Source organism: Leptidea sinapis, chromosome 31, assembly GCF_905404315.1.
Source record: "Leptidea sinapis chromosome 31, ilLepSina1.1, whole genome shotgun sequence".
Lineage (NCBI taxonomy): Eukaryota > Metazoa > Arthropoda > Insecta > Lepidoptera > Pieridae > Leptidea > Leptidea sinapis.
Genome location: NC_066295.1, coordinates 495311 through 557740, shown reverse-complemented (window position 1 = coordinate 557740; position 62430 = coordinate 495311). Strand labels below are relative to the sequence as shown.

The 62430-nt window shown below is 36.9% G+C and overlaps 4 protein-coding genes across 4 annotated transcripts; 2 read left to right on the top strand and 2 right to left on the bottom strand.

Annotated features, from left to right (window-relative positions):
* Positions 1–4936: 4936 nt before the first annotated feature.
* LOC126974201 (ceramide synthase 6) lies at positions 4937–48713 on the bottom strand. The gene is made up of 8 exons (XM_050821650.1): positions 48412–48713; positions 47929–48049; positions 13133–13354; positions 11117–11338; positions 9889–10007; positions 9251–9395; positions 8612–8712; positions 4937–6497 (listed from the first exon to the last, which is right to left on the bottom strand). Exons 1-8 carry the CDS (start codon positions 48588–48590, stop codon positions 6488–6490), a joined length of 1119 nt encoding a protein of 372 aa, XP_050677607.1. The 5' UTR covers positions 48591–48713; the 3' UTR covers positions 4937–6487.
* Positions 48714–50562: 1849 nt separating this feature from the next.
* LOC126974230 (DNA-directed RNA polymerase III subunit RPC10) lies at positions 50563–51381 on the top strand. The gene is made up of 2 exons (XM_050821694.1): positions 50563–50884; positions 51196–51381. Exons 1-2 carry the CDS (start codon positions 50744–50746, stop codon positions 51379–51381), a joined length of 327 nt encoding a protein of 108 aa, XP_050677651.1. The 5' UTR covers positions 50563–50743.
* Positions 51382–51406: 25 nt separating this feature from the next.
* On the top strand, positions 51407–52157 carry LOC126974221 (threonylcarbamoyl-AMP synthase). Its single transcript, XM_050821678.1, has one exon. The coding sequence runs from the start codon at positions 51407–51409 to the stop codon at positions 52136–52138; it is 732 nt and encodes a 243-aa protein (XP_050677635.1). The 3' UTR covers positions 52139–52157.
* LOC126974229 (mitochondrial inner membrane protease subunit 2) lies at positions 52151–53372 on the bottom strand. The gene has a single exon (XM_050821693.1). It carries the CDS (start codon positions 53193–53195, stop codon positions 52701–52703), a length of 495 nt encoding a protein of 164 aa, XP_050677650.1. The 5' UTR covers positions 53196–53372; the 3' UTR covers positions 52151–52700.
* Positions 53373–62430: the final 9058 nt, after the last annotated feature.

Here is a 62430-nt window from a genome sequence, read left to right as displayed (position 1 = left end):
AGTGGAACTGTCTGTTGAACATCTTGTCAATATCAATGGCTTGTTAGTTGTACAAGTCGATGTCAAAATAAGTTCAAAATTCAAAATATAATTTTGAGTCCAAGAGATAATGATTATTATGAATACCATTTTTTAATAAGCGTATATTAGCGACGTTTTAAACCTCCGATAAGTCATCATGAATAAGACCGTTTAAAATGTCTGCTAGTATTAGAACGACAACTATACTTGATACAATCACAACAAAACAATAAAAAAATTGCACTTGAGGACACATAAACTGCAGCAAAGGACCAACAAGACCACATTCAACCAATTTTAATTATGAAATTAGGAAACTTTAGATTTAATAGAATTGGAAAATAGGACAAAATAATTGATTAATAAAGATGGAATTCTCTCAAAAAAATATCCTCGAAAATAATGTTTTTATATTTACTAAATATAATTAACTCGTATTACAAAATTCGTGTCGTGTTCAAATTGATTGCAAACATTTTGTGATTCTACCACGCATAAATGTTTTTTTCGGTTTTCGAATTCAAGTGTACTTATATTCGACTCTTTGTAAGGTCGGCAAGGCTCTTATGATTCCGCTGATGTTATGATGGGCTAAGGTGATCACTTACCATCAGGTGACCCATATACTCGTTTGTAGAAACTCTCCTCTTTTATTAAAATAATAATTGCTAGTCTATGTTTATTTAACGGGCACAACTGTCCCTCGGAAATATTACCGTATCGTCCCATGAAGACAAATTTTTACATCAAGGTATAGATTTAACACCAATTGCTGGAAATCTTTCAGAAAGAGACGTAGTATTTGCGGAACTAAGGTAGCAACGACTGGTTTAATGTAACAATTTTCATGTGAAATCAATTTTTAACGTCTTCTAACTAACTCGCCTAAGGTTTGGTCGTAAAGACTTAAATTGGACTGAACAGCAATGGGCTTCAGTATATATTGATTAGAGTGTAGGACGTATTCGTAATAGTCTTAACCAGTTTTTAATTTTAAATAAATATATAGAAATAATGGGTACTATCGCTAATTCAAAATTCCTTGGAAGTTACCTTGCACTATATGCTACAGTTTTTGTGTCCCGCAGTGTTTTACTTTCAGGCAGTCACGTCAAAGCATGGACAAAGAGCGTTTGATATGAGTAAGTTGTTTCATTCCAATACTATTATCTACAAACTACAATTTACTAATTATGATATATTTTAAGGCCATGTTGTGAACCAATGCTATAATTATAATTTATTTCAATAACCAACGAGACTTAGGGGCTGTTTCACAATGTCCAAGTAAATTGTCAGATTGTCATAGGCAAATAGTTAATGGCTTATAATTAATGGCTACATAAAAGTTCCAGATAAAACAGATTGCGTTTTACAATCACTTCACCGCTATATTTAATTTCTAGATGAGTTATCTGGCAGATCGGTCTGGCAACCTCGCACACAACAGTTACATTTGATGAAATGAAAATATAAAAAAAAAACTGTTTCTGATACGAAATAACGTTAATGGCAATTAATGAAAATTTATTTCATATTTTACTGTTTTCTATTTGTATATATTTCTACATAGCACTTCTACCACTATTTTCACAATAAAAATAATCATCACATAAATCGCTTCCGTGTAACGAAATTTGAGAATGTCAACTAATCAATTGTCATGAGACTTTCATACCTTCATAAGTCATAACATAAACGAAGAATGTGCCAAACATTAGTAGAGGAGCCCAAGCGTGGATTATGGGATTTATTCAAGTACGTCAGAATAACATACGAGGGAAACTTGCACCTTATGAAGTACTTCCAACATACTTGAGCTCTTTATATAGGGTCGAACGAGTCTATAACAGCCGATCTGATTAGTAAAAAAATCGATTGTTTAAACTCGAGCGGGTCAGATTGAGGTAAGGTACGTTAATTATATGCAGTAAAGTGTGGATTTCAATAACCTAACAATTTAAGCGTTACATAAGGAAATTAGAAAGTCACAAAACCAAAAATTTAAAACCGTCAGATTGAGGGAATTCCTTTACACAATTTTCATATGGGTCAGGACGACAAGGGCATTAAGATGAACCGTCTGTACAATAATCTGAAGCACTTGAGTATTTCATGGTCACGATTTTTCTTTTTGGATTTTCAAAAATCAGTCATAACTTTTGGTCACGTCCAAATCGTCAGTCTTTTGACTACGAGCTACAATAGGGTTGACATAACATCTCTTTTCAATGACGCGCTGTAATATTTTTTTTCCTATTTTCTACCCCCTTGTTTGGCCACTTCCACACTTAAAACTGGCAGATTAATATTTTTCCGTTATCAGTAACACGCAGGGCGCAAACAAAAATAATTTCTGAAGCACTTGAGTATTTCTTTGTGACTGTTTTTTTTAATTCTTGTACACGCTCTACCCACCAGTGACAGGTAACACATCATATAAACTTTATTTTCTTTTTAGCATATAACTTACACAATCAAATAAGTGCCCACAACGCTCGATTTAATCCCTATTTTGTCTCTTGGGCTCCTACTACCCTATACTATTATATAAACTGACATTAATTTGTCAGATGTTTGTCACTCTGTCAGGCGATCCATCAGATGAATATGATATCTGCTACTACATCCATACTATAATTTAAATGACCCTTCTTACCTGCTATATAACACTATCTATATTATATTGTGAAACGAAAATGATGTCCTTATTCAAAAGGTAAGTAGCAACTTTACTTGGACATTATGAAACTGCCCCTTAACCTTAATAATATTTTATAAGTCACATAAGTTTGATAACATTTTATAAGTAAGTAATTTCAATACAACCTTTGATAATAAGTGTAAAATATTTACTCTATGTATATTTAGTCTATACTTATTATAAAAAAAAAATAAAGCACATACATCGGTGGTCATTTAATTTAGAACTTTTATTTCTAATTAAATTTCAAATAAAATTTTATTCCTTATAAATGACAATGAAAAAACATTTCTGGAAAAAGTTCCAGAAATGTTTTTTCAAATTAGTTCTTAATTATATGACCATCATTGTAGATACATCGAAGTAAGTACAGGTTCTATATTACAGGCTAAATGACATCTTAATACAAGCAATTTGGTAATTTACTTTGGTATAACTAATACAAACATAAAATAGGTATGTACTTTGGAACGCAAGCTAAATTGTACCTAAAATAAAGGAATCACAGTAGATTGATCATTAATAATAGAACTAATTCAAATTGGTCATAAATTACTCTATATTAAGTAAAGCTTCTAATTTCAACAATATACCATATCTATAATAAATACAATTATTAATATGTAGTGGGTCAATTCCATTGTCTAGTGGCGAAATACCTACAAATACTAGTCAAAAAAACTCGATATAAGATTTATTTATTAATTCGGCTTTACTCACATTTATCGGTGTGAGCACCGACTAGTTTAGGACCATTCGGAGGTAAGGACCTGAAGGCATCCTGATGAAGGCATCAGGGTGAGTGTAGTGGGTTCGCGATAACGTCCCACCTCTTACTGCGGACTTGTGCTCGTAGTGCGCGGCTGGACAGGGCGGGGGGCGCCGTTGGTGATGACGAGCACGGTATCACTGATACTATATCACTATTGGTGTCCTACTACGAGCCCTAGTCCGCAGCAAGAGAAGGGACGTTATCGCGAACCCACTACACTCACCCTGATGAAGGACCTCCGAATGGTCCTAAACTAGTCTGTATCGACACCGATAAAACGTGAGTAAAGCCGTATTAATAAATAAGTTAATAATGACTCACGACAGTTTTAATAATTTAATCGATATAAGATGTTGACACACAGTACAGCACAGAAGGGCTCGCGGGCGCGCTAGGGATGTCCTCTACATCTGCCTCGCAGCCGAGTTGACTCACATCTTGTATTTATTACACATATGGCTGTACTTTGCTTGTTAATGTACAGTTTATGTGACGCGACCTCTTACAAAAACATGTGTCTGAGTCGTACAGTATATAACAGTCATTTAATAGATACTTTGTGTATTATACAATCTCATATTAATCACTGAAGCATTAGGGGAATATTTGGTTAAGAATAACTTACGATTAAATAATAGTTTATTTAAAAACTAATAAAAAATAAAATAATTCTTCACTCATAACAATAAAATATGATGAAAATAAAAGCATTCTAATATTAGTACCTACTTGAAAAATAAATAACCAATCGAATTGGTTATCTGTTGTTGTGGTTTGCAAGCAACATGTTTGGTGTTCAGCCAATATGGCGGCCACTCAGTGTAGTGCGCGGAACTTATTTCTGATGCATTATATCTAGTAGTTTAACTAGAACACATAATTAAAATATGGTCTTTTACCTGCCAGACTCAAAAATTTTTGGTAATAATTATTAAAGTGATAAAATATATGATATTAATAATAAGAAATGATACTAGCGTCCTAGCGTCTACTAGCGTCCACTCAACACACTACGGCGTCAGAAAAAAGCGATTCACTCGATTGTATGAAACGTGCATAGATTGATTGATTGACAGATGACGGATATATTTAGTAAATACTATATTTAGTAATAAGAGGCGGGACTGCCTAAGTAAAAATTGAAATTTAGTTTAGTATGAAACGTGCAGTGATTTGTCATAAGTTTGAAATAGTAATTACAATATTATGGCGACGAAGTATAATCCACTTAGTTTGAAAGCGAACAGTTGCTTATAACTTAGTGGATATCGGCTATCTCCGTTTTTTTACAAGATTATAGCCATTCATCGTCATTCTATCAATGACGTTTCATAAAATAGAGTGACTCGCTTATTTCTTATAAAGTTTCCCTATGACCACTCTGACATTCTTTTTCGAACTGGAACATTACTTTTAAAGTTTACTTTTAAAGTTTACTTTTAAAGTTTACTTTTAAATTTATTACTTATTTTAAAAAGTTTTATAGCAAGAAGTTTTCATAGATAAAATAAAATCAAATAGATTTTGTACGAAGGAAAATGAATGAGTTATTACGTTTGAGCACTGAATTCTCGAAATTATTTTAAATGGTTATATATAACAAGAATTCAATTACCACTTTTAATTTAATTATTTTCACATTTGTCAAAAATTTAACAAACTCACACGAACGATCCCGTTCACTAGTTTCGTTATAAAAACACGCCACTTTCTGAAAGTATATTGAAATAAACATATTGAATTTTTTGTTTGTTTTCTACTATTTCCCACAAGTGTATTATAAAACGTCGAGTGATACACGGGTGTGCGGGTAGGTCAACATCCCCCCGCTCTTGTGCCACAATGTACCTACTATTTCAGCTCCGAGCGATGACATTCCCAAATATGTTTTCGCTTTCACACCAGCAAATTAATAACTTTACAATTATTTTGGGCCGCTGCGATGGCCGGTCATAAAAACACAATTGTTGTTCTCCAGGGGATTTTTTTTTAACTAATTGACATATCATTATGACACTTTATTATAACGACTAATCTGAACGGCCATTACAGTGTCCAAATAATATAAAGTAAAATAAATAGTGAAGCGACCGCCGGCAACACAATGCGACGGAATCATCCCTTAAAGTAAGTTTAACAATCTCAATATAAAACACAATTTGCAACGTGTTACTTGTGCAATTAAGTATTGAACACATCACAATAAGATTTTTTTAAAATTAATATATAAAATTGTAATACGGTTTGTCACTATTACACCTGGAATATAAATGTTTTTAGGCGCCACTTAAACATTCAAAGGCACTTTAGTTATCTAATCTTGTCGTAACATTATCAGTTCTCAAAAACCAAACCTTATCTTTGGTATATACATAATTTGTTTTATTACATTTATTAAATAGATAATTCAAATATATTATCTATGGTCGCCGGAGCCCTACCTATATACTTTTCTACCAATGGGATACGAATTTTTAGATACACACCTGCGATTAATGGGCCGGCCATAGTGTCATCAAAGCATGCTCGCGAAACGACAACACGTACATGATATATTTGTGATAATTTACTCTTTTTTATAATTCCGTAGATTTTGAATTGGATTGTTGAGGTCGGTGCGTGTGGCCGATACATATCTACCGGTTATGTACCGAGGCGGACGTACTCGGACCACTAGCGAACAACGGTGAAGCGAGCCCAGCCTCTTTTCAAAGGTCTACTTCTCTTCTTATTCTGATATGATATGCACCGAAACCGAAACAAAAAGTGAACAGTTAATGTCCCAATTTTTGTCTGCTCCGCGACCGTAGTTGAATCCAAAGATAGATATTAAACAACATATTTGGCAATTCTAGGTGTTACGAACAGAACCTGTATTATTTAGAAGTTACCTAATCACACATTAACATTAGGTAAGTACATAAAATTATTCAGTGGCAAGTAGCTATAAGCTCGTTAAGTATTGGGTTGTCCAGAACACCGGTGGGTATTTACGCGTCTCTGGAAAGATACCAAATAAGAATTTATTAATTAATAACAAACTGACTATCTATATATCTGCATGTTCCAAGGGGATAAAATCTATACAAATTCAAAAAAGTCCAAACCATGTTTTCGGGGGCATTAGAAGACCCAGAGAAAATTAGGGGGCATTGAGATGGCGCAGATGGGGTGTGGGTAGATTAAAAAATATAGTCTAAAAAGGCAAAAAAAATACACGAAAATACTCTAGAAAAAAACATATTCTCAAAGTGGGCGGTGAACAAAATAAGTTTGAGAAACTATGATCTAGATCTAGTTCAGTTCACTTTAGAACCAGGGATGGAGCTTTTTTGCATCCAACCCTTGGGGCAGGCTTCGTTTTCCTATGGATATGGCAGTGTCTGTGCCGTTGCAGATCACAGTCCTGTTGCGATGCATCAGCTAAAGCAGCGGCTGACTGATTTAAAAAAACAGGAGTATTGAACCTGGGTTGTTTCCTGCGCTGGGCATAAAGGATCCGAACTGCAAAGTTTAAAAGAGGAAATACAACCGTGCCTCGAAATGCTTTAAGCGGCAAATCGACTGTGAAATCTACGCGCGTCGTTGAAATCGGCAAGCAGTTTTTAAGTTACCCGACTGGAACACGCAAGTTGTGGTCGTTGTCGAAAGCTGCTGCCGCCGTAGCAATTGTGAAATGACACCCTGAACCATACGGCAAAAGAGAAGGCCAATCTTCAAGGCAATCTATTTGCCTCCACCTCGACCACAATTTTAAGGACGATGAAAGACACCCCCGACAATCCCTCGGTGTCAGAGCTCTATACCGCAAGAACAATTCAGACAAAAAACTTTTCGGCGAGCTCTGTTTTCCTTGGACGTAAAGAAGTCAAGCCGGATGGCAGTTCTTCCATTGTGCTCGGAATGTGTACCACTGAGTTGATGGCATTGCTAACCTATTTATTCCGACACTAACACACGTAAATATGGATTTGTGAAAGTCGTCCCTTGTCCATCAAATCCCAAAAAAAGGAGACAGTTTAGATCCATCTAACTACAGACCTTTTGCTGTTATCTCCCTGCTCTCCAATAGTTATTTATGCAACTGTTGTGTAATGAGGGGTATTAAAACACGAATGTGGGAAGCCGAGTGTGATAATAGTATCACATGAGTGTTTTAATACCTAATTATCAACAGTTGCATACAAGACTTTATCTACACCCAGAATATGAATGCTCTTAAAGATTCTGAAACATTTAGCTTACTGCTAACATTAAAACAGCGAGTCCTAGTAGTAACCTAATATCATCCATTACTGATTATATACAAATAAACTAAATATTAATGAAAGAACTATTTATTTTAGTAGTAATTTACATTTTGTATAGTGCAATTATTAAAATTCGCTTGAATATTATGTCCTTTGCACCGTTTAAAATATCCGTCGGTGTGCTGTCAAAACTTGAATCGCTCATTTTTTCAAGAAAAATGGGGTTTCGAATAACCTACTTTTTTTTACGGCGCGCCACGTTCTGGTAGTGTGGAACGCGCGTAAACGAAAATGTTCTTTTTTTGAAATTCATACAGATACCACGCACCGAGCAATAAGAATGTGGCTGTATGTTGAAACTCTTTGCGCATGAAGGGATCGAAAAAAAAAAAACAAGGAGTGTTGTTATGATATTCAGTACAACATTACAACACTCGTTTGGATGTAATGATTATTACGACATTGGGTGTATTAATGTTGGTAATAAGCTAACTGTTTCAGAAACTTTAATAGACGATTTAAAGCATGGGTGTAGATAAAATCATGGAAAGCATTTCCATGATTTTGGCTGATAAGCCGAAAGTGTGGCTTTCGTCACGGTCGACCGGCGAGCGATCTTCTGGTATGCCTAACATATAGATGAACAGTGACTATCCAAAACAAGGCAGAAAGCCTGGCAGTTTATAGATCGCAATATCCAGTGCCTCTCTACGTCCCCCTCTTCCATAAAAACATATATTGAAACTTTAAATAATCCCTTGAATATGCTTTTGCCTACTCAGTCATGTTTTATATCATTATTGTCTCCTATTCTCAAAACTAGTTGTAATTATTGAGCTGAGTATACTGTAATGTAATACATACTTTTTGCCGGTGCTCCGGTGCGGCGTGTGTTGGTTCGAGTGGTTAGCGGACGGAGGACTGTCGCTCATATCTGAACTGGAGCTGCGGATGTCACCTTCCATCTGTAACAATGACGCGCTATCCTCTCAGAGACTGTCACTACGCTGTCACGACCTTATCATTGTAAGTATTCAAGTTATTGGATGTTTGGTAAACATTGGCAAATTTTGTTTAACGTTTTCAAAGGAACTTGAACGCATATTTTTTTCTTGACGGATTTTGGGTCTCGTTGCCACATCGGTCGAGGGCACTTACCGAGAAGGTAGGTAGTGGGTCGGTGGGAGGTAAGAAGTGGGTAGGTAGTGAGTCGGTAGGAGGTAAGTAGTGGATAGGTAGTAGATAGGTAGTGGGCCGGTAGGAGGTAAGAAGTGGGTAGGTAGAAGGTAGGCAGTGGGTCGGTAGGAGGTAAGAGATGGGTAGGTAGTGGGTTGGTAGAATGTAGATAGTGAGTAGGTAGTACGTAGGTAGTCGGTCTCAATAGGATTTACTAGTAATCACTTACTGACACAATATCACTATACTAAAAATTGTTCATTGTATGATCAAAACACCTCAATGACACTTTTAAGAAAAGGGCTAAATTCGTTGAGTTCGTCGTACCTTTCCTGCGCTGATAGAGTTATATACAAGTTGCAATATAAGCCAGGTCCACACGATGTGCAGTGCCAGCAGCAGACACAGCAGCGAGTTGAAGATGTAGTACGCCGGGAACATGGGCAGGAGCATTGGTGCTCGGATCGACGTGCTGGAACCAAATAGACACAGTCTGTTGAATGTAATTTAACAGTGGGAGGCTTAACATTACTGTGTTTTGGTCTGAAGGGCGCCGTAGCTAGTGAAATTACTGAGCAAATGAGACTTAACATCATGTCCTATTTAATAAAATTAAAATAAAGATATTTTTAAACTCGCTTTCCAATTCAATCTTTTAGTTTCTTTTATTTTTCTACTATTTTTGGATGGTCACTTTTAAGACCTATAACAAAAGAAACCGTGTTGTCTACAGCTACTGTCAACAAGTCGACTTGGTAGGTACCTACTGAAAATCAGTGTTGGAAATCATTTCCAAAAATACTGAGTGGGTGTCCTTTTCATGACGCCGTATTTTTTATTTGTTAATTTAACTATGTATATATGTTTTGTGATGTCATGAATAAATGCATACTTTACCTTTACTTTACTATTTCTAGTGTTATTATAATGAAAATCACTATTAAGAGTAAGAAATGTGAACCTACCTCCATATAATATAGAACGGGTAAATCCCTATCCTGGTAACGATCCACACCGCGGTGAAGACGGCGAACAGCAGGTCGCACAGCTTCTGGTAGTTGGCGTACTTGGCGGCCTTAGCAGCCTGTAATGCAACATTGGTAATGAATTCAAATTCAAATATTTTTATTCCAAATAGGATGTGACATCATTTATTGAAACTACCACCCATTCCAAAACTAATGCCTCAGACCCGAGAAGAATGGACGCAAAAAACTCAGCGGGCTTATTTTTTCCTCGAAAAAAATATGTTTACAAAGTAATATTGTACAATTAAACTTATATATAATAGCCTGAGGGCGGTCGCTTCATTCTTAATCTGTGGTATCATTAAGAAAGTCATTTAATATATTTGTGGTTCGGATTCCTATTATGTACGGGTTGCCGGCCTTTTAGGAAGGTGTACGCGCTTCTTTTAAAAGGTATTCACGTCGTATCGCCCTGGAAATACCGCACACGGAAGCTCATTCCATAATGTGGTTGTACGTGGCAGAAAATTATTTGAAAACTGTACTGTAACTTATTAACGGCAAAAGGATCTCTTGGTGTTGCGTAAAGTGTCTAGTGTGTCTCAAAGATCTGTTTCACCTGATTCCCGCTGTCGAATTCCACCTTCGCACGACACGCCACAAATTAGGATATCATCTCCACCATCTGGATATGTGGCGGTCCTCCACAGTGCGGTGTCCAAGGAACTGTCTTCCGAACGTGTGGAATGAGCTTCCTTGTGCGGTGCAAAAAGCATGTTGTGCTATTAGACAGATATTAGACAGATTCATCAAATCATGATGGTATCTGTCATCTGTCATAACATAAATATATGCCTTGTTTATTAGCATTATCAAATTAATTGTTTATAATTATTGTGATCTCATCTCAGTAAATTACGTAAGGTTAATTATATTAAATTTTATAAAGTTACTAACATAATTTATCACGCACATGAAAGTGTGGCTCGTCTCGTTCGTCTCGAGATAATATATATTAATAAACAACATAGTATCTCGTCCAACGCAATCTCTAAAGCCGTATTGCCTTTACATCGGGTTGGTCACCAATTATTAGTTCATATATTTGGCCAGTACCTTTCAGACCCGTATACCGTTGTATGGTGTAAGATTGGTGCGACAGGTTATTTGGCAATTTGGAAGCCTAGACAGTATTTTAGAGTGAAAGTATAATTAAAGAATCTACCTCTAAAAATATATCAGCACAGTCATGACAGATTAGCACCAAGGTCCCGATACGATGGAGGTTGCACACCCAAGAGAAAGAAAACAGAGCGATGGTGGCGATGTGGTGGATGAACATCTGCCAGAAGTCCTTGCGGCGCACGTCCCAGAACTGGGATATGGTCAGCGACCAGTAGAACGCTGAAGATACCATGTAGTACCACCATATGTCGTAAGTCACGCCCTGGAATCAGTAGAAGATTTATTAAAAAGGGCTTTGCAATTAATTGAAAATTAAACTAATAAATTAATAATATACTGACACACTTTTACACAAATTATCTTGTTCTAAACCAGGCATAGTCTGTACTGTGTGGTGTGCAATACAACGATATATTTTATTTCAACATACATAAATACAAATATACATCCATGATTCGGTCTCATCATATTATAAATGTTTGCACCTACCGGGATTGGAACCCGGGACCTCTAACATAGTAGGCTAAGAGATCCACAATGCCTATGATTAAGTACTGATGACCACAGGCTCGCGGCCACAAAACACAGAAATATAGTAGAAGACTCATATAGTCGGGGCGTGTGTACCCCTATTTATAATTTTGCCCAGTTCCGCAAACGTTCAACTCACAATACGCGCTCCGCAAATCAGTTCGTATCTGACAGCCATTGAAAAAAAAAGCCGCACTGTGCTGTTTGAGTGTGCAATAACGATAGCCGAACTAAAAACGTATCAAATGGAGTGGAGTTATCTTACCATCGGTAAGTATTATTTTATGCCTATTTTTTTTTTTCAAAACAATTAGTTCAAAATATTTTTACTTAATAATACAAACAACATTCGCCTCTATAGTTCAAGACTTAAGTCCTACTTTTACAAACGTATTGTTGTCAATATATTTTCATTTCTGCCAGTGCTTCTCAGTTACGATATTTAACGATATCGATAACGAGGTATCGTTAGTTTAAGTATAGTCTATAATTTTCTTCTTTGACGTCCACCATACTATTCTATAGGGCATATTACTTACACAATTCAATAATAGCTAGATGTTAAACGGTATATTTAGAAGAACGGTATATTTATTTCCGTATTTTAATAAATAGTTAAAATATAATATAACAGTTCAAATTGTTGCAATATTACAATACATCTACTTATATTATTTTAATAAATTTTAATATTCTCGTCAATTCGTAAATCAATAATGAACTACAATACTTTGTTTTTATCGATATCCAATGCAACCAATATGTGATTTGAAGCATGTCAATGAAACATTACATGCGACATGCAATCGTATGTACGCTTACGTATAAGGTTTATTTTTCTGTAAGGAGCTAGACTGCGTGAAATCTGGGGGTGGAGCACAGCAAGCTAGTAATGTTTCGCACTATAAACTAATACAAGCCTTATGGACTATAAGCGTAAGTATCAATTTACCGTAGTAGAAACATGTATTTTACGACTTATTTGAATTATATATTTTATTTTGGCCCTAATTGGATTCAGCCGACAAGAACTCCGAATTCAATATGTGTATTATAAGAGATAATTTTTATATGTGCTTATTTGGGTACACTAGTTTTCATGTATTCATAACGCGATTCTACTTCTATTAACTTTCTGTGTTCTGTGCTGGCGACAGAAGGACGAACGACCAGCAACTTCTTTATAAAAATATAAAAACTTTACATCCGACAAACTTTTTCATTCTCTACATCAAGAAAAGTGAAATATTAACAAATCTTCCTAAATAAATAATTATTAAATTTTTGGCAATCGTACTCTCCCAGTGGGTTAAATGAAGGGTTTTGTATGATTTGAAGCGTGTAGCTGGTGAGCTATAATAGGGCTCATGAGACCTACAATCTAATGTCTTCAAGTGACAAACGCAAACGAGTCTGTGTTATCAAAAAACCCTGAGGTATACTGCATTGGTACTGGGTAGAGTGTATCACTTACCCAGGTGATCGTCTAAAGTTTACATTAATATAGGAATAAGTATGAACTGACCTGGTGGGGATATCCAATATAGCACTGATCGATATCCCAAAGCCACTCCTTATCCCATAATATAAACAGGCCATACGAGAAATTATAAAGGCAGAATGTGCATTTCCATGAATTTTCGCAGAACTTGACCAGAGTCGAGGGCTTATCCTGGCTCCTCCGAAGACGCCACCAGCGTTCCACCTGCCGCTCCGACATATCCAGCTGCTTTGATAAGGCACATAACTGAAAAGAATAATAGTGTTGTAGCACTAAAGAACATTTTTAATGAGTAGGGGGGAAAACGAGTTTGCTTGCCCTAAAGACGCTATAGTCCTAAAAACATTTTTGAAAATCTACGTAAAATACTTCTACAAATACTACGGTTCCATTTTTTTGACAACTTTATCTTCATTTCTTTATCTAAATTATGGCAGTTTCGAAAACACGATTGCGAAAAAAAATCTCGATAGATTTAATTTTGAAAAAATAGGCTTTTTCATTTGAATTGTTTTATATTATCATAAAACTATGATAGCTATAAACACTAAACTTATTTTATTCGATAGTTTATTAGTATTTATAATTTTTCCTCGTTGGTTTTATCAATACGCTTTGTGTTTTTTGTAATAAATCAAACGCGACGCCTTGGTTGCATGCTCGCTCATACAGTACAGTACGCCCATGACACTGTCAAGGAAGGTACTGTGTTCATTTCTCTCGGGCTGAGGCCTTACGTAAGATTTTAGCAAACATGTACTAAATGGGGAATCATAGTAAAAAAATGATGACGATGCGGCAGCGTATTATGTTAAAATATAATAGGAAGTTGGAAAGTACTAAAATAAAATGTTACACAATGTTATTTTGAATATTATGCCACCCGGGATAGTTGTACGTATGTTCTTTAGGGAAGTTAGAAATCCAAGATGCCCGCGGCACAAATTTATGATTGCAAAAACATGGGTATGGATAAATTGAGGAAAATATGGAAGGATCGCAATATCACTAAAACCACCAAAATACGACTTGAAAGAGCTCTCATATTCCCCATATTCCTCTACGCTGCTGAGACATGAACCCTACGAGAAAGTTAGAAGAAAAAGATCAATGCTTTTGAAATGTGGTGCTGGAGAAGAATGCTCGGTATATCGTGGACGGGATTCCGAACCAATGAGTCCATTCTTCGGTAGCTCGGCATCAAACAGAGACTGTCTACTACCGTACAAGCTCACATTCTCACTTTCTTCGGGCATGTATTGCGACGTGGAAGCGACTCCATAGAACGCTTAATAGTGCAGGGTAAAGTCGAGGGCACTAGACCACGAGGCAGATCCCCGATGAGGTGGACGGACCAAGTGAGGCAAGCTGTCGATGGTACTCTGCATAAATGCACGAGAAGAGCGGCAGTTCGCGACGAGTGGCGTCGCATTGTGAAACAGACCACTAACCTCGACGTGACGACCACGACCACTCTGACAAGAGAGTAACGCCGAAGAAGAAGAGGATATCGTATCCGAGGTTCTCGAGGGTTCAGAGAACGAATTTGAGATCATTTTTGAAATCAAAGATGGCCGCCGCGCAAAATTATGATTTCAACAATATGGGTATCGTATCCGAGGTTCTCGAGGGTGCACAGATCGAATTTTGGATCATTTTTGACATCCAAGATGGCCGCCGCGCATAATTTTGATTTCAACAATATGGGTATCGTATCCGAGGTTCTCGAGGGTGCAGAGAACGAAATTGGGATCATGTTTGAAATCCAAGATGGCCGCCGCGCAATACTATTTTTGGATCCATACGTATGCGTGGAGATTATCATGATAGCCCTAATGCCAAACAAATAAAAGTAACACAAAAACATTCGGAAATTGTTGTGCCACATGGAAATTAAATCATTTAAATCAGGAAACTGTGTGCTAAAGAACACGAACACGAAACACTACAAAACGTCAGTATATTTATGTGTTCTTCTTCACTGCATAATATTAATACAACTGCTCCATCTTCACGGACTGATGATGCTAATGAAAATGAAAGTCATGGTTATATTATAGATAACAGAAGAAAATGGAGGCATAATGTCTTGTTTACTAGATCAAAACCAAGCTTGTGAATATATATAGCAAATAGTGTATATATAGCTGGTTTCGTGGTAAGATTTTTGTCACCATTTAAAATGCATGGGTTGCATCGACTTGTTAACTGTGAACAGTAAGTTTGAGTACCACAAATTAGTAAGCTCACGAGATGGAGGTGCAATAATAATTACCTCAAGCGATGTATATGAGGTTTATAAAGCTGCAGAATTTGTTATATATGTAATATAATTGTTTAGTAATTGTTAAGCTTTGTGAAAAATAGTTAACCTTACACTCTGCTTACACACTTACTGATACTCCATATCCGTCTCAATCTCTCAAGGCCTGAATTTTTTTTTAATTTGAAATTGAAAATAATGAAATTTTATCTGTTTTCCATAATCCTAATCCTTTTTTTAATGTATTTATAAATATACAGTTCACATGAAGCGACTATTTCCTTTTTCAATACTTTGCAATGAGTATTTTTAATCAGGGACTTTTCAGAAGTTTCACTTCTACCGTGTGCACACACACATATTTTTTTAAGTATAAATACGTATTTACTACATGAGTGTTATACTTATTATAAGATATAGGTTGGCAATCAGTAGTATACGTACCTGCACGATACAACGCTAGGAGTGAAGATGTTCTACTAACTCGCATACGCGCGCTAAACCTGCACGATACAAAGCTATTGGGGAAGATGTTCTACGTCTTCGCGGCCACGCACTGAACCCTCGAGAACCTCGGACATGATACCCATATTTTTGAAATAATAATTTTGCGCGGCGGCCATCTTGGATATCAAAAATGATCCCAAATTCATTCTCTGCACCTTCGAGAACCTCGGATACGATACCCATATTGTTGAAATCATAATTTTGCGTGGCGGCCATCTTGGATTATAAAAATTATCCCAAATCCGTTCTCTGCTCCTCGAGAACCTCGGATACGATACTCATATTGTTCAAAACATAATTGTGCGCGGCGGCCATCTTGGATTTCAAAAAAGATCCCAAATTCCTTTTCCGCACCTTCGAGAACCTCGGATATGATACCCATATTGTTTGAAGTCATAATTTTGCGCGGCGGCCATCTTGGTTTTCAAAAATGATCCCAAATTCGTTCTCTGCAGCCTCGAGAACCTCGGATACAATATCCATAATGTTGAAATCATAATTTTGCGCGTAATATAACATTTCTCTCATACGTCGATAAAAATTTTCACTTAAAAATGCATAAAAAATATCACAGTATTTCGTACTCTTGGCAACTGTAAGTTTTAAAAAATATTACGCGGTCCTTCCGCAGTGGTTGTTGACCCGCATTGCTTGTATCGTGTCTCAGCCATGCCCGTGACTATGCGTACCTATCGAATATTATAGATTTACGTTCAAGCGAATTTTGCCTAAAGTGTTGGGAAAACCTCGCCGTAAGTGTAAGAGACGCTATGAAAAAAGATTTGTAATTTTGATTGCAACAACTAAAAAACAACATTTTTAAAGTATTCACCAGGCTGTATTTTATTTCAATAGCTGAAGAACCTTGCGTAAATTGATTCATGTAAAAAACAAATTAAACTTGATACAATTTACTACTGAAAAGTGATGCGTAATTTTTTTCAAATCAAATTCAACCCGAACGACTTTGAAGGAATAAAATTGTATAGTAAGGGGCTGATTCAGAATATCATGTAAAGTTACGAATAGGCTACTTATCTATCGAATAAAGACATCATTTGCGTTTCAAGTATAAACAGTGTTATCTAGCAGTAAAGTTATAGGATGGATGTAGTAAGTAGCAGATATAGCAGTGAACGCATATAAAACAAGCAAGCATTTCCGACGCTTTAAAATAGCGCAACTACAACTATCCCGTAGTGGGCAGGACTTACAAAGGCACGCGGATCATTTCGGTTAGGCGAGTGAGCGCGATTGAATCCCTGTCAGACGAGATAATTAGAACAAACTAAAGAAGGATTTTTCAATTTAGAATGCCTTACAGTAATGTTAAGAGTTGTTCTCTTTTTGTTTTTCTGTAATTTCCTTTTTACGTCCTATATAAAAATAGTGCCTAAACGCAAAATCATAATTCGTGCGACTACTTGAACAAACAAAGGCTTTATTATAAATACTAAAGGAATGAAGAACGAAAACAGCAAACGTTTGACAGATCGGTTACTCTTAAGCAGATCGACTGAGCAAACTATTGGAGCTAACGGTAAGTGTTGGGATGGGATGGAACCTGAAAAAATGAAGTGGAATCGGGATGCCCTGAAAGGGTAGCGTGTTAAAACAATTAAAAGAATACACACAATTGATACCCAACATGAAAACTAAAAACAAGAAGAAAAACGAAAAAATTACAACAAAGAGGCTATCAATAGCGAAAGTAGCGACAGATTTTTACTAAAACTTATATACGGAGACAGACAGAATAACACAAGAAGAAGATAAGGAAACTTACGATGAAGAAGAAGAAACACCTTGTATTCTAGAATCTGAAGTCGTAAAGGCTATAACATCACAAAAGAGCGGAAAAGCTCCTGGAGAGGATAAAATATCTAACGAACTACTAAAACAGTCCTTACCTGCGATATCCAGATATATGACCCATCTTTTCAACGAAATAGTGGCAACTGAAAAAATACCGACTCAATGGACGAAATCAACCATTGTCCTGTTACACAAAAAAGGGGACAAAAGTGAAATAAATAATTATAGACCTATAAGCCTCATGTCGAATCTATACAAGGTGTTTTCAAAAATAATACTCGGGCGAATATCAAATGCACCTGGAAGAAAACCAACCGAGGGAGCAAGCTGGATTTCGCGCCGACTATTCTACCATCGACCATATCCATGTTGTGAAGCAAGTAACTGAAAAGCTCAATGAATACGGACAACTGTATTATATGGCATTCGTCGATTACAATAAGGCTTTCGATTCGCTGAGTCACACTTATATCTGGAAAACGCTAGAAAACCAAGGTATAAAAGGAAAATATATAAAAATCATAAAAGAAATTTACAAGAACACCACAGCAACAGTCCAACTTGAGCAACAAGGTGAAGAATTTAGAGTTCAAAAAGGCGTAAGGCAAGGCGATCCACTTTCCCCAAAAGTCTTCACAGCTGTGCTGGAAAATATATTGAAGAATTTAAAGTGGGGAAATTTCGGAATCAACATTAATGGATTAAACCTAAATCATTTAAGATTTGCCGACGATATAGTCATTTTTGCTAAGAAACCGTGCATACTACAAACTATGTTGCAACGATTAGATTTTGAAAGCAGGAAAGCAGGTTTATCAATGAACCCAACTTAAGACTAAATTAATGACAAATGCCGCAAAGGAAAATATAGTAATAGGACAAGAAGTTGTAGAATATGTAGATGAATATATATATTTAGGACAAATAATTTCAATAAAAGACCAGTATTCTAAGGAAATAGATAGAAGAATAAGCAACACTTGGAAACGCTACTGGTCTCTAAAATAAATAGTTAAAAATTAAACAATTCCTATGGCAATAAAAAGCAAATTATATAATACATGTATTCTACCATGTCTAACTTATGGATGTCAAACTTGGCCTGCGACAAGCAAAAACAACCAAAAATTAGCAGTTTATCAACGCAACATGGAAAGAAGTATGCTTAACATAAGACTACGAGATCGATGGACAACTGCAAAAGTAAGGAAAAGAACAAAAGTCAGTGACGTGTTACGAAAAATAAGAAAACTTAAATGGAACTGGACTGGACATATAATGAGGACGAACAAAGAGAAATGGACTAAGGATGTAATAGAGTGGTGTCCGAGGAATGGGAAAAGAAAACGAGGAGGTCAAATCAAAAGATGATTTACCAAAGGGATGGAGAAGGTTAGCCAGAGATAGAGAGACGTGGAAACAAATGGGGGAGGCCTATGTCGACAGACAACCTGACCAACTACAGCGAATTGGTTGCTAATAATATAAATATTTTTGTAGTAAATAATATGTAACATATTTTTAAGTATAGCATATAAGTTGAAAATGTGGAAAGGTCAGTGAATAAAGGCTTTTATTATTATTATTATATAAGTGTTGGGATGGGATGGAACCTGAAAAAATGAAGTGGAATCGGGATGCCCTGAAAGGGTAGCGGAATGAAAGGGAAATTCCTCATGTCTAGACCACACAGATTCAGAAATAAATTGGGACAAACCCGAATCAGTGCTAATGAATAAATTTAAGATTCGGCAGGAGAGTCGGCCTAGAGTATCAAACATAACCTACAAATTGAGCCAACTAATGTACGCTTCGCGCGCTAACGTTCGAGTTCCACACTGATGAAATGAGGCCAAAAATCAAGGCAGCGTTTAAGTGTTACGCTTATTACGTTAATTGGTGGCTCAACGGACGCCCATTGTGCTAACTGTCGATAGTTGTTCGTACGGCCCCCTCGTAGATTCCATTATACATCATAATTTGATCTAATTCACTTTTAATTCCATAAGGAAATTACATGCCGGTTTTTGAACATACACAGTGCTAAGTATGAGATTTTTTACCTATTCGCTCGCGTAGAAGTTAACTACAATTTGTATGGCGTCGAATGAGCGCCATCTGACAGTAGAGGAAAACGTCATAGCGATTGTCAATAATTATACCATATTTAATAAAAAAATATTCGTCTCAAAAAATTATTTAAGCTTTTTGCTAGCCCATCTTGTATAAAAAATAAAATTTCCAGTGATAAGTCACACCACCTTTTTTGCGTCGTAAACGTATTATTTGAGCTCTTTTTTATAGCACACTTAGACTTGGTGATTGACACATAGTTGACGCACACCTAGGGAGATAAGTGTGCTTATATTGTCTTTAAGGACACTTCTGCGGTTCCGCTTTCAGACTGCCAATGATATGTCCATATGTACAAAGAACGTCATTGACGATAATAGCTCTATAACGCGTATTCCAATAACGTGGAACCACTCTACCGCTTTTAGATTCATATTTTATGTTTCAGCACTTTATTATAATATGTTACATCAATTCCAATATGTTAAGATAATTTTAACAAGTAATTAGTAAACAAACGAAAGTATAATACGAAGGACTACAAAATTCTTCACGAAAAGATAATTCAATGCCTTATAGTGTAGATTACCTGTATTCAATTCGGGTGTCGCCAACAATGTTCCACTGCCGAACAAGGGTAGCGCGTAGTTCATTAAATAAGAAAATAACTTTAATGAAGTTGGTTAATGCCTTTCGGATGTGCAACGGGCTTTTGACAAGGCTCACCGTAAAGCTCCTCTATTTGAGGTAAGAGCAAGTCTTCCGCACAGTTACTATGTTTTGCTAGGATCCAATCTCAAAAATATAATTTTCCAAGTTAAAGAAGAAGAGAAGATAAACATTATCTTATCTATTTTGTAGTTATCATGCATAGGTATGATACAACATGGTTATTCATGCTCACTGACTGGCATTGCTTGCGGCGGCGTCTTGTTCCGGGTCGTCTCCTTCCCTCAAATATGTGCGAAGGGAACGATGACTGGTACATGGGACAACTCGTGAATGGTTGCTGCTTGCGGTGCCAGGTCGACCTGTTTATAATGTCGACATATTTAATAAATCATTGTATTTGTTGGGTCAAATTACTAATTATGACGGTAAACACGACCATGCTCTAAAGGTTGATGAATCCAATATACGATGATTATATTAGGGGTATGATAAAGTATGAAATTGCCGATTTGTACTGAAAAATTTAAAGGCGCTTTATTTTAATTTTACATATTTATTTAATCAAAATATTTACCATTATTAATAATAATAGGAAGGTCATTTATGCCTTTGCGATTGACCTGTGGTGATCTAGATTCGACAAACTGTGTTGTGAGAAAGCATTTTGTACTGCCTTCTTAGAAGAAAACTTTTTATCACGTAGAAAATTATCCAATACACGAAAAAAATGGTAGTCCATTGCAACAAGGTCTGACGAATACGGAGGGTGACGAATGGTTTCTAAATGCAGTTCCTGTAGATTCAAAATGGTTTCTCGTGCTGTATGAGGTCTCGCGTTATCATGGAGCAATAATGGTGAAGATCAATTCATGATTCGGGTTTATGATGCTGTTTCACCACTAGTTTTGAGACATCTGCCGTTATTGCTTGACCAGATCGGAGAAAGCTATAGTGAATAACACCATGCTGAGACCACCAAACAGTTACCATTACCTTCTTATTGGTATGCTTTGCTTAAGGCACTGTTTCGGCGTTTGACCTGGGGTCAGTCATTGCATTTTTCGGTTACGGCTGTTGTAAAGAATCCACTTTTCATCGCATGTCACAATGTTTTTTTTCCAGTTTCCATTGGAATTAATGCTGGTTTGCAATCAATCATTTCAAAATACTCTCGTACTTTCTATATGTAGTTAGATTGTGTCAGTTCTTCATTATTTCTACAATCTCATTCCTAGCACATGGTGAGTAGGCCCTAGACCTCTATTTCAAACAGAGTCTAAGTTGTTGCTCTATAGTAGTAGGGATTCGCCGGTTCTGGCTCACAGTAGTAGGGATTCGCCGGTTCTGGCTCCTCGATTCTGGCTAACTTGTTCGTGATGCCTACTAAAAAAAAAAAAAAAAGAAGTTTGGTGTCAAACTGGGGGTTTTGATATATTTCCGAGCGATTGCGCTGATCCGTTTTTCGATATCTCTTATAGTTTCAAAGTTAGCTTTTTAGTTAAACAGATCCATACTCATTACTAATCAGTGGTAATTAACCTAATGATTGGTGAGCGACTCAATGTCGATTCCTTGAAAGTGATAGATGTAATTAGTAAATTACCTCTCACATTCGTTACTACGATTAAAACGACAGTTTTGTGCTGTGTTTATTATTAAGTTAACAGATAATATAAATAAAGTATAAAATAAAACATCGTTGCAGATTGTGTCATTTTAAAAATATTTGATGAAATCATTCAAACTCTTCTTATTAAACTTAAAGTATAGATGCATTAAACAGTACTCGCAACACATGCTGCGGTAAATAAGTTCTTTACTCTTGTAGTATTGTGGATATACATTCTGCAATTGCTTTGTAAAAACCTCAGCTGGAATCCCTGACCTGGACGATCATATGAATTGAAGTATTGTCCAATACCCTGCTCACCAATGTGTGTTGCAACCCAGTGAGAGCCTGGCTTATTTTCACTATCTACATCGCTGACAATATAACAGGGCGTTACAACGTATATCGACAATCGATTTGCTGCGTAAACATTATTTTGAATACTGAGATCAATTTTCTTCAAATAATTCTGTATCTCTATTGTATTCATATTACCCTAGAATAATGTATTTAAAAGTCATTGGATTACAACTTACAATAAAACAAAACATCACTTTAAGTACTTACATATTTAATTTCAAAATTATAAGGCAATATAGTAGTAAGTTTAACTAAAACTAATACACACCCTTACAAACGATCAAACATAAACATAACTGCGTTAATCTACTGAAATATTATGATTTTTATCAATTTTATTGTATAAGAGCTTATTCAAAACGAACTTTGATTTATGAAATATGTAACTTGAGTTAAGTGATAAAGCTCTTTGTCATTTTCTTAATGAAACAAATTTTGAGATAAATACAATACACTTTAGTTTCTGTGATTACTTCCTTTCGCGAATATATCAACAATTCGACCATCAGATTTCCTCATCGGATCATTAATTATTTTTAGTTAATACTCTAGAAAAATCTTAAACTAATGTTTAAGATTTTTCTTCCACCAAAAAAATTATAGAGATCAGGTTGTTATATTTTGAAACTAATTGACATTGTTGAGATTGTATAAAGGTTGCATTTCATCAAAGCATCAGGTGATTTAGATACAATTTGTGTCACTGACATCATTCAAAAATATTATAAAATTATTTACGAAAACTGATTTTCCACACCCACACCCAATGCACCCTCTACTACAAAAAGGTTTCATATAATATAATGATACGATTTATTGTTAAACTACCATTTATTGATTATATTTAAATAGAACAATTTATAAGTAAAACAATATACAGTACCTACATCATAACTTACTCCACAAGTTATATATCTAAATAAACGATGTATCTACTCTCTTTTTTTTAAAAAAAAATTCAAACTTAAAACTTATAAAACACTTATTTTATTTTATGATGACTCCAAGCTAAGGTATCAATATAATTTGCTTAAATATACCGTTTGGTATGACAAACTAGATTTATTTATTCGTTGAGTTAAAATATTATGCTTTATTGACTTAAGTCTATACATTGAACAATATTCATTCTTATTTTTATATAGGCAATTATATAGGCAATATTCATTTTCATATACTTACCTAGTAACACTTATAAAATTTGGAGTTGCATTTTCCCGCAACATCTTACGCATATATTTAGATCTAAGTCCTAGGAATTCATTAAATATGTTAACTTTGTTCCATCTTTAAAATAGCCTAACTTCTTATTATTGAGTTTTAGATAGCAAAATATTTTTTCTGCATTGTCAGATGTTTCGAAACGCAAATGTAAATCAGGTTTAATATCTCTTTAAAAATTTATATATTAAAGTATAAGTATCAGTATACAATAATTTTAATATATTTCGATACTTATTTATCATATAGTTATAGTAAAAGTCATCGTATTAGAGTTTTAGAAATATCCAATATACCAATTAATATGTTTATTGAGGAACAATTTAGTCTTTTGTAATTGAACTGCAACCAATTTTCATTTTAAAATAGATAAACTATGGAATTCTATCTTGGCAATTAAATCATACAGTGCAATTTTACATTTACTCTTTTTTCAATATTTTCCATTGTTATTTAAATATTTGAGGTATTCATTAATTTATAAAAATCTTTTCGAAATCAGATGTAGGCAGCTTGTTTATGCATGTTTGTATTTAAATCTATGTAATTTTGTAACCATGCGCTTTGTTTGAATTTTAAAAATCTATGAATTTTTTATAATGAGACGATTTATTGTTAAACTACCATTTATTGATTATATTTAAATATAAAAATTTATAAATAAAACAATATACAGTACCTACATCATAACTTACTCCGCAAGTTTTATATCTAATCTATTCTTTTCAAAAAAAATAATTCAACCTTAAAACTTATATAATATTTATTTTATTTTATGATGACTCCAAGCTAAGGTATCAATATAATTTGCTTAAATATACCGTTTGGTATGACAAACTAGATTTATTTATTCGTTGAGTGAAAATATTATGCTTTATTGACTTAAATCTATGCATTGAATAATATTCATCCTTATTTTCTTATTCTGATTTTTTTGCTACCCAAAAGTCAATATTTTGTTTGTCAATTTTTTTTCTGCAGTCAGAGGTTTTGAAACGCAAATGTAAATCAGGTTTTATATCTGTGTAAAATTTTTATATATTAAACTATCAGTATCAGTGTACAATAATTTTACTTTATTTCGAAACTTATTTAACTAGTGAAAGTCATCGCATTAGCGTTTTAGAAATTTTCAATATATAAAATCCCAACTAAATAGGTTTATTGAAGAACAATTTAGTTTTTCGTAATTGAACTGCAACGAAATTTTCAATTTAAAATAGTTAAACTATGGAATTCTATCTTGGCAATTAAATCTTGTAAAATTTTATATTTAGTCTTTTCAATATTGTCCATTGTTCTTTATACCTATATTGAGTTATTCATTAATTTATAAAAATCTTTTCGAAATCAGATGTAGGTAACTTGTTTATGCATGTTTGTGTTTAAATCTATGTAATATTTTAACAATGAGCTTTGTTTGAATTTTAAAATTCTATGAATGTTTTGTTTTTTCTGTGTGTGTGTGTGTGAGACATTGCTTTAAATTGCTGAAGTAAATGCCATATGTATTTTTATTACGAAGGTTTGGAACAAATTTTATGCTTTTTGTATCATCAATACTTACATTTTATATTCTCGGGGCATAAGGATAGGTCAGAATGTAAATCATGCAGTTCAATTGAAAATTCTTGGTCTACTTCCAAAATAAAACCAAATTCAAAATTATCCGGAACATCAAAATTTGTAGGGACATCTACCCATTCAAAACCTTCTGTAGGAAGGAATGGAGATATAGCCCATCAGTAAAGGTTATTAGCATCAAAATAAGTAAAAGTTATAAACGACTTTCGTTTTTCTTTGTCCTGTTCTCGCATAGTCAAAGTCAAAGTTCTTTATTTGCCAGAAATATTCACAAGTAAAGTCGTTACTAATTTAAGTGTAGGCACATGTTTCGTCTTGAGAGACATGCAAATATTTCAGTGGTTTCGTTTTATAATAATGTAACCTATACTTATTTGTTTAAATTCGCTTTTCATAACGATTCCTACATTGAGATATACAGTCTCAAATACCCGATCCAATAAAAGCTATTTGTGCAAAGCCCTAAAGTAAGTCTAATTAAATTTTTGTGCATTTTAACATAGCACCCCAACTTAACCCAGGCGCTGTATAATAATGTGCTGGATCTAGACCATATTATGTCTGTAAACATAGAGCTCGGAAATGTTCAAATACATATTTTGTTTAAAGTGAAACATTGATTTTAAAATATAAATCTGAATTATCTAACTTATAATCTTCATCGGAAATATGTGTGTCGGTAAATGTATTGTAAAATCTATCACGATCATGGAGTGCTGAAAGTTTTAAGGAATCGTGTGGTGTTATAAATTCATATGGATAAATTCTTTTTTTCTAAGACGTAAAAAAATATTATTATTTGGAAAATTTAGTCTTCAATTTTGAAATTGTTCTTCCTTCAAATATTTGACAAGTTTGTCTAAACTGAATGGAAAAAATTTAAACGAATCAACATGTCAGTTGAGTTTTACGATTATTTAATTTTATAGTTTTTGTGAATGCCTTGTATTTTTCTTACGTTTGTGGAATAATATCAATTACTTTTTCAATAGAATTTAATGCATGAACAATGGAAAAGATATTATTCAAATAGTCTTACAAGTAACCTCTATTAAAATAACGTAATGCAATTATATATTGCTTTAAAAAACGTCACAGTTAATGAATCAGCTTTTTGTGGTAGAATAACTTCATATTAAATTAAGAGAAAAATTAAATTCAATTCATATGATCGTCCAGGTCAGGGATTCCAGCTGAGGTTTTTACAAAGCAATTGCAGAATGTATATCCACAATACTACAAGAGTAAAGAACTTATTTACCGCAGCATGTGTTGCGAGTACTGTTTAATGCATCTATACTTTAAGTTTAATAAGAAGAGTTTGAATGATTTCATCAAATATTTTTAAAATGACACAATCTGCATCGATGTTTTATTTTATACTTTATTTATATTATCTGTTAACTTAATAATAAACACAGCACAAAACTGTCGTTTTAATCGTAGTAACGAATGTGAGAGGTAATTTACTAATTACATCTATCACTTTCAAAGAATCGACATTGAGTCGCTCACCATCCACCAAGAGATATCGAAAAACGGATCAGCGCAATCGCTCGGAAATACATCAAAACCCCCAGTTTGACACCAAACTTCTTTTTTTTTTAGTAGGCATCACGAACAAGTTAGCCAGAATCGAGGAGCCAGAACCGGCGAATCCCTACTACTCTCTATCTTCAGTATTTCCAGTTTATTATTTGAAAATAATATTACGATATCTACATAAAGAGCTATGAAGGTCAAGCTTCCCCTTCATAATTTTAATTAAATTAAATAAAATTAAATTCACAATACACCTTGTCCAATTTAACCTACAGAACACTCAAGTGGTAAATCCAGTAAAAAAAATATGACGTCACCGCTCTTCGACAAAATATCCACACCTCCCTTAAAGCCTCGCCTAGTATCGGAATACTGTCTCGAAATCTCGAACGATTGCCTATTCCGCAGTCATCTGGAGGGCAAAGCCAAATTGGCTTCGAAGAAACTGGGCGTCCTAAAGAGAGCATGACAATACTTCAAGACGGCAATCATTCTAGCGCTCTATACAAAGCGCCGGCCCGTCCACATATGGAGTATTGCTGACATCTATGGTCTGGGGTTCCCCAGTATCAGCTCGAACCATTTGACCTAATGTAGAGCTGCTCGAGATGTCGGCGATCCAGAGCTCTGTCAATGGCTTGACCACCTGGCGTTGCGGAGAGACGTCGCTTCATTATGTGTCTTTTATCGCGGGAAGTGTTCCAAAGAGCTGTTTCACCTGATTCCTCTCGCCGAATTCCTCCTTCGCACTACACACCTCAAATTAGGAAATCATTCCCACAATTTGGATGAGTGGCGTTCCTCCACAGTGCGGTTTTCAAATTGTGGAATAAGCTTCCTTGTGCGGTATTTAAATTTAAGCTCTACAAACTCCCTGTGATTCCCTGGTGTTGCAAGAGAATGTGGGCGGCGGTGATCACTTAACACCGGATACGCTCGTTTGTCGTCCTTCTCCATAAATTAAAAACATCAAGTAAGTTACACAATTTTGTTAATTTAAACTTACCTAAAATACGACACTCCACCCTTTTTACACGCTTTTTATAAGCTTCACCTGTATTTATATTTGTTCGTAACCGACTCATTTTGGCGCGATTTTGACCCACTTTAAAGGGCCAGATTAAGTTCAAACTTTTTAGATTTATGACTGATGACAGTCTGATAAAATTATTCCATTTTTCAATAGGCAAAATAATATTTTTTTTCATCTATACAATTTTAAATACGCTGTTATTTGGACAGTTTTACATTTGACAGCCGCCAGTGTCTAGACACTTGTATTTTATAGCCTAAGCACATGGTCGGATTTGGTACCATAGACCATAGGACGGTCCGTTGGGCGTGGGTGGACGCCTCGCGTCAATTCGATCCGCCGTCGTACTCGGTACGGTTCGGACGGTAATAATAATAAATTTGAGTGATGGACAATGCGACATACCATCGAATATGGTCTGGTACCAGACCGCGTCCGATGGTTGGGCCGGACCAAATCCGACCATGTATTAAGGCTATAAAATACACGTGTCAAGACACTGGCGGCTTTTCTATCGTAGCGCTGCTATTCAACATTTGCACGGCAAACCAGCAACGCCGCCTCATCGTATTGAAATATACAAGTTCATTGAACCATTGTACCAGTTTCCTAATACTAGAGTAAGTTTAAATTTGCTCAAAATGAGAAGTCTACCTTTTCACGAAACCAATGCACGGATTCTGTGCATTCTTGGTATATGGTTAGCAAATATACTAACAAGTATGTACCTACATTTATTTCATATATGCTTGTTCCATACTGTATATAAACAATAAAATAAAATTTATGTGCTTGGTAACAATTAAAAGAGAAAAAAAAAGAACAAAGCATCGTGCAGATTATGATGGCTGTTTTAATAAATTAAATGTTTATTAAATAAGCATCAGTTATTCGTTTTAATTTAAGGATTTGTTATATCTAATTAAATTAAATCATACTGTAACGTTGTAGGTATATTTAAATTAAACTTTTAAATTCTACTTGTTATCTTTTAATAATACTACCTAATTAATTTGTAAAAAAGAAAGGTAAAAGAGAAAACACTACTACTAAAAATATCTATATTCGTAAAGTATTCATTATAATAAGTTTTAAGGAGTCTAAAAAACGCACGGTGCACGAAAACCAGCGTTTGTGCAGCATCTATTGCAAATATTTTTTGCAGCACGCATGTGTGTGCAAACAGAATTAAAAGAAGTAACCGAAGTACTGTATTTTATTAATGAGATCAATACAATCGTAGCGATTGTGACAAACGTCATATAATAGCATCATTTCAAGATAATATCTTCTAGATTTTAGACCCAAAATGCAATACTTTTTCAACCGTTCGAAAAAATCATTCCTATGATAATGATGGGCGTGAATAACTCCGTAGCCTCGCAATTTAGGTTTAAAATTTTCTATTTTCTAAGCAGGAATTTGATAAGTTTATATAAAAGAATACGTTCGTAACAACAAAATTAGGGACGAAACCGAAAAAGAGATCATTTCACATTATATCACAACTGCTGTAAGAAATTGTTCAAAAATATGTGATAAGTGTGTAAATATAGGTTACACCAGAGGTAGAAAGGTTAAGTTAATGACTTATGTATTAGATGCAAATCACGGGGCATAGCTATATGTTCACGAAAACCTGTGTGAAAGTGAGATAACTATCCTTACATAAAAACCTAGGTGAGGGAAAGAGATGGAATAGAAGAAGACCATGAAACCATTTTGAATCAATTAAGTGTCCATTAGTCTCCTGTCAAATTAGACCGCATTTTATTTTTAGTGTTTTGTCGTTATTGTTTTGTTTTAACGGATATTAATTTAAAAAAATATAATGGTGTCGTGTTCTGTATTAGATTGTGTTGTTACATATAGAAACAATTCAATTAAAGAAACATTTCACAGGTAAATACAGATTCTTCAATACTACTTTCGTGATGTTTATCATTGTAGAACGTATGCACTAAAATACTTAATATTACATTTTATATACACAGCATCTATTTTCTTAAGATTTTAATCATTAAAGAAAATATGTGTTAGAAAATAAAATATTGTCTACGTGAATATAACGCCGTTTATCAGTATATGTCATAGGGATTGACCAAAACCAATACAGGGTGGCGCAATAGAACGTGCATATTGCATTATCTTTTTTCGCGGGGTAGAAAGTGCGCGGGCGGGGGGAGTCTGCATCGTTGGGTAGGCAGGCTCATGGAGTTTTAGTCACTATGAGTCACTTCGACGGGAAGCGTCGCGCATTTTACGAGAACTCTCGTTCATACATCGTGGACTACGGCAAATTAGTGAAGCTCCGAGTGCTAATTTAATTAAAATATGGGTACAGCGTTTTGAAGAGACTGGTTCAACTTTAAACCACAAGCAAAAGGTCGTCCAAGAACATCTAGGACCGACGACAATATTGAGAGAGTTATGCAGTCTGTACGAGGAGATCCACAAATGTCTACTCGCAAGAGATCGTCTGTCTTACACTTATCGAGACGAAGTTTGCAACGAATTTTAAACTTGGATCTTAAACTGCATCCCTTACAAGCTGCAGTTAACACAAGAATTGAAAGAGTCTGACTTCGGAGCAAGGCTCGCATTTGCTAATAAAATGCTTAATCGATTTTCCAAATTTTGACAATATTCTTTTCTCAGATGAGGCCCACTTCCATATCAATGGGTTCGTAAACCGTCAAAATTGTCGTTACTGGAACAGTGAGAATCCCAAACTCAAGCACCAGAAACCACTGCATAGTCCTAAAGTGACAGTATGGGCAGCAATCTCTGGTAGAGGAATAATTGGACCGTTTTCTTTGAAAATGCGCGGGGCCCAAACGTCACTGTTAATACCGAACGCTATGTTGCGATGTTGGAAGGTTTTTTGGCTCCAGAGCTTGAAAATTCAAGAATAGTGAATTCTAGGACTTGGTTTCAACAAGACGGAGCAACCTGTCACACATCAAATGACTCCATGGCGGTTGTGAAACAGATGTTCCCTGGCAGACTGATTTCGAAAAGAGGTGATATCCCATGGCCCCCACGTAGTCCAGACGTGACGCCTCCTGACTTTTTTTTGTGGGGATACCTCAAGAAGAAAGTCTACAGCAATAATCCGAAAAACATCGATCAGCTCGATCAGCTCAAGGAGAATATCCGTGATGAAATGGCAGCAATTACACCAGCATTACTGACGAAAGTTTTCAATAACTTCCGTTTGCGATTAGAGGAGTGTCGTCGTAGAGAGGGTCATCATTTAGACGATGTTATTTTTAAAAAATAAACTTCAGTTATTTCTTAATAATACCTCAGTTTTTATTTTAACTATACCTATTGTATTTATTTTTTAATCAATATTTTAAATACGTTCTATTGCGCCACCCTGTACTACACACTTCACTAACTCACGAACACATCTGTAAAACAATCACACATGAACATTTTAAACTTATTCTCACCGTAATGAGGAGAGTGTTTGCCTATTAAGCTAGTATATTACGTTTATGATGTTCACATACAATACATACCAACTCATAAAATTGTAACAATGCTCATAGACAAAAATTGTGTCAGCAATAATGTGATAGTTGTCTTAATAGCCGTACAATTGACGCAATCATCGCTCGACTTACGAGTCGAGGCTTATCATAAAAACAATTTAATTTTATGGTATACAATACAGACCTAAAGGCTTCACCTAATATGTATGGTGATTGCATTCGAAATATCTCTTGTAAACACTGGCAAAATGAGTTTCATGCGCCGGTTCGACTCAGTTCTGAGGCATAAATTTTCGAACGATGAAAAAAATCCTATTTAATATCCTATTTTTAATAAAAATATAGAAAGAACATAAAGTTAATAAATAAGAAAAAGTTTATAAAGAAGTTAATAAAGAAATTACTAATCAGTCAGTCGATCAGTGTTAGTCAACCAGTTAGCTAACAACCCCGGTTAACGGTTAGTAACTTTATTAATCGAAAAATTTTTAACAAACATCAACCGACTTCAAAAACACTTTATATAATATGCACAATAAATCGCCCCATTATTATGAAAATGGCTCAACGGTAACAAATTTGTCTTTTTTCCGATTTAATTTAAACAGTATGGGTGACGGATACCACTAAAATGTAGATTACATGCAATACATATTACACAGATTTCCAAAAAGCATTTGACTGCGTGAATCATACTTATAATAGGTACATCATAAACTACATGCTCTAGTAATTCAGGAAAATCTTTAAAGATTTAATTCATAATCTTACTTTACCAAACAAAGGCAAACAGTGGTTTCAGGTAGTTCAAAATCAAATATTTTAATTCAAAATACTTATTGAACGTCAAAAACTGCCACCCATTCAAAATAAGAGTGCTTCAGACCTGAGAAGAACGGGCGCAAGAAACATAGCGGACTTTTTTTTTAAAATATAGATTACAATGTAATATCTAACAATAAACATTTATAATTAAAGAGCCTGAGGGTGCCTGTGTCCGCTCCATTCCCTGTCCGTGGTATCATTAAGATTAATTAATTTATGTTATAATAACCATTCCCACACAAACATTTTCTGGGATCATATTGTAAAAGCATATATATCGCCCAATAAAATACTAACTCGACTTAACCGAGTACTAGGCATAACACGTTTACGTTTGTACGTCGTGTTAACATTATGATTGTTACAGTTTCTAGAAAATTCCTTAATGAGCTAATGAACATAATATAGAACATTATCAAGAATATGTTGAGATGCAACAGTCAAAATGATTATATCTTTAAATTTTTATAAGCAGTATTTTTACTTATTCTGACTTAGGTCAATATAAGAAGACAGAGTGAGAATTAGCATTTCTTTAAGTTAGCAGACTATTATAAATAAGGGAGTTAATATTTAAGAAATTTCAAAAAAAGATTCTGAAAGAGGAAGACATTTCCAATAGAAAACTCCTAACTCCCAGAACTCTATCTCCATTATTTTTAATTGAAAAACTGATAAATCCACAGTTTTTGTTCAACTAAAAAATTATTATAAACAAAGTATAAATATTTTTTTTACTTTTATGGCGCGATCTTGTTAAGAAAGGCTCTATGAAGCGAAAATTTTTAACGACCATTATTCTAATTATAAAAACTCTATAATTCTACTAACTGACCCGACAGACGTTGTAATGTGCATAATAAATAAAATACTGTTTTTTTATGAATTTGTCAGTAATATTTCATAACACCAAAAATTATTTTGTAAAATATGCTCCCTGTCAATGACGTTCTATATTATGTACTAGTGGGCCCGACAGACGTTGTCCTGTACACACGTCTTTAATTTGAAAAATCGGTCCAGCCGTTAGGAGGAGTTCACTAACATACACATGAACAGGCGAATTATATTATATGGACGGAATTGAGAATCTAAACCAATTTCAAATTCACTGGAACACACAAAAAAATCATCAAAATCGGTCCAGCCGTTTAGAAGGTAGTTCAATTGTGAATCTAAACCATCCTCGAATCCCCCCTTAAACTCACACAAAAAATTTCATCAAAATCGGTCCAGCCGTCTAGGAGGAGTTCAGTGACATACACACGCACACAAGAAATATATATATTAAGATAGAACGTCATTGCTCCCTGTTGTTAACTATAATGAAATTGTTTCACAGCAGAACTGTCAAACCGTGCGTCAATAAATTCTTTCATAGAAAGCCCATGCCCATACAAAACAAATAATGAAAATAAAAACAATTATGGGTCCCAAATCGAAATAAAAACTATCCTATCTCTCAAGTTGGACCAAACTGCACACCATGAAGTAATCCCCATTAAAATCCGTTCATTAGTTTAGGAGTCCATAGCGGAAAAACAACGTGTCACGTTATTTATATATATTAAGATTATAAAAACTCAATTATATGCAGGATTTAAAATAACTACAGTAATCACTATGATATTGTTCATATTATGTTCATGGTAGAAAATGATGAAATGAAGTGTAAAATTATTAAATTCAACCAGTCTAAAGCAGTGCCGTACTCAAAAATCATAATAATATATCTAGTAAACACACACAAACGCATTCATACTCACACACGAGGCAATTGTTCTGTAATACAGCTTGATGTAAAACTATTGTAAAACAATATGAGTAATCTATTATGGCCTTATGAATTATGTTTTGTATTATTGTTTATAACCAATAGTGTGGATGCGTTTTGTGGCAACGTGGCGCCATGTCTTGCATATATAATCAACACACAAATTAAAATCGAATCTTCTAGTTTCTAAAAGCTACTATTACTGTTAAGCAACATTAACTAGCCAATGAATTACTAGATTTTAATACTACAACTAGTAGGAAAAGGATTAGTTTGCGGTACTACCTTATCCTTGCTCAAAAGGAACTGAAAAGAAAGGAAGTAGAGTTAGAGGTTATGTAAGCCACACACAACGTTAAATAATATACAGGCATTGGCGTACAATAAACAACTAGATTCCCAATCGCCTATTAAAACGTCGTCGAAAAATGTCCGAGCAGCATTGTATATACGTATACATTAAACAGATAACATTAAAAAATTCATTGAAATTAACACCTTATTTTATGGCATTAATGTTCAGTCTGTTGCATACGCTCATTAGAAGCTCGAACGCGAAGGAGGCAAGAACATTTGCAACCATCATTTGCATTTGAACAGCAATTGAAATGTAATTATTTAGCAAAATGATTAAAATAGTCGAGTTAATTAAACAATTTTCGCCATCCCTTTTTAATTTTGAATAATATGCTTTTATTAGGACAGTTTTTTACTAAGCACATTGTCATTGCGGTGCGTTGTATTCAAAGCACGGTCGAAACACAACTGAACGAAAACTCTGCCTATTAGACGCGTAGGTAGAGTTTTGCTTCAGACAACTTTTGAGTGTAATTTTGTTGTTATTGTACGTCGATGTATAAGGCTTACCCCCTTATTCATAATGGTCCGCTAACTTTAAATAGCCGCTAAGGAGTGTTTTTTCTCATTCTGACTTAGGTAAATAGAAGAAGACAGAGTGAGAATTAGCAATGCTTTAAGTTAGCAGACTATTATGAATAAGGGGGTATGAGTATAAAACCAAGACACGGCATTCGCAAGCGTTACTTTTAGTTTCGAAACTAAGACTCACGTGCTTGAAAGCGTATCATGAGAAGTGCATATAAACAATTCGAAGACATTCTATTTTGTTACGTATCCAGCATCAATCTTGAGCCGTGTCTTTTAATCTGCAGAACGTCAAAGCACCCATAGTCTAGTCAACAAGTGCTTTTTGGTCAACTTTTTTCAGCAGTCTCCAAAAATTATGATTTAGGTGTCATTAGATTCGGAAAGGCATCTAGATGGTTTTCAAAAATAATTGAAGTTCCGCTTGCAAAAATTACAAAAGTTATTAACAATTAAATAAAAAATAGGGGATTTAGTTATTGCAAATATCTCATAAACTAATAAAGATTTTTCAAATTTTAATAAAATTCAAAAATATGAGGAAATTTCTTAAAAAAGTTCCCGGAATTGTAGGACCAATATTTATAATTTTCCCAGAGGGTTGAAAATACGCCCGAAAACAGGGTACTCCGGTTTGCGCAAGTCCCCTTGGGACCTTAAATGAATAAATATTATTTAAACTTATTAAATATGAAAATTAAAAATTTTAAAAAATTCAGGAAAGGAAACTTTCTCCTCTTTTTGAATCTTTATTCAAAATCGGAAAAAATCTTTATTAGTTTCTGAGATATTTGTAAAAAACTAAGCCCCCTATTGTTTTAATTAATTGTTAATAACTTTTGTAATTTTTGCAATCGGAACTTCATTTTTCTTTTCGAAAACCATCTAGATGCCATTCCGAATCGGATGACACCTCAATCATAATTTTCGGAGATTGCTGAAAAAAGTTAACCAAAAAGGCACTTGCTGACTAGACTACCAGACGGTTTGTTTTTTCCGACACCTCCAACAAATATCGTTATTGTATACAAAAACTTAACAAATTATATACCAAAACCTTCCTCGGGAACGACGCTATCCACTGGTGAAAACAGAATGAAAATCTGTGCAGTAGTGTTTGAGTGTATCGGGAACAGACAGACAGGCAGATGCGGCGGAGGACTTTGTTATATAAAGTAGTGATTTCAATTATTATGTACTAAACAACGACAGGAACGCTACTCCCAGGATAATTTAAAAGAAATAATAAAAGCAAAGCAAATTTTCCTCTCAACATGAGTGTTTTTCAAAAATGTTCAACCGCCGGTTTAGATGATAATATACAGTTTATATCAACTCGACGACGTCCGATCTCAATATTGATAATATCTGCCTGTCTTATATGTCGGCTTGCCTACATCTAATATATAAAATTCCCGTGTCATGGTGTTAAACTTTGAACTCCTCCGAAATAGCTTGACCGATTCTCATGAAATTTAGAGTGCATATTGGTTAGGTCTGAGAATCGGACAACATCTATTTTTCATCCTCCTAAATGTTAAGGGTGGTCCACACGAAATTTTCTTTTTTAATTTTTTTGACAATTTTTTTTAAATTTGTTTAAACATGTTTATGGGTCAGCATTAAAAAATACATATAACTTCAAATTTTCACCCATCTACGATCAACAGTTACTTTTGTGTCGCGATTTTAATATCGGAAATACAACGTTTGCTGGGTCGGCTAGTAGTATATAGATTAATAGCCGAGCTCCCGCGGTCAAGCGTAATGGATTTGGATATATTTTATTTGTGTGAGCCACTAGCGTTCATTAAATCAACCATTAGAAAAGGGCACACAGTTTTTAAGTGTGTGCCATTGGTTGATAACTTTTATTGTGATATTGTGCAAATTTACAAAATGCAGCATCCATAAGTGCTGGTTCTCGCTGCGTTTTAAAGAAAAGGAAAGTGATTGGTTGGAATTATCACGTTAGAGAAAGCCATTATAACACACGATTTCATTTTAAACGCTGGATTTATGCCGGTAACTTACACTCTGAGATGATAAATAACAGAAAGATTTTTTAACATACATTAAAATGGTGCCTGCAGGAAAACCAAGAGAAAATAAGGATGGAAATATTCGCGTTGAACATAAAGAACCAGCCTTATAAGTTTTTGGAAAGACACAAAACAATTGCAAGGTAGGCCGAGCATGCCTGTTAGTGTGGAAATTGCACGGACTTCACAAGATATAGCTGACTTATTTGCTAAAGTTTTTAAAATTGACCCGATAAATACTCCTTCCAACGAAAGCTACAACATGAATAACAAACAAACTAACCAGATCAATAACGATGTAACATTTAATTTTAGTCCTGATGACATAGTTAAGAGCATGTCTACAGGTAAGTCCTCTGGCATGGAAAACCGGAAATTTTTCGTTCACTAGCAGTTATATTGATTACTGTTAAATTTTTCCTACTTACTGAGTGATTTAATGAAAACAGTAGTAGTCCCAGTTCCAAAAAATAAGACAGGTAACTTTTCCGCTCTAAATAACTATATGCCAATTTCCTTAGGCTCAATTTTGGGTAAGATCCTTGAAAGATAAATGTATCCAGAATTAATGAAGAATGTTTATATTGAAGACGCACAGTTTAGCTTTCGTTTTGGTATCTCAACGGACGCGGCAATATTCAGTTTAAAACATGTAGTTAACTATGACAAACGTTGCAACACATCGTATACGCTTTTTATTAGATCTTAGTCGGGCTTTTGACCTTGTAAACTATGATTTACTATGGAAAAAACTAACGATAAGTTTTGTTTCTCTAAAGGTTCTCACTCTGTTGAGATACTGGTACGAGAACCAAACAAACTGCGTGCGTTGGGGCGACTCACTGTCTAATGAATATAGATTAGACCTGATAGTGGAACTGAGAAATACCAAAGTTGGTTGTCATAGTGGCAATATATGCCATTAACAATTTAAGTTATGCGGACATGGTTCTTCTTAGTCCCTCTATCAGGCCTCAGGTAATTGATTTCTATATTAAAATTTCCGATATATTTGTTGAGCATATCTGTAGAAAAAGTGGAACGGTTCAAGTATTTGAGGCATATCTCAGTGATGATGAAGATATCGAGCGTGAACGTCATGTGCTGGCTGTCAGATGCAACATTCTTGCGCGCACATTTGCCAGGTGTGATAGGGTGAAAAAACTGTTCATTCAAAGAGTATTTTCAAAATTTTTATACATGTCATCTGCGGACAATATCTAGCAGAAAAGCACACGGCATCATTAGGGTGCAGTATAATGATGCATACCGCATTCTAATGAAATTGCCAAGGTATAATAGTGCTTCGAGCACGTTGGCGTCCGCTGCGGCCGGTGAACGACTTTTTTGCGACCATCGGTCCAGGACTGCCTTCTTTTGGTTACGTTTTCCCAGTGAGAGGCTCCTTTGCACAGGATGCCTGCTAGATTATGGGAACCACTCAGTCATTCCAACCAGCCCAGCTCCTTCCAGAAGTTCAGAACACTCCTGGGGTGTTCGCAGACTTCCTGGAGCGACCTTGTATTTACTAAGGTTTGTGCCCGTTGGTTGGCCACCCCAGCACATTCCAGGATTACGTGAGTGACCGTTTCATCTTCGGTTAGACAGCCCCTGCACTTAGGACTGTCCGTAACGCCGATTGTAAATAGGTGTTTGTTCAGTGATGTGTGACCCGTTAGGGTGCCGACCATAATTCGGATGTCATGTCTGTTTAGGCTAATAAGTCGACGTGTCAGTTTGGGCGATAGTGCAGGAATCGCCTCTTTCGACTGTCTGCAGTCGTCATAAGGGCCGTCTCGGCCCTTATTTTCATAGTAAAAAAACGGGTGATACTATACTAAATACCCTTTCCGAATACTTGATCTGTCTCATTTTTAAATACTGGACAAATGTCCATCGCATCGGGAACCGCAAATAGTAGTTGTAATGTACTATGTAGTAAATAGTACTCATGTAGGTTATCATGTACAAGACGTGTTATTTTGTATTTATTTTATTTTAAAATATTTTCCTGTTCTCTTTATATTGTATTCGTTATTGAATTGTGGATGTATGTCCAAAATAAATTATTATTAATAAATGGTAACTAAAACACAATGATAATATAAATTTGCACCGTGGTCACAGGACACTGAATGTAAATACTTTCAAAACAAAATACCTTTTTAATTGATTTCAAAAGTTAGTAAATCTATTTATATAAAGCAAAAGACGGCGTTGGAATTTTATTCAGCAATCACAAAAGATCAAAACCCAGATCCCCATAGCATATCGTTGATAGGACTTGATGAGAAAAGCTTTAAATCGTTGAGTTGGATTTCTAGGTGGTCGCGATCAAAATCTATTTAGATTAAACATTTCCCATAGAGAAAATGAGGTTTGTTCACTAGAACTTGCCAACAATGAAGCTAGACATCCTTTTTTACTACTATTGCATATGCTTAACCAGGCATTTTTGGTATTGGTATTGATAAAAGGGCTCCAGTTATTCCAACCAGCCCAGCTCCTTCCAGAAGTTCAGAACACAGGGGTGTTCGCAGACTTCCTGCAGCACCTTGTATTTTCTAAGGTTTTTGCCGATTGGTTGGCCACCCCAGCACATTCCAGGATTACATTAATGACCGTTTCATCCTCGGCTAGACAGCCCCTGGACTTAGGACTGTCCGTTACGAAGATTATAAAAAGGTGCATGTTTAGCGTGACCCATTTGGGTGCCCACCGTGATTCGGATGTCATGTCTATTAAATCTAATAAGTCGACGTCTCAGTTTGGGCGATAGCGCAGGAATCGCTTCTATCTACTATCTGCAGCCTGAGACATTTATCCATCGGGTGTTGTGTAGGTTGTTGGTGAGTGAGCGTATCCATGACCGCATTTGGCTGAAGGGCAGTGGCAGGAGTGGCTTAACCAGGCATGCAGACACGGGCAGGAGACACGCGAGAAACGAGTAGAATATATGACAGTGTTATGCTCACTTTTAAATTTATTATTCACACTTCCACGCGGGTGGAATTAAGTACCTTATAGCGCACTCCCTCGGAACCTCTTTCCAAAAATCGAGACAATTTGTACCCGTGTACGTCTTTCTTGTACTGATCGGCTGAGTGTTTAAAAGCATAACAACAAACTCTCATTGAAAATAACAAACGTTAGGATCATAAAATCAGAAAGCCTGTTGTAGGAAGCGAATTCGTGTTGTTGCCAGTTTGTGAATCTTTAATTGTCGACATAACCACAACCGGCGCCGGCGGCTCCAGGTGAGCCCTAGATTAAGTGCTAGCTATCGTCTACCTTATCAGAGTATTGATTACGTGGAGTACAAACACAGATTACGGCTGTGTGTTTAGATATACTATTACAGATTTTAATAAATCATTATACCTCACATATTACATGCAACTAGCTCAATTAAGTTATGTTTGCTGTCATAATTATGTTACTAATTCTATGTACACTCTTTTGCAAAAACACCTTGGTAAATAAGATATTTCGCTGTAATGTTCCTAATATTTCATAATTCTTTGTAGGTTGTATCATCATAATACTTTAAATGAATAAGCAAAATGAAGTTTCTGTCAATTTCGATATTACATTTCGATGGTATTAATGAAAAATTATCCCAGAGTCTAAACAGCGTTAATTGTGTATCTTTTTATTAAATAAAAAGCGGCCAAGTACGAGTCGGACTCGCCCATGAAGGGTTCCGTAGCAGCAAGTAACATAGTATAAAAGTTATATAGAAAGGAAAATGATATGGCCTAACCTCCCAGATACAAATGGCAGCACGGACTAAAATAGATTACTCCAGGACGGTACCGGGTACTCCGGGGGCAAAATATGCTGACTCAGCACAAACAGAGCATGAGGCTGAAACCACCCTCCTCCACATTCGCTGTGGACTTTTGCAACATCAGGGGGCTTCGCTCAAATTTAAATGCCGTCCACTTCCACCTGGAGACGGCAAAGCCGGCCCTGCTCTTTTTAACCGAGTCACATATATCCTCTCTGGCTGATACATCTTACCCCTCATATCCGAGGTATAATCTGGAACACTCCTTTATACCGCGGGATGTCTGTTCTCGATGCCTGAGTTTTCTTGAAGGACAGGACCTATCCATCATCTGGTTGCGTGTAGACTGCGACATCCATCCGCGAATCTACACATACTTGTATAGGTCCCATAGCGGTAATGCATACTGACCGGCTCTTCGAGCACATCTAAATGGTTACAGATACCGTGTTGGAGCAGATCCCCACTGCAGAGATCGAGTTTATTGGCGATTTTACCGCCCACTGAGATCTATTCAAGACTTCGCCTTAGCATATGGTCTGACACAAGTGGTTATTGCGCCAATGCGAATCCCAGATGTGGAAGATCATACACCTTCACTGTTGGATCTTCTGTTGACCTCTCATCCGGCCGGTCACGTAGTTTTCGTGACCCTCCTATGGGGTCGTTGGACCACTGCCTGATCCGGAGCACCGCGGTGCACCGCTGCGAGTGCCACTATAGGTCAGCAGAGTGGGATGAGTCACGGTATTTTTTTTGCATTCTACCCCTAAAGGCAGATCTGTTTTTCACTGGGTGATCCAAAAGCCGCAGCTGTCGGTGATGCTGATGTAGAGGGGTACTGCAAGGTATGGAACTCTTCATTTCATCCTCCTCTGTGCCAGGTCCCAACCATGGTTTAACCGCTCCAGCAAAATGGACTCCCGCCGAAAGCAGAAGTGTTATTAGGCTTGGGTCAATGCGGTGGAATCTAAGGATGTGAATTCCAGTGAACTTAAAAAAAACTAAAATTATGCCTCCAGGTCCCTCAAGAGTTAAGGCTGACGCGAGTCGAGCACATTGGCAGAATTGTCGACAGACATGCACGCCTTCCCTTGGGAACTCGTGCATTCCGGTCGCTCGCTAATGATGTCGAAGGAAACTTCTGCCAGCCAGCCATTCCGAAACTGCACAGGGACGATCACTCACTGGCCCATAACACGAAAGAGAAAACTGATCCCTTAGTCTCCCTCTTCGTGTCCACCTCGACTCTGGATGACCAAGGTGCACCACCACCGCGAATCCGCGGTGCGAGTCATACATGCCGGAGGTAAAAATGCGGCATGGCGCCGTGCTTAAAAGGCGCTTTTCATCTTGGACATTCATAAATCGAGCGGGCCCGATGGCATTCCGCCGATAGTGCTACGGACATGTGCCCCGAAACTGGCGGCGGCCCTTTGCCCGTCTTTTCCGGCTCTCCTACTCATCAGACGTAGTCCCAAAATTTTGGAAGGCGGCTTTAGTTCACCCGATCCCTAAGAAAGGTGTACGCTCGGATCCGTCCAACTACCGCCCCATTGCCTCCATTTTCTCCAAAGTAATGGAGACGATCATCAAGCGCCAGCTCTTGGGATACCTAGAGGAGCGCCAGCTGATCAGCGACTGCCAGTACGGTTTCCGTCAGGGTCGCTGAACTGGTGATCTTCTTGCATACCTCACCCATAAATGGGCGCAAGCGGTTGCGTCGAAGGGAGATGTGTTGGCGGTGAGTTTGGACATGGCCGAGGCCTCTGATCGGGAGTGGCATAAAGCACTTAAAGCGAAACTGCCATCTTATGGGCTTCCCGAGAAGTTGTGCAAAGAGGTAACTAGCTTTTTTTCATAATAATATTACACACAAGTGCATATTAGAATATCCCTACAAAGTTAAGTAAGTGATAATTATCATATTTTGTTTGAATCACACACTGAAATTGCCATCAAAAACAATCCAGTATCGGTTTGAAAATGGTACATACACCAATTGATTTATTAATTAAAGGATTTATGCGATACATGTTTGTTTTTTTCCTCGCAAGTGTATTGATAAAGTGCCTACAAACTCGTGAGCAACTTGCTCACTAGACACTCGGCTGATTTACGATTAGCCTAATAATGTATTTGTATAATGAGCAACTTAGCCGACTTGAATTGTAACATACAATTTCAACGCACTGCTCGTAAAGTGACCTTATTACATCGTTCTTAGGGCCATATACCGAACTATAAAACATACGGGCATAATAGAATTATCCCTATAAAGTTAGGTAAGTGACCAGGTACCTTAGGTCATTTATACGTCTAGATAGACTATGATAGCTGTGCAAACGTCGTCAAAAAAATGTATGGGATTGAAGTTGAGTCGGTGTAATGTACCTTTGTAGACCTTTTAATCCAACAGGTTGTCAAACAGCAAGAGGCTCTATATTAGACTCCGCCCTCAGGCTATTAAATAATACATTTTTCAACTCGAAAATTGAGCCTTATTTCTCCTTCTTAGGGCTATAAAACGAACTATAACACATACGTGCACATTACACACTAGTTCATAATAGGATTATCCCTAAAAAAGTAATAAATTTCATATTTTGTTTGAATTGGTCAGAAGATGAACAATTGAACACAAACTGTGAAATTTCCATCGAAAACAATCCATTATCGTGTGGATAATTGTACATTCATTGTTGAAAATTGTACATTTTAATAATTAAACGATTTATGCAATAGGCACATGTTCGTTTCTTCCTCACAAGTGTCCTGAAAAAGTGCGTATGAAACTCGTAAGCAACTTGCTCACTAGACATCAGCCGAGTGTCTAGTGAGCGATTACTGCAACCTACAGTCTCGTGTATAATGATTTAATGACCAACTTAGCTCACATTTATTATAATATAAGAAATATAAATTTAAATATAAATTTCATCAATAGAGCACGGCAATACTTCAAGCCGGCCCACATTCTAGCGCTCTACAAAGCGCAGGTCCGGCCACACATGGAGTATTGCTGTCATCTCTGGTCTGGCGCACCCCAGTATCTGCTCGATACATTTGATCGCGTGCAACGTAGAGCAGCTCGAATTGTCGGGGACTCAGTGCTCTGTGAACGGCTGGATCTCTTGGCGTTGCGTAGAGACGTCGCTTCATTGTGTGCCTTCTACCGCATCTATCACGGGGAGTGTTCCGAAGAGCTGTTTAACCTGATTCCTGCCGCCGAATTCCACCTTCGCACGACACACCACAAGTTAGGATATCATCCCCACCATCTGGATGTGTGGCGATCCTCTACAGTGCGGTTTTCAAGGAGCTTTCTCCCTCGTACTACAAAGCTATGGAATGAGCTTCCTTGTGCGGTGTTTCCGGGACAATACGACATGGGTACCTTCAAAAAAAGCGCGTACACCTTCCTTAAAGGCCGGCAACGCTCTTGTGATTCCTCTGGTGTTGCAAGAGAATGTGGGCGGCGGAGATCACTTAACACCAGGTGACCCGTACGCTCGTTTGTCATCCTATTCCATAAAAAAAAATATATATACTACCATTAAACGATATTAAATTGTAAACAAAATTTTTGTGTTAAAATTTGGTGTATGTTGCGCCCGTTATTCTCAGGTCTGAGCCATACTTTATCGAATGGGTGGTAGGTGGGTGGTAGGGTGGTTTGAGTTTCAATAAGTATATCACTAATCATAAAATATGCTATTTAGAATATTGTTTTTATATACAAGAGGGGGCAAACGGGATGGGGAGAGGTGAGGCAACCGCCCATGTTCATCCGCAACAACAGGTGTGTCAAGAAATGTGTTGCCGGCCTTTAAGGTGGGAGTATGCTTTTTTCTTAAAGGTCCCTAAGTGGTATCTGTTCGGGAAAACCGCAGCCGGTAATTGATTCCACAAAGTGACTGTGCGAGGCAAGAAATTTCTAGCAAAACGCGCGGTTGTGGAATGCCAGACGTCAAAATGATGCGGGTGAAACTTTGCACGTTTTGTCCGGTGGTTTAATTCGGCCGCTGGAATCAACCCGAACAGCCTCTCTGAGCACTCCCCGTGATAAATGCTGTAGAAGATGCAGAGAGAATCCACATCTCTACGCAATACGAAAGAATAAAGTCGAACAGAGATGACTTGATCGTATATGATTCGAGCCGCTCTTCGTTGTATGCGGTCAAATGGAAGAAGCTGATACTGGGGAGCACCCGCCCAGAGGTGAAAACAGTACTCCATGTGAGGCCGAAATTGCGCCTTATACAGTTGCAGGTGGTGACTCATAGTGAAGTACTGTCTCGCCTTACTGGGTACATCAAGCTTTTTAGAGGCCAGTTTGGCCTTCTCTTCCAAGTGACCACGGAACTGAACGTCGCTCGATGTATCGACGTCAAGTATGACAATACAGGCTGTGGCAGTTATGGAGTGATCTCGAATACCCTTTGCTGTCGTCTGCATAGCAATGAATACTGCTGATTTGCAGCACATGATTGATATGCAGAAGAAACGGATAAAAAATATTTAAATTTGATGGGCAATGCAAAAAATATCAACTGAATCGAAAACTGTGCTACTGCACATTAGATTGTCGATTCTGTAGTGCCTAATAAACTACTAATTCTAACTAAGCAAAGCTCTCCCGCCGAAGCATTTTTTATATTTTTTTTTATGATAATAAGGGACGAGACGAGCAGATGTTCAGCTGATGGTCACTGATACAACCTGCCCATTTTAATGCAGTGCCGCTCAGGATTCTTGAAAAATACAAAAATTCTGAGCGGCACTACTATTGCGCTCGTCACCTTGAGGCAAATAAGACTTAACATGTTAATGATAAGTCTCATTCCCGGTAATTTCACTAGCTATGGCGCCCTTCAGACCGAAATACATAATGCATTACTGCTTCAGGGCAGGAATCGGCGCCGTTGTGGTACCCATAATTTGGCCGGCATCCCGTGCAAAGGAGCCTCCCACTGGTTCTTTATTTAGTAGAATAAACAAATAATAAAGTAGTAGCCTAATAGGTACCCTTCCTTATTCATATTAGTATTTAAGTTGACATTGTAGCCATGTTAGTTATAGTCACCCACCACATGCCATTATTATTACATTAATAAACAAACAACTTATATCAATAATTCAATTAGGTTTTGAATTTCCTATTACTAGTATCACAAATAAAATTTGAAAACAAAATTTATGAACGAGACTGGACTCGAGCCCGACTTTCCTCTAAGTCTCGTAGTGTCCGACTTGGCCATCACCACCCTTCTCAAAAAACCATCCTATATATATACTTATATCAAATATGCTGACATATGTACAACATTTCTTATTTTAATTTTTAACATACTGGAGTAAATTGTGATTGAGTATGCTTGTTGCATCATTTTACCGTGATTGTTGTAATTAAAATAATTTGTACAATAGTGAAGCTTTTTAAATTTATTTAAATGAGTGGTGACGTGTTTGATGGCACTTTTTTATGAGTGTCATTATTTTACAAATGTGTTAAAATTTTGGTGTAATTTTGTCGTTCAGCCAGATATTGCTAAATTCAGCCCACAGTCATGGTGTGATGAGTTTGTATGATTATATTATATGCACTCATATAAGAATGGTAAATAACCTCTCATGGCCACCCGTCCTTATAAAAAAAACAAATAATAATAGTCATTAAGACCGAGCCATTTGAAATTACAAGTTGCAATTAACACCGACGGTCATTTAAAATTGACAAAATTCTGGTGTTCATTGAATTTCAAATACTGGCTCCTAGTATAAAAGGAAAGCTTAACTAGCCAAAAAAGTGTTGGTTGTAAATTTTTGCCATTTTGTTATCCAAGATAGTGTGCACATGATGTACATGAAGATAAGAAAAATCTAGGTCATCAGGCATGGCATAAATCTAGTCATGGTCATTAATTTTAAATTACCAATTAACAATTCTACACAATTATTTAATGATTCTGTGTGAATTCCAATAAGGACTCTCAAAGGAACTTCGGTGGCATGCTCCTAGTATTCTTTCAAATTTTTATGAAGAGAGAAGTGTTATTATTAAGAATTTTACCTGCTATTCATTCAATTATTACTTATTTATGTTATGCATATAATGTTAGCAATTTAAGAGATAATGTTGATTAAGGAAAACACTAATTATTATATTTTATAAATGTTATTCACAAAGATTATGTTAAATTTGTAGTTCCTTTATTTGAGTCTGTGTAATTTATGCCTTAAATTTAAATAAGACAAAAAAAAATTTTTTTTTGAATTTGCAAATATATTCATATATAAACTAGAGCTTACTAGATAATTTTGATATCCATTAAAACAGGTCTTCGGTCTTACGAGGATATGATTAGAAAGTGTCAAGTGCATCTGGTTGACTTTTGGTATACTCAAATCAGAAGTCAATCTGATTTGAGTATACTAAATTTTTAAGTATACCTGTATCTGGTATCCACAAACTAAATTTCCGGGAAGCTAAAAAGTAAGTCCCGGTTCACCATGATTAAACGTGTAAATTTAAAGGTCTGTAGTATGGAAAAGTGATAAATATTATTAGCACCTAAAATTGTGAACAATCATCATAATATTCAACTATCAACAAACTACCAACCATACACACACTGCAAGCAATCCACTAAGCAGTTTTAAATATTTATTCTAACACCAGACTTTAAATACCTCATTACGTTGCTTTGGTAGTGAAGAGAGTCAACGCACAATCTTTAATTTTGAGATGAGCAATTACGTTACTCACATCAGTGCAAAAACTATACTATCTCTAACCCCCTTTACCATTGTTATTAATATTATTTAAAATGTGTGGGTTGTCTCTCTTCACCAGCAGTAAAAATATTTTATTCTCATTCTAGTGCTATTAACTCCTATATTGTAAAATGTGGATTGAAACTCTTCACTACCAAAAGCGACAATTAGTAGTTTATATGAGTATAGCATTCATAAGTGGACTGTATTACACATTAGTAGTTGAAAGATGACATGGTCAGTTATTCTCTCCCACCACACTCAATTATGTGATACCAATGGACTGACATCAATATTAATTACCCACTACAATGAACAGTGAGCTAAGTTGATTAGTTTTAGTAACAATATCCCATTGCTAAATCAAATTTTACCTTTTCTTAAAATTAGCTTTTCCTGAAAATAACAATTCGCCATATGGTGTTAGAGCACACAATATACAAACCTTAAAGGCTGCCAAACTCTGGTGATTCCTCCTGTATTGTAAAAGAGTAATACTGGTAGTGATTATATTATATTTTTAATAAAAAATAAAAAAAAGATATTACCTTTTTGTGTTTGAGTTTTGAGCTCTCCTGATATGCTGATTCTAGTTTAGGTATATTTGGTGCTCTCTTGGATCTGGTATTTTTTATATTTAGTAATATACCAAATGGTGCAAACCAGTACCTGGAGCAAATAGGGGAAATATTTCTTATAATTAATTCAGAATACCTACATCAATTATTATATAAACAGTTATAAATGCAAGTTTATATCTCGCTTCATATTCTATAAAGAACATACTTACTTGGATTAAATAGAACTTACATAAACACATTATGTGTGGATAAAAGTGTGACCAAACTGTAAATTTCTGTTTACCACTGATGAACAATGATAAACAAATTAAGACAATAATGGAAAAAAAATATTGTATACTTCTGTTATTGTTATTATTTTTATGCTACTAAGTAATAATATTAAAAAAGAATATTTAATCTATTAGAAAGACCAACAAATGATTGTAGATATAGATGCAATTTACTTACTTTTCCATAAGATACCTTATACCAAGAAGGCAAAACGCTAAAGGTATTGGATACAGAAGGTGTCTGTGATCATTATAAATTACAGATTTTTCAGGACCTGGAGCTATGTCATTCCATGTTGTGTTCGGCGGAAGCCAAATATCTTCGTCCCAAAACTTATCCAATAAATACCGCAACATTACACTATTTTACAAAAGTAACAATAGTCCTCTGTCAACTTATCATTTGAAATACAATAATTTATTTTAAAGTGTCTCTTCGCAGTTCGCACAAAACAAAAGTCCACTATTTCTCTAACAAGTAACAAGACTGCCAACTGCCAAGTCCTAGTCAAAGAATATTTAAAATTTTTACTCGTTCACGGTTCAAGTAGGTATGTAATCATTATCAGGAGTATTACCACATGACAGACTACGTACGGTACGTACGTCTACTATTACATATTCTTTGGTATAACTAAAAGTACTCTGTGCTGCCAAGTGCCACTGTCTAGTGTCTACTGGTACTGACTGAGGCTTAGCACGCACTGCGATTATACGCTTGCTTTCCCTTCTGTTTTCACTGGGGAATCAATTGCCATACTTGAAGCAATTTTATTTGTTAAGTCTCATGGCATGAACAATTCTATTATTCTTTTAGACTACAAAAGCTGCCTTCAAGCAATACTGTCAAATCCATTAGGTCTAAAAGTAATTTTCCAATTATACTTAAAATAAGGGAATCTATGAAAGAATGCTATGACCTCAATATTAACATTGTTTTAGCATGGATTCCAGGTCATTCAGGCATCCTTGGTAATGAAAATGCAGGTGCCTGTGCAAAGACAGCTATTGCAACAGGTTCCCTCCAATATTCAAAAACTTCCTTTAAATGTCTCCCCTCCCTAGTTTTCATTCCTTTTGTATATATTTTGTGTAAATATATTAAAATAAATAAGATTAAGTTGTTAATAGCACAAAATTCAATAATTTAAGTAATTATATTTGTGTATGTCCTTTATAGTCCTAACAGCATGTACATTTGTTTTAGGTATAAGAAAATAAAACTTGTTTCAATCTTAAGCACCGATCACTACCATTAAAATTAGTAAAAGAATACTCTAAGCTTGGTGGTATACCTTAACGTGACATTGGCAAACTTGTGGTATACCTTCCACAAGAGCCATAGTAGGAAAAATAGAATAGAACGCTTGCTTTTAAACGTAAGTCTGAAAACGAAAAAAAATAACACATAGCTTTCTATACAAGCGCACGCATTAGCTACTTTTTACAGTGACTGATTTTAAAAATGCAACTTGCTACATTTTGATCGCGGTTTGTAAAAGCCCGTTTTTTTGTGTCCCATAGTATTAGTATAGCAGCGCACGCGTGGTGGTTAACCGCATTCGTATTCAGTCTCGACTGGGCAAGCGCAGAGGATAGATCTTTAGGTGATATTGCCTTACGAAATTCAGTGTCTTAATATGGTAGGTACTGGCCCACAGATTGTAATATTTTGTCAAAAGTACGAATTTTTGGACATTCTGTAGTAATTCATAAACTCATTGGAATGCTGCCGCACGTCGTTGTACATTTTGGAAAAATATCCTTTCAAATGTCTTTGATCTGGTAGTGGGTGTACCCAGTACCTGTGGCGGCGCTGTTTTCTTTTTCTTTTTTCTGTTTTGAAAACCAAAGCCGCAACACATGCTGCTCGCCAAAAATCGATCAATCGAAATCAAATATTAAGCAAAACGCCAACAGCAGTGCGAGGTTGCATGCGGTTTTGCGTTTTCAGCTATTTCTAAACCGCTCGCCTTTAAATCGCAGTGCGTGCTAAGCCTTACACTGTACACGACAGAACGTAGATAGAGTATAGGTATAGTCTAAGCGACAGAACTCTAGGTCTGTACCTAGAGTAATAGCTGTGACCACAGAACACTACTAGCTCTAGCGAGTTGGTTGTTTTTTCTCTACACTAGAAATAAGAGAACAAAGAGAATTTAAACACTACGTTCAGAATAGGATAAAGTGAATCTTTGAACTTTGAAGTTTCGGTAGGCTGCCTATAAAGTAAAATGTATAAAATTTATCACAGACTAATATAATTTATATACCTATGGTGTTTTGATTAAATATTATTTACTTGCTCTGGAGTCTGGAGTCTGGAGAATGAGATTATCGATTAATGAGTATTGATGTTAAGGTTATGAAGTAAAGAAAAAAGTGTGGTGATTACTGGTTAAGTAGTGATAGGGAATCTGACTTATGGACGCAATAGGAATAGTGTAACTTATGGCATAGTACTTCATTTAATAGAGCCGGAGTGCTTAACAATAGTTTACTACTTAATTATGTTATTTTGCCCGACCTGTGCCAATATACTTATGGTAGAGGAATGCCCAGAGTCTGGACTCCGATATGCATGTAATACTTGTCCTTATGTGTACAATATAAGGAGGAAAGTATCATCAAAAACGTTTCCTAAGCTCAAGGTTAGTTTCCTTAGTAAAGTTAGTAACTTTGTGTTTATGTCTGTTTTAATATTAAATAAAAGTAAGAATTTTCTATGAATTGGCAATTTGAAGAAAGTTTAGAGTTTAATTTATAATATAATTCTGCAATTAAAGGATTAAAAAAAATATTATAGTTTACTTACTTATTTTAAAGATGTTTCTGTCTAAAAAGAATAGTACTATTGGATTCCATATTTAATTTCTGATATAAAGCAACCTTCTTTCTCCTAATTTGACAGTGGATACTAAGTTGTAGTCAAAATACAATTACTGTCACTTATTATTTTCAGGAACTGGATTATATTATGGGTGGTGCTGCCGCATGGGAGAATGTAGATTCCACTGATGCAGTTTGCCCCAAGTGTGCACATGGAAGAGCTTTTTTTATGCAACTCCAAACCCGTTCTGCAGATGAGCCCATGACTACATTTTACCGTTGTTGTAATCATACATGTGCACACAACTGGCGTGACTAAATTAATCTGTTTAGATTTTTATACTATGATCTTTTTAAATAGAATTATTGTGAGCTATAGATTTGTAAGGTGTGTGTCTATAAAGATGAAGATAGACAAAATGGCACCAGTATTACCATGTACCGAAGATAAGTCTTTTATGAAGGCAGCTGATCATTTGGCCAGTGGCAATGTAATTGCTGTTCCCACTGATACTATATATGGCTTAGCCTGTAGTGCAAACTGTCCAGAGGCAATAAAAAAGTTATATACAATTAAAGGTAGAGACGCATCGAAGCCCGTAGCTATATGTGTAACTCACATAGATGACTTAAGGAAATGGGGAAATGCTGCCCATTTAAGTGATAAATTACTCAAAAACCTCTTACCTGGGCCTGTAACAATAGTGTTAGAAAAATCAAAATTTTTAGATAACCCTTACCTAAATCCAACAACTACTAAAGTTGGAATAAGAATACCTAATCATGAATTTATAAATAGAGTCACTGAACTATTTAATATGCCAGTTGCACTAACAAGTGCTAATTCTAGTAATGAACCATCATCACTGTCTATCGGGGAATTTGAACATCTATTTTGCTACCTAGGTGCAGTATTTGATGGAGGAGTCTTAAATCAAGGTATGAATGAAAGTAGAAGTGGCTCTACTGTCATTGATTTGTCAAATGTAGGATATTATAAGATAATTCGCCAAGGAATATCATATGATAAAATTGTTAAGATTTTAGATACACAAGGACTAGCTAGTGTTGTGTAATAAAACAAATAATTGTTAATTTGTAGTTTTATTTATCATGAATGTCTTTATCATAGCCAGCAATTTTGTTATAAAATGTAGTTATAATAAATGAGAATTTAACAGGAAATAAATAAACAACAATTTTCAGACTAAACAGAAACCTGATAATGTTACTTTTGTAAAATCGTGACTGTAAATTATATGTTGGGTTTTATAGCATGACAAACAAAATTTTAACCCTACAAAACATTTAAATTGAGCAATTTTAATTATGTTAAATTAAATTACTTTACAATACCAACTTTTATTCTTTACATTTAGATCCGAATTTATAATCATATCCATTACATAAAGTGGCCTATCTATTCAATAATGTTCAATCTATAACTATATTCAATTAGCTTTCCTCAGATCCTGATGCAACACAATAAATTCTAATATAAAACTATATACTATTTCATAGTTCTTGACTGTTTTAAATCCAAACATAAGTTTTTGCAACCACACTGTTTTGTTAAATTATATTTAAAATAATAAAATAGTTCTTGCCATCAACATAGATACAGAGGTAAAGCATATCTCATATGAGCTTACTTATGGGTTTTCTATGTTCTGGAAGTTTTGTATGTAATTGCTGCCATCTTTCTGGAGGCCAGATAATACACAGAGCTCTAGCATTAATCAGACCTAAAGAAACAGGGCCAAATGTGTTACTGTCTAATGTATGGCCTGTATGATCACCTTCTACCCAACAATGTCCTTCAGGTATCTTAACATATTGATTTTTGTATCCCAATGTGCTAATAATATCACCTTCTAATCCAACAACGCGTTTAATAATTTTTTGATTCGGATCCTTTGGTGACACTAGAGATATTATGTCACCCCTTTGAACCTTATAGTCTCTTACTGACCAACGGGATAAGAACACGTAATCTGTATTCTTCGATTCAGGATTGAGTACCGGCTGCATTGATACACCTTCGACCCGTGCAACATATCCAACCGTGTCCAAAAAAGTTACGCCGATGGGCAGACCAAGAAGGACTGATCTAAAAAAATTTTTAAGCCACATATGTAAGCCGGTAATCTTCCCTGGCAGTGGAATATTACAGACATATTCGCTTTATTTGGAAGTCTTTTCTTTTTTATTATACAATCATTTCTATGAATTTGAAACTAAAAACATTAAAAGTAAAAGGTTACATTGCTTTAATTTAAACAGAATGTCATTATCTCAATGTCAATTAAAAATATGTAGGTACCTACTGAATATTAGTGATGTGCCGAGTACGGCTTGATTAAGACTCGATTCCTACTTTGGACGCACCTACTCGAATACGTATCAATTTATTTTCATTCAAGTATGCCTGACTCGCTTCTGGTACTCGTGCCAGGAAAATCGACATCGTACTCACTGACTCGATTCTATAATATCTTATCTCTTCTTAAATAGCTTCTAGTAAGTTCATTCTGTAATAAAACTTAAGGAATTTGTTTGATTTATTATCGTTGTGTCGTTATATGAAATATACAAAATATGTTGTTTGAACTGTTTTTCAAGTAGCGGTCTCGAATTTCCAGAGAAGAGTTCTGGACTAGAGTCAACATTCGCATACGCATAAAACTCGAGTATTGGGCTCGTACCGCGGGTTCGAGTCATGATTCGAATACCGTAAAACTCGACTCGATCCACCAAAACAGCAACTCGGCACATCACTAGAATAACAGGCAAAGAGGATGTAATTACTACTAATGTCAGTTGACAGTTCACAGTAGACAATAGTTATTTCTTTTGCTCAATGTGAAAGGCAGAGCCATGCAGCCATCGTCAAAGGTGTGTTTTTTTCAAGTTTTCTTTTAATGATAACGCCGAAGCAGTCTTTCTTCATTCATCTAATAAGTTTCAAGTCCAGTATAATCCTTTTTGGATTCACAGTTCTAATTTCATTGACGTAATTAGTTTATATAAAATCATATAAGTCGCAGGATTCCTTAATGTCTTGAATGTCGCGCGGGATGCTTTCCATTTTATTGTAGATCTGTACTAAGCCGTGAGCTAGTAGCGGGCGTTAAACATTGAATGCTGTGTATTCAAAGAATATTTGGAGTGATAAGAGTTTGATTCTGGCCCGAGTTGCATTCCGTGCAAATCTAGGAGTGTACCGTCCAGCTAATACGCCATAATGGCGGCAGCGTGCCGGTAAGCGGCTTTACTTGGTTTCCAATGAAAGAAAAAAACGAGGCTCGCTAAAATTTTAATAATTATAATAAATTTGCCGCGGTTGGCTTGCAAGAACACAAATTTATTTGTCGTGAGTATGGACCATTATATACGCTTGTACTCCCGGTTCGTAAGTACTTCCCTGAGTGTAATGGCCGAAGATTTTAGGATGGCCCGGGTCGAAGATACCCTCTAGTCGGTGGTGATCGTCGCACGTGGTCAGCTGTGCACTAAGCGGCACGACATGCTGTTTCTAACTGAACGTTACTCGAACGTTTAGAGACTGAGCGTTTGGCGATTAAATAAAACAACTGCTTGACTGTAAGGAATATGTGGAAGATATATGGAAGATATGATTTATTAAAAAGTTACACGATATATATACAAAATCCTTAAACCTAGTTACCCAATTACATTCGTTACTTAAAAAATATTTACAAGTTCAGAAAATACACACCAATACTAGAGCTTACATTTTAACCAATAGTAAAACGTTTCATTCAATAAGATTTGAGAATAATATTATGTGTTCTATCACGCTCTAAAACTAATGCTATCGCAGTTTGTGTAAACTCGCGTCGAACCTCGATCATACGATGTCAATGAGCATTCCGCACCTACGGCTGTTGCTCATTGATTAAAATTGCATGAATAGCGATCGACCCCCGAGTCCCGACGCTTCATTCGAGGACGCTCGGCCTTGCTGTGCGGTTGTATAACGCGGAGCATATGACTGATCACGTGAGTATATCTGCGGTTGTCGAGAGAAAGTACGATGCTTGAAACTTCACTGCGATGACTACTGGTGATCTGTATGATTCTATGAGTTGATGTACATCATTATGAAATGGTTCTTATCAGAGCTAATATTACGTTATATAAAATAAAATGTTCTTGTCAGAGCTAATATTACGTTATATAAAATAAAATGTTCTTGTCAGAACGAATCTTTCGGCATACGCTTATTACAGTTATTATGCACGATTACTATTTCTACGATCTATAATGCTACGTTACAAGTTAGGTATTAGACATTTGTATTAATTGATATTATTGGTTGTAGGTACAGCTACAGGAGTCCCCTTCAAGTGAAACGCACCGGCAACTTGATGAGTCGGCCTGTCCTTGACATTTTGATAGGCTGGCACGTCAAGTTGTTCGTAGGGTCCGTTAACGTGGTATTTTGGGTATTGGTGGTATGTTTGTTAGGTATGGTATCGGTAAGGTTTTGGGTAACTTGTACAGGTAAAGGTAATGAATATAATGTATTGTTTTCTTCAGTTTCATTTGATAAATATGCAGGTTTTAAACGGTCGATCGATATGTTTGTTTGTCGACCTGGTAGCTGAATGGTATAAACTTTACCGCTTCGTTTGATAACACGGTACGGTCCTTCATATGGTGTTTGTAATGGTGGTTTTACTGAATCTATTCTAATAAACACATGACTGCATGTATGTAAGTCTTGATGAACAAATATGTGTTTGTTATTACGATGTGAAGTAGGTGAGTGTGGTTTATTAGCTGCGATATGGGTATGTAATTTATCAACGTAGGTATGATCCATTGAGGTAGATGATGTTTGTGTGTTTATGTCGAAGAAATCACTTGGTAAACGAAGGTTATAGCCGTATGTTAGTTCGGCGGCGCTAACGCCTGTGTCCGATCGTAGAACTGCGCGCAGGCCTAATAATACGGTTCATAGTTCATTGACCCATGCACAGGTGTTCGTTAACCTTGAACGAAGGGCTGTCTTTAAGCAACGATGAAAGCGTTCTAACTTTCCGTTACTCTTTGGGTTATAGCTAGTACTTCGTATCCGTTTTACTCCCATAGTTTTCATGAGGTTGGTAAACAGAGCTTTCGAACTGTCGACCTTGATCGCTTGTTAGGGTCGCTGGGCATCCAAATCTTGAGATCCAGTGATTGTATATGATATCTGCAATTGTCTCGGCTGTAATATTGTCGCTAGGGCAATCCCTAGCGACCTGAGGCAATCCTCAGGCCAACCAGTATGTCTGTCGATCATTGTTATCAGATAACGATGTCCTTGAGCAGAGCTAGGTAGAAGTCCAACAATATCTATGTGTATATGCTGAAAACGATCGCTTGCGTCAAAACATTGAATTTTGCTGACTGTGTGGCCGTTGTATTTTACTTTTCTGACAATTTATACAAGTTTTACTCCACTTCCCGATGTCGATATTCATTGATGGCCAAAATAATTTTTGAGATATTAATTTACGTGATGTTCGTATTCCTGTGTGAGTAATATTATGTACACTATTATAAATTTGTTTGCGGAATTCTGTAGGTATGTAAGGACGTATATGACTTGTTGATGTTTCGCAATATAATTCTAGGTTCGTGTTAGGTACATTTATTTTCTTGAAGGTTAAGTTTGGTTGTTGAATGAGTTGTGTTATGCTGCTGTCTCTCTCTTGTGCGATTGATAATTCGCTGTAGTCGATCGTAGGTGACACTGTTATTGTTTCTATTCGACTCAATGCGTCCGCAATAACATTGTTTTTTCCACTGATGTGTCGAATATCGGTTGTGAATTCACTGATGAATAATAATTGGCATGTTCGGCGTGGCGTTTCGTTTGCAGTATGTGTTTTATTCATAGCGAATGTGAGGGGTTTGTGGTATGTGAATATAATTAATTCACGTCCTTCAAACATCTTACGGAAATGTTTCACTGACTTATAGACGGCCGAGAGTTCTCTGTCATACGCTGAGTATTTCTTCTCCGCCTCTGAGAATTTCTTTGAGAAGTAACCGAGTGGTTGCCAATTATTTTCGATGTATTGTTGGAGGACTGCACCTACTGCATTGTCAGACGCATCGCAGAATATTGCGATAGGGGCATCATGTGATGGGTGAGCGAGTAAGGTAGCTTTGGATATACTATTCTTGCACTTTTCGAATGATTGTGATGCTTCGTCGGTCCATTCAATTATTGTTTTATCACGTTTCTTGACATGGTGTAGGTAAGCGTTTAGCGGAGCTTGTATTGTTGCAGCATTCGGTCAGTCGGTATGTGGTCACGATAGAAATTTAACATGCCTAGAAATCGTCTTAAACCTTCTATAGTTTTCGGTTTTGAATATTCGGTAATGGCTTTAATCTTCTCTTCTGGTGGCTGAATACCGTTTTTTGATACGATGTATCCAAGAAATTTGACTTCCGTTTGGCCTAAGTTACACTTCGCGGGGTTGATAGTGATACCGTTTTCTTCCAATCTTCTAAGAACTGTTCTTAGGTGATCGCGATGCTCAGTCTCGTTTGCTGAGGCTATGAGCAAATCGTCGATGAATGGGAAAACGTAGTCTAATCCACGGAGCACTTCGTGAATAAATCGCTGAAATGTTTGTCCCGCATTCTTCAGACCAGGACACATGCGAGGAAATTCGAATAAACCCATTGGTGTGATGATAGCTGTCTTCTCTATGTCCTGTTCCCTGGTCTTCAATTGTTGGTAACCGCGGTTGAGGTCGATTGTGGAGAATATTGTTTTTCCAGACAGATGATGGGTGAAGTCCTTGACTCTCGACACTGGATAACGATCGGGTTTGGTTATGCTGTTCAATCGTCTATAATTACCACATACCCGTATATCTCCATTCATCTCCATTCTTAGGTACTATATGGAGTGGTGAAGACCATGGACTTTTACTCGGTCTGCAGAGTCCTTGTTGCATCATGTTTTCGAATTCTTTCTTCACTATTTCATAACGATGAGGTGGAATGGGACGAGCACGGCAATGTAATGGAGGTCCTTGTGTTTCAATATAATGTTCCACGTTAATTTTTGGCAATAATTGCATCGATGTTAATCTCGTGGTACCGGGGAATTCGGCGAGTATCGCGTGGTACGGATCCTGTATATCGATACTTCGTATTGTGTGTGAGGTCGTTGACATTATTGGCGCGTTGATTTTTAAATTTGTGACGGCATCAATTAATCTTCGATTTTTTAAGTCTACGATAAGTTGATGGTGGTTGAGAAAATCGGCACCTAATATTGGTTTCGTGACGTCAGCTACAATAAACTTCCACTTGTATGGTTGACGTAGGTTGAGATCGAGTTCTAATGTTTTCTCACCATAAGTTGAAATTGTTGTGTTGTTTGCAGCGTACAATTTAAATGGTAGGGGCGTTTCTTTCAGGCCTATTTTTCTTGGTAGGACGGATATATTAGCACCGGTATCTACTAAGAATGACATCTGTGTTTTCTTGTCTGTGACAAAAAGGCGGTATGAAGTGTGAAGGACGCCGGGTTCCGCCGCAGCTAGCGTCCGTTCTAGTTTCCCGATGGCTCTTTCTTGAAGCTGCAGGGCGTAGTACAACGTCGTGCTTCACTACCAAATCGGAGATGGTAATAACAGTAAAGTGTTGATGAGCTATTGAGTGTACGGGAACAGTGTTGTGACGAAGTTCTATTGCGAGATGACAAGCGAAATCGGTGGCGATGATAGTGTTGAGATGGCATTGACTTGAGTTCGGCGACTTCTAGTGATAGATTTCGTATATCGTTAATAAGGAATTGTGTGTGATCTACCTGATTTGACGTCGATGATTCTGGACCTGATGCTGGTGGCTGGCTGGAGACGGCTGGTGGCAGGCTGGAGACGGCTGTTGGGCTGGCAGCAGCTTACTCCACATCATGCGGAGGGTGGAGTCGGTAACCTTGTCCCTTGCAAGGTTACGCATGCGTCGCAGTAGCTGTGAAGGCTTCTGGTCTCCAAGCTCCACCTCGGCGAGTAGCTTCTGGAACTTGCGGCTGTCGGATTCTTCATATATCGATATGAGACGTTCCTTGATTGCTGAATATTGTTTGTCTCTCGGTATGTTAAATAGGATGTCGGAGATTTGTTCGATGTCAGCCTTTTCTAATTGGACGAGCACCATCTGTGTCAGCTGGGCTTGACTCCTCTTGAGATCATCAGTGGCGGCTTCAAAGCTGTGATACCACAATCGCGGATTTTCCCGCCAAAATGGTGGTATGCGCATCGACAGTGAAATGCTGGAGATTTCTGTCGCGGTGGGCGCTGAGAGTGGCTGAGCCTGGTTTGTGTCTTCCATTTCTTCGTCGGGTTGATATTCCTCGAGCAGAGATTCGTCGAACAGGAATTCGTCATTTCGGCGAGCTGGTGTAGCTGTTCTTCGATGTGTAGCCGGGCAGAGGTTCGGTGTATTCTGTTCTGGCTTCCTTCCGTCGGCGTTCTTGTTCGGGTTCCTTCCGTCGGTGTTCTTGTGGTTCGGGGTCACCACTTTAGAGACAGAGCGTTTGGCGATTAAATAAAACAACTGCTTGACTGTGAGGAATATGTGGAAGATATATGGAAGATATGTTTTTTTTTTTTTTTTGAGAGGAGGAAATACTGTTACGTATTTACGCCCCGGCACGGGGCGTCTTATTGGGTTGAGACTATGGTGAAGGGGGGTGTACCCGCATGCCTTCCTAACCAAGATGTTGGGATGGTTAGGCCCCGTGTCAAAGAAGCGTCGCGAGATCTCTTTAAAGTGTTGAGCTATCGTCGGAAGCTCTAGGTCGCGGTGAAGGTCAACGTTTTGGATGAACCACGGTGCTCCGGTTGCCATGCGCGTGAATTTATTTTGAACTACTTGCAAACGACGTAAGTAGCTCGGTCGGGTGTGCGCGAAAACGACGCTTGCGTATGACAGTATGGGCCGTACGATGGTTTTGTACAGCGTCACTTTGTGTTTGAGCGGAAGTTTGCTTCGCCCACACACAAGTGGATAAAGGCGACTGAGGACAAATCGGGCTCTATTGCATACCGTATCAATATGTTTCTTGAAGTTCATATTGCTGTTGAACGTGACTCCTAAGTATTTGTAATCCTTCACCCACGGTATGGGTGTTTCATACAGTTTAATAACGTCGGTCGGTTGTTTTTAGCGCGGATGCTATTCGCGTTACCGAAGAGTACCGCTGCACTCTTGGCGGGGTTCACTTCAATCCGCCATTTTCTGAACCAGTTGCCTAGTTCATCGACGGCGGCTTGAAGCACTTTAATGTTCTTGCTCAAGGTTGAGCGGTTGGAGCCAAAGTAGAGTGCTGTGTCGTCAGCGTACTGAGCGAGCTGGACACTCGGAAACTTGGGAATGTCGCTCGTGAAGAGCGAGAAAAGAGTGGGAGAGAGGACCGAACCCTTTGGCACGCCAGACCTGATGGGTCTGGGTGAGGATAGGGTGCCCTCTACTCGATATCGGAAGGAGCGATCAGTAAGGTAGGCTCGAATGATGCGCACGAGCCTGTTTGGCACTCCCAGTTGATACAGCTTGAATACTAAGCCGTTGTGCCATACCTTGTCGAAGGCCTTCACGACATCGAAAAACACGGCTGCCGTGGTAGCGTGAAATTGACGCCGTATGAGAATGTACTCGGTGAGTCGGTGAGCCTGCTGGGGACACGAGTGAGCGGTTCTGAATCCGAACTGTATGTCGGGTATCAGGTTAAGCTCCGCGATGTAATGATTAAGACGCGCGAGAATTAATATTTCGTAAAGTTTCCCGATCGAGTTAATTAAGCTAATAGGCCTATAGCTACTCGGATTAGCTTTAGGTTTATTGGGTTTTGGGATACCGATAACAATGGAATCCTTCCATTGTTCGGGGAACGCGCTATTAGACAATAGAATATTAAAAATGGTAACCAATAAAGTAATAAGAGTCGAGGGTAGGATTTTAAGAACCCTATTGTTTATAGTGTCGGGCCCCGGGGCCTTCTTGGAGTGAAGCTCCTTAATGATTAGCTTCACCTCTTCGTAAGAGGTGGGTTTTATTACATCGCCTGAAGGGCTCAGAGCGGAGCGACGTTCAACTTCACGATCAACTTCGTCAACGTGTGTCGGGTCGGCTGCTGCATTTGGAGAGCACTGACTCTCGAGACTATCGGCGAGGCTTTCAGCCTTCTCATCGTCATCGAGCGCCGGCTGCAGTCCCGGTCTGTCCAAAGGAGGCATGACAGTGGGCGGCTCCTGTTTGAACGCGCGAGGCAGCTTCCAGAAAGCCACATATGATGGCTTAAGGTTGCCGAGCAAGCGGTCCCAACGTTCGCCGCGGAGTTTCGCGATACGTTCACGTACCACCCGCTGTAGGTAGCGGAGGTGGCGCCTATTCTCGACCGACGGATACCTGTCGTAAAGTCTAGTGGCTCTGTGCTTCTGTGTGAGTAAGTTCCTGACCTCTGGAGGCAGGTTTAGGCGATGCGGATGCATCGTCGGAACCTGCCTGGAGCAGGCCTTGATCCTATTCTGTATATGTGACGTCACATGAGAGATAGCACTGTGAGCCGTGTCGACCGAGTCGATGACGTCCGTTATACGGCCCTAGGTCGTCGGACTTGATAGACTCGAGATCCTTTTCCAGCCGTTGCCAGTCGATCACTGTTTTCGTCGGTGGTTGAAAGTTAACCGGTGGGCCTAGATTGAGGACGACGGGCCGGTGGTCTGACTCTAATTCGTGAAAAACCTCGATTGAATTTACATTGAGCGTTACGTTTTTAAGTAACGCAACGTCTAGAATGTCGGGTCGGTGCGCGACGTTATCCGGATAACGTGTTGGTTCGTCGGGTGCTATTACTGAAAAGTTCAGCGTGTCTGTGAGAGAATCTAATAAAATTCCGTTTCTATTTGTGGCTCTACTGTTCCAGCTGGAGTGTTTGGCGTTAAGATCGCCGCCCACTATGACTGCGGCCCCGTGGCCGAGTAATGCTTCTATATCTGTGTCTAATATTTGTTTGTTCGGCGGAAGATAAGCTGAAATAACAGTGATCGGATGGTGATTCGCCATACTGACCCGGATGGCAGAGGCCTCGATGTTAGTGAGGACCGGAGGATCTATAGGTATACAGTGTAGAGACCTTTTAAAATAAATGAGGGTGCCGCCCATACGGGTGGTGCGATCATTCCTGACTAAGTTATAATTAGCGATACGCGGATCGCGTGGTTTTAGAAATGTCTCTTGCACTAAGAATAGGTCTAATTGATGTTCGTGAGCGAACTCCTTCACCAAGTCTAGTTGAGGCTTAAGGCCTTGGGTGTTAAAATACGCTATA

Excerpts from the sequence above, each read along its gene's own strand:
- LOC126974201 (XM_050821650.1), bottom strand. The coding sequence starts at position 48,590 with ATGTTGCGGTATTTATTGGATAAGTTTTGGGACGAAGATATTTGGCTT. Across the intron at positions 48,050-48,411 it reads ATAAGGTATCTTATGGAAAA|GTACTGGTTTGCACCATTTG; the intron begins GTAAGTAAATTG and ends TATTTGCTCCAG. Across the intron at positions 11,339-13,132 it reads ATATTGGATATCCCCACCAG|GGCGTGACTTACGACATATG; the intron begins GTCAGTTCATAC and ends TACTGATTCCAG.
- LOC126974230 (XM_050821694.1), top strand. The coding sequence starts at position 50,744 with ATGTTATTTTGCCCGACCTGTGCCAATATACTTATGGTAGAGGAATGC. Across the intron at positions 50,885-51,195 it reads AAACGTTTCCTAAGCTCAAG|GAACTGGATTATATTATGGG; the intron begins GTTAGTTTCCTT and ends TATTATTTTCAG.
- LOC126974221 (XM_050821678.1), top strand. The coding sequence starts at position 51,407 with ATGATCTTTTTAAATAGAATTATTGTGAGCTATAGATTTGTAAGGTGT.
- LOC126974229 (XM_050821693.1), bottom strand. The coding sequence starts at position 53,195 with ATGTGGCTTAAAAATTTTTTTAGATCAGTCCTTCTTGGTCTGCCCATC.